This window comes from Aquarana catesbeiana, linkage group LG05 (assembly GCF_042186555.1).
Source record: "Aquarana catesbeiana isolate 2022-GZ linkage group LG05, ASM4218655v1, whole genome shotgun sequence".
NCBI classification, from domain to species: domain Eukaryota; kingdom Metazoa; phylum Chordata; class Amphibia; order Anura; family Ranidae; genus Aquarana; species Aquarana catesbeiana.
Window position 1 is genome coordinate 330,257,823 of NC_133328.1, and position 72,089 is coordinate 330,329,911.

The window sequence follows — 72,089 nt, forward strand, 5'->3', positions numbered from 1 at the left end:
AGATAGCTACAGATTGCTACAAATTCACACATCCCTGGCTTTTGTTGGTTTACCAGAGTTCTGGCAGACAAGTTACTTTGGCTTTTCAATGAACTGTAAACAGTCTGGGTTTGAATTGAAAATACATTTGACCCAAACCAGAAGCTCATCAATAATAATATTATCCATATATATACCAAGCCAGAGCACAATCAAAATTGGGTATATACTTACTGACTGTGATTTAGCTTAGCGGAATGTAGTCAATTTGTGTACTTTTTAAATGCAAAATAAAAAAAATAAATAAATGGAACTAATCATGCTTTACTTATATACTGTCCCTTTACATATCAGTATTATGTCACAGCAGAGTTGATCACATTCTAATGTATTAATTAAACAAAAGGTTTTTTACCTTGAAAAAGTCACGTGCCAGTGATGTAACGCATAGGAGGAGCCAGTAACCCCAGTGCTGTGTGAGCAGGAACAGCTAAGTGAGGAGATTGTCTCTGAATATATGCAACTGACCTTCTTAAATGCGATCTTATTGCGGGGCATGTGTGAGTGCAACTGTGTTTTATTACCCACATGTAATTTTTAGTTTATTTATTTGTGCAATGAGGTATGTTCTTTCTTTTGTTTGAGCAATATCAATCTATGAAGGATTGAAAGCAATGAAGGTTTGAAAGCAATCCACCGCATGTGAACATCATCAGAGACTACACACCTGACCATTTGGGTATCGTTATCCTTTTGTGTTTTATCTTACAAATGAGTGGTATTTGACGTCTTTCCCAGTATCTTCAGAAATCTACAAGCATTTTGGAAGAACAGTAATTAATGTATATTTAGTGTGGTTTACTGAACACATATAAATGATTAGTTTATTTATTTTTTATAGGATCACATCCTTTATTGGACCACATTATTTATTGGATCACTGTGCTATATTAAGGTTGATGGTAGCGCTTTATTAACTTTTTTTCTATATATTCACTTTTTTGTGATACATGTACATCATTTGTTCATCTTAATATAATTTTTGGTTCACAATTTGATACAATCATTCACATCAGCGCTTTAGTAATTTTTATACAATTTAGTACTCATACATAAAGTTCATATGCTATATTAATAACAGTGCATCAGTGATCCAACAAACTGTGTATTGCAATAATTTCCTTTCATCATGGCTATATATTGTTAGAAAAGGTAGAATTAAGGCTAAGGTTTCCTGCACACAAAGTTGAAAAGTACCTCTTACACAGACATTCAGCATATTTTCTTCTTTCATATTTATGTAAAATCGCCTTCACATTAGCTTATAGGGTTTATTTACTAAAGCTCGAGAGTGCAAAAGCAGGCTCACTTCTGCATAGAAACCAATCAGCTTCCAGGTTATATTGCCAAAGCTTAATTGAACAAGCTAAGGTTAGAAGCTAATTGGTTTCTACGCAGAAGTGAGCCTGATTTTGCACTCTTTGGGTTTAGTAAATAAACCTGTGTCCATGTACATATAGGAGTTTACAGGAGTATTTGAAGAGGAGTGTTTACAGGCAGAAAAAAATACATCATCGGCACATTCTAAAAGAAGCGTTTGAGTATAAAAAATGTGTGTATGCACATAAATGCATCTAAATTATAAATCCTGTACAATAATATAGTGCCAACAGTTTACGCAGTGCTTTACAACTTGAGGATAGACAGTACAAATACAATACACTTTAATACAGTAGGAATCAGAGGGCCCTGCTCCTTTAGCGCTTACAATCTAAGAGGGAAGGTCAAAAGTAGGGATGAGCTTCGCGTTCGAATATTCCAGTGCTACGGCTATATAAGGTTACTTACAAGGCTACAGCGCATGCTCTGAGGAAATCCCTGTGATGGATGAAACACATCAGCATGACGCCATCACGCTCTGCATAGCGTGCGTGCAGTCTCAGCCCACCAGCCCTGGGGAATCCACCAGCACCGTGAGTGAGGACTTGCTAAACAGACTCGGAGGACCGGGATTCGGAGAATGATAGAGACCGTATCACCACGGCATCTCCTCATTCCTAGCTAATCCTCTTCATCTTCTGCCCATATATTCCTGCCGGTGGATAGAAGTGGACTTACCGAACGGCCTGGAGATGGAGATGTAACTCCGCTGATCGTGACCACATTTCCGGTGTGAACAAAGGGGTGAGATCCATCCAATATTTCCAATCTGGGATAGCCATATCTATCTCCTAGCCAGATCCCTCTCCCCCTAGCACTGATGTTGTGACCAATCTGATCCTCTTACATTCCCATCTCCACATATCTCCAGCAATCCACCCAGTAGACATTTTTCATCCCATTGGCTACAAATGATCTAATTTTATTGTATGTGAACTGCTTTACTCTTTACCCGTAGCCCTGAATGATCTATTCATCAACAGATGTATCCTCATCCTGCGCTGTTAATTATATGGTGGATGTGAACTTCCCATGGGTGCCCAACCCATAACTCCCTCCTTACCAGCAACCTACTTGTATATTTAAATCTAGGAATATCATTTGTTGTGTGAGTTGAGAGGAATGTATGTGTTGTATGCTTGTGGTGGCCATCTGCACTCTGTTTTGAGACAACGTTGTCTGTTTTATTATTGGTGATGGTATTTGGTTTTTTAACCATTTCTTGATTGGTGTTAAAGTGAATTATTCAATAAATTTATATTGTTTTGCTATAATGCCTGTTCTTCCTTGATGAATTGCCTTTCCCTTTGTTGTTTTGATATGCGTTGTTAATTCAGAGGAACGCACCCACCGCTACGGCTCAGTGCCTTGGGTGTTAGTAATAGGCGTAACCACTACGGGTGAAACTAATACTTAACCTTCATCCACTACCAATTGCACTGAATTAGCAAAGCTATATAGTTCATTTTTTACCTTTTTCTTGTTCCTCTCATACTGACCTCTGCACAGTGTTCAGCTAAAGCTACAAGTTAGGGTAGTGCGTCCTCCTCACATTGTTCAACTAAAGCTACAAGTTGATGTAGTGTGTCCTCCTCGCAGTGTTCAGCGAAAACTACAAGTTAGTGCAGTGCGGCCTCTGCACAGTGTTCAGCTAAAGCTACAAGTTAGTGTAGCGCGCCCTCCTCTAAAGCTACTAATTAGGGTAGTGCGTCCTCCTCACAGTGTTCAGCTAAAGCTACAAGTTGGTGTAGTGTGTCCTCCTCACAGTGTTCAGTAAAAAATACTAGAAAGTTGGTGTAGTGCGACCTCTGCACAGTGTTCAGCTAAAGCTACAAGTTAGTGTAGTGCGTCCTCCTCACAGTGTTCAGCTAAAACTACATTTAGTGTAGTGAGACCTCTGCACAGTGTTCAGCTAAAGCTACAAGTTAGTGTAGTGCGTTCTCCTCACAGGGTTCAGCTAAAGCTACAAGTTAGTTTAGTGTGACCTCTGCACAGTGTTCAGCTAAAGCTACAAGTTAGGGTAGTGCGTCCTCCTCACAGTGTTTAGCTAAAGCTACAAGTTGGTGTAGTGTGTCCTCCTCGCAGTGTTCAGCGAAAACTACAAGTTAGTGTAGTGCGACCTCTGCACAGTGTTCAGCTAAAGCTACAAGTAAGTGTAGTGCGTCCTCCTCACAGTGTTCAGCTAAACCTACCAGTTATTTTTTTGCGAGCTCTGCACAGTGTTCAGCTAAAGCTACCTGTAGAAGGTTGGTGGTGTTTTCCTGATCCTCTCACTACCGCAGGTAGCTAAATAAGCTACAAGTTATTTTTTGGCGAGCTCTGCACAGTGTTCACCTAAAGCTACCTGTACTACAGGCAGGCAGTTGATTTTGCTAGCTGCAGTATCAGTACACACACACACATATATATATATATATATATCTATATATATATCTATATATATAGATATATATATAGATATATATATATATATATCCCAGCTTAGTGCAGCTACAGGCTATTAGTATGTCTGGAAGGCCAAGAAGGAGAGGCAGACAGTCACAAGCCAATAAAAGAGGGCAAGCAGGCTCTGTGTCTAGAGACAACAGTGCTGGTCATGGAGACGGTGCATCCTCATCAGCACGTGGCCGTGGGACAAGCTTGGCCTTTTTTCGGCAGCTGGCCCTGTTGAGCCGCAACATGCGGAGGACAGGTGGATGACAAGCCATCCTCATCCTCCTCATCCTCTCTCACCCATGCTCAGGGTACTTTGTCTGGCAAAGCAGCGGCCTCTTCCCTCGGCTCAATGTCATCAGTGACTCCTTCCCTAGCCCCACCATGTCCTCCTGAGGAGTCCCTCGAACTGTTTGACCACAGTGTTGGGTAGATGCTCCAGGAAGATGCCCAGCGTTTGGAAGGCTCTGATGATGATACTGAGCTAGATGAAGGCAGTAACGTGAGCACAGACAGAGGGGGTGCCCAAGAAGGACAGCAATCTGGCAGTCATGCTCCCCCTGCTGCAGCCAGGTTTGCTCCAGTGATGAGGAGGGAGGGGATGATGAGGTCACTGACTCAACGTGGGTGCCTGATAGGAGAGGGGAGGAGGAGGCGGCACATCACCAACAAGGCAGGATGCCCTCCAGGGGCCAGCCTAAGGGCAGCACACCCCAAAGCTCCGCATGTGCAGGGCGCTGCAGTCTTTGCACGTTATTCAAAAAGTTCTTTGGTGTGGGCCTTTTTTGAGAGGAGTGCATCAGATTGCACCGCTGCTATTTGCAACATATGTCTCAAGCATATCTCGCGTGGCCAAAACATCTCCCGCTTGGGCACCACATGCTTGACCAGACATATGTTGACCTGCCATGCAGTTCGGTGGCAAGCATATCTAAAAGACCCACACCAAAGAACAAAGAGGACCTCTCCTTGCTCCTCATCAGCTGAGATCTCCAACCCCACTATACCTTCAGTCCTCTCTGAGACCTGCACTGAGAGGAATGAAGGTGTAGAATTAGGTGTGTCACAGCCAAGTACTTGTGGGCAATCTGCTTTCGGTACATCGACGTCAGATTGTACCAGGCAAATTTCCCTGCCCCAGCTGCTGCACCGCCGAAAGAAGTTCGCTCCCAGCCATACACATGCCCAGCGGTTAAATGCTAGCTTGGCAAAATTGCTAGCATTTCAACTGCTGCCTTTTCAGTTGGTAGACTCTGCCCCCTTCTGTGAGTTTGTGGAATGTGTGGTTCCTCAGTGGCAGGTACCCAAACGCCACTTTTTCTCACGGAAGGCGATTCCGGCTCTCTACTGGCATGTGGAAGGCAATGTCTTGGCCTCGCTGGACAGGGCGGTCAGCGGTAAGGTGCATATTACCGCTGACTCATGGTCCAGCAGGCATGGACAGGGACATTACCTAAGTTTCACCATGCATTGGATGACTCTGCTGGCAGCTGGGAAGGATGCAGGACAAGGTGCAGTAGTGTTGGAGGTTGTTCCACCACCATGCCTCCAAAATGCCACTACTAATGATTGTGACACACCTCTCTCCTCCACCCCTCCTCTTCTTCTTCCTCCATGGCCTCTTCCTGTGCTTTGTCCTCGGGACCAGCGGTTCTCCGTAGCCGTTCAAGGGGCTACGCAAGTATGCAGGCCAAAGGATGCCATGCAGTGCTTGAGCTGGTGTGCTTGGGGGACAGGAGCCACACTGGGGCAGAGGTTCTGTCAGCTCTGCAGGGGCAGGTTCAGAGGTGGTTGACGACACGCCAACTTAAGGCAGGAATGGTGGTTTGCGACAATGGCACCAACCTCCTCTCTGCCCTCCGACAGGGACAAATGACCCATGTGCCCTGTTTGGCTCACGTCCTTAACTTGGTGGTGCAGCGGTTCTTGGGCAGGTACCCGGGCTTACAGGATGTCCTGAGGCAGGCCAGGAAAGTCTGTGTGCATTTCTGCCAGTCATATAATGCCAATGCTCGGCTGGCAGACCTCCAAAAGGAGTTTAACCTGCCCAAGAACCACCTAATCTGTGACATGCCCACCAGGTGGAACTCAATGTTGGCCATGCTGCAGCGGCTGCACATGCAGCAGAGGGCCATCAATGAGTACCTGTGCGACTATGGCACCAGGACAGGGTCAGGGGAGCTTGTTTTTTTTTCCCATGCCAGTAGGCCATGATCAGGGATGCATGCACTGTCCTGTCACCATTTGAGGTGGCCACGAGGATGGTGAGCAGTGACTGTGCATGCATCAGTGACACTGTCCCCCTTGTCCACCTGTTGGAGCACACGCTGCGTGGAGTAATGGACAGGGCACTGGAGGCAGAACAGAGGCAGGAAGAGGAGGACTTCCTTAGCTCTCAAGGCCCCCTTTATCCAGACAGTGTTCCTGCGTGCCCACCGATCACACAGGAAGAAGACGAGGATGAGGAGGAGGATTGTGTCAGTATGGAGGTGGAGCCTGGCACTCAGCATCAGCAGCAGTCTTTAAGGGATCAGTCCCAAAAAACACATGGACTTGTACGTGGCTGGGAGTGGGTGGCTGCAGACCATGTCGTCCTTAGTGACCCAGAGGACTCCGGACCGAATACCTTAGCAAACCTACGCTGCATGGCCTCCCTGATCCTGCAAAGCCTGCGTAAGGATCCTCGTATTCGTGGTATCAAGGAGAAGGACCAATACTGGCTGGCAACCCTCCTTGATCCACGTTACAAGGGTAAGGTTGCGGACCTTATCTTGCCATCGCAGAGGGAGCAGAGGATGAAACATCTTCGGGAGTCCTTGCAGAAAGGTCTGTGCAACTCGTTCCCAGAGACTGGGAGGTTACAAACTCCTGTTTCTGGACAACGTGTTGCTGAGGCTTCGGTCAGTCAAAGAAGGAGCGGTGGAGAAGGTGGCCGTCTGACCGATGCGTTCAGACAATTTTTTGGTCCGCAGCCACAAGGTATGATCGGTTCCAGCAACCATCGCCAGCATCTGTTTTTCATGGTGGAGGAATACCTAGGGGCAAGATCTGACTTGGACACCTTTCCCACCGAAAATCCTCTGGGTTACTGAGTCTTGAGAATGGATCACTGGCCAGAGCTTGCACAGTATGCAATTGAGCTACTGGCCTGTCCTGCATCCAGCGTTCTTTCGGAATGCACATTCAGTGCTGCTGGAGGCTTTGTAACCGATCACAGGGTGCGTCTGTCCACCGACTCTGTTGATCGACTGACCTTCAAAAAAATTAATCAGTCTTGGATCACCACCGGCTACCAAGCACCTGATGCTGATGTAACTGAGTAATTTTTTTTTAAATCTCAGATCCCTTCAAAGACTGCCTATGCTGATGCTGAGTGACTATCCTGAGTAATTATCTTCTTCCTCCTTAATGATCACGCTGATAGCTTGTAAGAACATTTTTGGTTCTGGGCACCGCCACCAGTGCCTAAGGCCCAATTTTTCAGCCCCTGTTTAACAGGGGCGTGTAATTACAATTTTTGATGCAATACTTTGCAGCAGGGCTCGTTTCTGCGTTCCAACTAGAGTATCTGTGAGGGGTTGCAGTGTTGTGGCACCAGCACCAGTGCCTAAGACCCAATTTTTCAGCCCCTGTTTAACAGGGGTGTGTAATTACAATTTTTGATGCAATACTTTGCAGCAGGGCTCATTCCTGTGTTCCAACTAGAGTATTTGTCAGGGGTTGCAGTGTTGTGGCACCAGCACCAGTGCCTAAGGCCCAATTTTTCAGCCCCTGTTTAACAGGGGCGTGTAATTACAATTTTTGATGCAATACTTTGCAGCAGGGCTCATTCCTGTGTTCCAACTAGAGTATCTGTGAGGGGTTGCAGTGTTGTGGCACCAGCACCAGTGCCTAAGGCCCCATTTTTCAGCCCCTGTTCAACACGGGCATGTAATTACAATTCTTGATCTAATATTTCACAGCAGGGCCAGTTTCTGCGCCCACCAAGAACGAGTGAGGACTTACAGTGTTGTGGCACTAGCACCACTACCACCAAAGGCCCAATTTTTCTGCCCCTGTTCAACAGGGGCATGTAATTACAATTCTTGATCTAATATTTCACAGCAGGGCCCTGTGAGGGCTTACAGTGTTGTGGCCACAACAACACCTAAGGCCCAAATTTCTGCTGAGTATATAGGGCAGGCCCCTACTTTCAAACATCCAACTTACAAACGACTCCTACTTGCAAACGGAAGGAGACAACAGGAAGTGAGATGAAATCTACCCCTAGGAAGGGAAATTCTCTTCTGTAAGAGTTAATATGGGAAAAACATTTCTCCTTTCCACTGATGCTTTATCACCAATCCTTGTTTCACAAAAAAAAACAAATTTTCAAAAAACATTTGTCATTGGGACAAAAAATGAGGTGAAATCTTCTGAAGAGGAGCACAGACAGCAAAACAAATGTCACAGGGGTGATAAGCCTTCCCTATGTTTTCCAAAAAGCTTAAAATGTTTTTTTTGGCTGGAGCTAAACACGTTAAAAATGTACCAGTTCAAAATTACAAACAGATTCTACTTAACAACAAACCTACAGTCCCTGTCTTGTTTGCACCGCCTGTATTCTGCTGTTCAGAGTATATAGGGCCTGGTGGCCCCACACCTTTCCTTTTTTTAATTTAGGTGCGGGGTTCCCCTTAATATCCATGCAAGACCCAAAGGGCCTGGTAATGAATTGGGGGGTACCCATGCTCTTTGTCTCACTGATTTTCATCTATATTGCCAGGACCCGACATTACATTAAAGCCACAAGCAGTTTTAAATGACTTTTTTTCCTTTAAAAATGACATTTTGTGCAGGGACTGTTCTAAGCACGGGAAACACACACCACTTTACAGGCATACTATAGACACCCCCCAGGTACGATATTTAAAGGAATATTTCACTTTTTTTTTTTTTAACTTTAAGCATTATTAAAATGACTGCTCCCGAAAAAACGTCAGTTTTTAAAAGTTTTTTTTGCATTGATACATGTCCCCTGGGGCAGGACCCGGGTCCCCAAACCCTTTTTAGGACAATACCATGCAAATTAGCCTTTAAAATGAGCACTTTTGATTTCGAACGTTCGAGTCCCATAGATGTCAATGGGGTTCTAACGTTCGTGCGAATTTTCGGTCCGTTCGCAGGTTCTGGTGCGAGCCGAACCGGGGGGTGTTCGGGTCATCCCTAGTCAAGAGATACAAGAGGTAATAACTGTGGGGGATGTGCTGATGGAGAAAAAACTGTACAGTTGTTAGGTGGGGGCCAGATATGGTTCTCTGAAGAGATGTGTTTTGCAGGGATCATCTGAAAGTGGACAGAGTTCTGAAGGCGAGCATGGGAAGAGGTGACAAGGTAGTTAGAGAGCAGGAGGTCTTGGGAGTAGGGAAGAGGATGATTTGGTTGGTATTTTGAGACTAGGTTAGTGATGTAGCTGGGGACAAGGTTGTGGATGGCTTTGTAAGTTATTGTTAGTATAAATGCACATAAACAAGCATAAACATGCACATATGCATGTAAATGTATTCCAATGGCCAGAATAAATTAGTATTCTGGCCAGCAGAATACACACATCATCACGCATACATATTGTAACATTAGAGGCATTTTTTCTGCAAAATTCTGGCAGAAAAAAAATCTGTTTATTTTTATAATTCCATGTGCATGAGTCCTAAAACAAGCTTGATGGTGAATCTCTGTTTGCTGAACGCCAGGCAAGATCACAGTGAATTTAGCTCAGCACTCACACATGAATCATTAAATGTACTTTTTTTTTTCAAAGATTATTTGTACTTTTATACAATTATAACCTTTAAATGTGTATCAACCGTTTTACCTGTATATGATTTTGACAGATCCTTTCTGTATAGCCGCTTCTGGAAATTCTACTAGTCAGCCCTGGAGTCTTCTGCATATGTGCAGAGAAACTGCAATTCATTCATATGGGGAGACAGTCTAGCATTTGACCCAACAATGAATATTCACTTTCCTAACACTGAACTGCCTCTCTGCCAATCAGGTGCATGGGTCTGTTACCCATCACCTGATTGGCTGAAACTAAAGACGTTGTGATTGGATGCCTATCAGAAGGATAGGACGGGAGGAGAGGATGGAAGAAGATGCATGGAGGACACCGCTCGCCGCTTTCACCTGCTGCCCCACCGAGACAGGGTAAGTCCCGGGCAGACAGCAAGTGGACGGGGGGGTCACAGTGGCGACATTTGATGGCACAGTGGTGACATTCGATGGGCACAGTGGCAGCATTTGATGGCACAGTGGCAGCATTTGATTGGCACAGTATCAGCATTTGATTGGCACAGTATCAGCATTTGATTGGCACAGTGGCAGTGTTTGATGGGCACAGTGGCTGCAATTGATGGGCACAGTGAGGCTGCAATTGATGTTTTTTTTTCAGAATTTTTCAGTTTGTTTGCATCCCTCCAAATTTTTTGAGCACCAGCCGCCACTGTGGTTTAGACAAACCTGGTGAAAAATGATCCTGGATGATTTCTTGATGATAGAATTTTCTATTACTATCATACCTCCTAACAATCTCGATTGCTAATAGATGGCCTACTTGGCTATTAGATAATGCAGTAACACCTTTTAATGAGCTACTACATGTTAATTTCCCAACCTTACAAATTCACTTAAAGTATATCTCCGGGGAAAGCAAAAATCCTCTCTGGCAGTGGGGCTGCCTCTACAATGCAAGGATTTTGGATCTAGGGTACCACAAAAAGCACTTTTGCTTGCCTGATCCTCTATTACCTAGGAGCCAGAGTTCTAATTTACTCCCCTGTGCTCCAACAGTGAACTGTGCCTTGGCATCTTCACAGCCAAATATATATATATATATTGTACTTGATGACCTAAAAGGATGTGCAATTGCCTAAGCTGTGGAGACTAGTCTAGCAATGAAGAAGGAGTCTGTGGGGGTTCGGGTAAGTACATGGCCTTAGGAGAATTTTTTATGCTGCTCTTCTCCTGCCAGTAGAAAGTGTGCATCTCTAGGTGATCTATTTGCCTTAGCATTACATCTTATTCTTCCATCTTGCATGTCTTATTCTTTTAGAAGGGGAGGAGGCTCACATCTTCTGCAGCGTCCCCCTGAGATAATTTTTCTATACAGACATAAACCTGACCCTAAGCAAAATAATCAATCTTACCAAAAAACAAGGAGGAAGTGACAGGAGCATTCTTCCGGCGGAACACGTCATCAGAGGGTGCCACAAGACATGTTTCCAGTCTCTTGGGCACAGCGGTGCATGTGTACAGGCATTCGGAGTAGTGGAAAAGGCTCAAAAGACTGAGCGAACACCAGGGACCATGGAGGGTACAGCTGTACAGGTGGACTCTGGTTCAGCAGGCTCCGGCACCTCTCAGGTAAGCATGGTGAAGGTAGACCATGACTTACACTGGGGGGTCAGGATCCTTTAGACCTGAAAAGCCCTCCATGGGTGGGGAGCCACAGGTGATGGGCTGGGCCCTTCCTGGACTTATCCTAACACAGTGGTGGTGTGGGCAGGGCTGCATTCTAATGGGATATTGTTTGTCTTTTTGGTTTCAGATCAAACAAGATAGGACCCATATGCAGCTGCCTAGGAAAAAAATGTGCCGTATGTGGGACTAAGTTAGGTGCCAATTGGGAAAAGCTGCCTTGCCCCGAGTGTATCAGCAGTCTGGTCAAGGATGATTCAGTGGCAGCGTGTCACAAAATCCTGACATCTGTTAAAGACGAGATTGCATCCACATTCCAGTCCTTCAAGGGAATGATGGATCGGATGCAGGGTCCCTCTTCATCCCTATCCAGGGCAGTGAGTATGCCTTCCCTATCCGAGCCTAGTCAGGAGGATGAGGGGGATAGGGAGAGGGTACCTAGGTCACTAGCCTTCTCTCAAGTGGGTTCAGCATCCGACTCTGAGGGGGAGGAGGATTCCCCCAGGGGGTCCAGATATAAATTATCTCTGGATGATGTAGGAGATCTTCTTAAGGTGATCTATGATACCTTGGAAATCCGTGAGGAGCAGGTCCAGCTCTCTAAGCATGACCTTATGTACCAGGGTTCTAGTGCGCATAAGATCAGGGTATTTCCCATGCATAAATCTCTGATAGTCGATTTTGCTGGAGTGGGAGCAGCCGGAAAAAAGGCCGTTCTTTTCAGGCAGCCTCAAGTGGAGGTTCCCTTTTGAAGCACATGCTTCTCATCCCTGGAATAACATTCCCAAACTAGATGCACCGTTAGCCAAGGTCTCTAAAAAGACAGATTCGGCCTTTGATGACCTGGGGTCTCTTAGAGATCCCATGGACAAAAGAGGGGCCATGCTGCTTAAGAGGGCTTGGGATGCCTCATCAACTGGACTGAAACCATCCCTTGCAGCTACTTGTGTGGCCAGAAATCTGGAATGTTAGCTAACGCAATTACAGTCCCACATTTCGGCTGGCACCTCCAGGCAACAGCTTTTGAAGTCGTTTCCATTATTTTTTATGGCAGTTGGTTTTTTGGCAGATGCCTCTGCAGAATCGGTAAAGTTGGCGGCTAGGTCACCCGCACTAGTAAATGCAGCTAGAAGGGATGTGTGGCTAAAAGCATGGTCGGGTGACGTTGCCTCAAAGCTTAAGCTTTGTGGGTTACCTTTTTCAGGTGACCACCTGTTTGGGCCTGGCCTCCAGGAGGCGCTGGAACGCACTCAGAATAGGAAAAAAGCATTTCCTGAAAAGAAGAAGAAAATCGAGGGTAAATGCTTTTTTCGAGGTCTCAGGCAGCAGGCCCAACAAGAGAGGGATGGCCGCCCCAAGAAACGTTGGACAGGCCACAAGGGGCGTGGAAGAGGAGGAATCCTATTTAATCCTCCTCAAGCCACCTCAAAGCCCCAGTGACTCCAGTGTCCCAGTGGGAGGGAGACTGGGGGAGTTCCTCCCACAATGGAACACTTCAACCTCAAGTCCGTTCATACTAGACATCATAAAGAACGGTTACAGACTGGAGTTCGATTCGGTTCCCCCTCAAACTTTCAGGTTACCCAGTTACCCAGAGACCGGAAAAAGCTAAAGCTCTGGGACTGTTATTGGGGGATTTAGTGGATCAGAGAGTCCTTATTCAGGTGTCCCAGAGGGAGCGTAGCCAGGGAGTATATTCCCATGTGTTTGTTGTAAAGAAACCATCGGGAAAGTTCAGATTAATTCTGAATCTCCAACCCCTGAACAAGTTTGTGAGATACAAACAATTTAGGATGGTGTTGATCTTTACAATAACCAATTTCCTGTTTCCAGGTTGCCACATGGCCACAGTAGATCTCAGGGATGCTTACTTGCACATCCCAATACATCAGGACTTTCAAAAATTCTCAGTTTAGCAGTCAGGGTAAACTCAGAGGTTCTGCACTTCCAGTTCCGATCGCTGCCTTTTGGACTGTCTTCTTTGCCGAGAATCTTTATGAAGGTTCTGGCGGAGGCTCTAGCCCCGTTAAGGGTCAGGGCTATTATGGTGATCCCCTACCTGGACGATCTCCTATATATTGCCCACTCTTCCCAACAGCTAGCGAGAGACTTGCAAGAGGTGCAGAGTTTCCTTCTTTCTCTCGGGTGGTTAATCAACCAGGACAAGTCCCAGCTGACCCCGGCACAGGAGGTCCTGTATTTGGGGTACAAAATCTCTTCAGTGGAGATGAAGGTATTTGTCCCCAGAGAAAAGATCCAGAAAGTGGATCAGGCAGTAGCTCAGCTTCAAACCAGTGAGGTAGCCCTGATCAGAGAGGTCATGAGGGTGCTGGGTCTGTTGACGTCTTGTTTCCCAGCAGTACCTTGGGCAAGATTTCATCAGCGCCCTCTGCAGAGTCTCTTGCTTACTGGGATGGCAAGAAGCAGAGCCTAGATCAAGCTATGCCGCTATCATCCAGAGTCAAGAGGTCATTGTGGTGGTGGCGGGCTCATTACAATCTGAAGAAGGGTCTGTCCTGGACCCGGCCTGCATCCATAGTGGTAACGACCGACGCCAGTGTGAGGAGATTGTGCTATGCTGGGGACAGCCGGAGGTAGACCTCTTTGCCTCAGAAGGCAACAAGAAGGTGGCACAATTCTTCTCTATCCATCCGCTGGACCAGGCCAGGATAGATGCCTTTGCCAATCCTTGGCAGTTCAGCCTCTGTTACGCCTTTCCTCCAGTGAGGTTGATACCTGCTGTTCTCCAAAAATTTTGGCAGAATCAACGGACCTCATCCTAGTAGCGCCATTCTGGCCGAGGAGACCTTGGTTTGCCAACCCTTCCAGTGAGGGAGGACTTGATTTCTCAGGGCCCTATTCTACACTTGCAAATAGACAACCTCAGACTAACAGCCTGGTATCTGAGGAACAGCTGTTGAGGTCTCAGGGATTTTCAGAAAGGGTGATTAAAACTCTTCTGGAGTGCCGTAAGCTGGTAACCAGGGCAATTTATGCCAAAGCATGGAATAGGTTTAGTTCCTGGTTGCAGGGGATGGAACATCCTGGGATTCCAGCAATCCTGGATTTCCTTCAGGCAGGTGTAGAACTGGGTCTTTCTAATAGTACTTTGAAGGTTCAGGCTGCTGCTGTAAGTGTTTTCCTTCAGACCTCACTTCAGCAGAATCAATTAGTTAAGAATTTTTTCAAGGCCCTGATGATATCCAGGCCGGTGAGGGTAAGGGCCTGCCCCACCTGGGATCTATCCTTGGTCCTCAGGACCCTTACCAGAAGTCCCTTCGAACCCCTGGAGGAATGAACACTGAAATGGGTAGTACTTAAAACTTTTTTTTGATAGCCATCACGTCAGCCAGAAGGGTAAGAGATCTGCAGGCTCTCTCTATTCGGGAGCCATTTTTGTTGATTTTGGAGGATAGGATCATACTCAAGACTGACCCTAGTTTCCTCCTTAAGGTAGTATCTACGTTTCATGGAATGCAGGACATTGTCTTACCGCCATTTTTTTCCACCTCAGAGGCAGATGAGGAAGGATCTCTGAGTTTATTAGATGTTAAAAGAAGCCTTTTATTTTATCTGGAAGCCACTAGAAGCTTCAGGAAGTCAGATTCTCTTTTTTGTTAATTTTGCAGGGGCTCGCAAAGGCTATAAGGCGTCCAACTCCTCCATTGCTAGATGGATTAGACTGGTGATTATAAAAGCTTATGAGTTAGAAGGGATGTTAAGGCACATTCCACCAGGGCAGTCTCAGTTTCATGGTCAGAAAGGGCTGGTGCCTCTCCGGAGGACATCTGCAAGGCAGCAACGTGGTCCAGCTACTCTACGTTTGCTAGACATTACCGTCTGGATTTATTGTCTGATAAAGAACAGACATTTGGACGAAAGGTCCTCCAGGCAGTGGTCCCACCCTACTTACAAAGTAAGTTTCTTGCTTATCATCTCAGAGGCTGTCCTGGAAGACGAAAGGAGAAAACCTGAGTTATGCCCTGTACACACGACCAGTTTTCCCGTCGGAATAAACTCTGAAGGTTTTTCCGACGGAATTCTGCTCAAGCTGTCTTGCATACACATGGTCACACCAAATTCCGATCGTCCAGAACGCGGTGACATACAACACGTAGGACGAGACTAGAAAATGGAAGTTTATTAGCCAGTAGCCAATAGCTTCCGTCTCGTACTTGCTTCAGAGCATGCATAATTTTTGGTATGTCGGAACAGCATACAGACGAGCGGTTTTACCGATAGGAATTGGTTCCATTGGAAAAATTTAGAACATGTTCTCTTTCTATGTCCGTCAGAATATTCGACATAAAAAGTCCGATGGGGCATACACCCGATCGGAATATACGATGAAAAGCTCCCGTCTGACTTTTTCTGAAATTCCGAGACGGAACAGCTCAGTCGGGTAAAATGAGCGTTCGGAATGGATACAGCACTTTCGTCACGCTGCAATGTTAAAAATGGTTTAATACAGCGCACTCTCTTCTTCTTTATAATGTGAGAAGAATGAAGTAGTTTTGCTGCTCATATTCACACAGACTTCTCACAAACTTATTTCTTTACTATTTATCGGGATTCCCTCAATATATTTGGATTTGTCACATCTGACAAAAATATATATATATTTTTTTTTTAAAGGGGCATTTTTTTTTTAGATTTTAGGTTTGTATTTTTTCCAAGGCTAATCTTTGTTTTATTTTAGTTTTAGTTTTACTCCAGAATATTTTTGTGTGTTTTTTGTGTGTCAAGTTACCACAACACCATTATTATCTTGTATTATTTAATCTCAAGGAGATTGTTTGGTGTTGGTGTCCCTTGTTAATTTCACATTGTATTTTTGAAATGTACCTGAATCCTCACCATCAAACTGTCCTTTTTGAAGGAAAAAACACATAGGCAAGTATAATTGAAAACAAAAATCCTTTATTAAGGGCTCAGAACCAAACAAAGAGGGAGGCAACACTGGAGAAACAGCAGAAATTAGCGAAGCCTTGGACCCCCAGGGCAGACATCAATTCTTTAACATCAAAATTGGTGGCCTGAGGAGTCCATATGTAAGGAAGTGCAGTCTGGTCCAGAAGTCCCAGAAATCCGGAAAGCAGCAGATGACATCTGTGTCCCCAGGCTGTGGTACCACAAGAGACTGCATCTTTTGCCAGACCAGACTGGATCCAGGGTCATCACTTTCTGGTCTTCCTTCCACGCTTCATTCCCAGCTGTGGCTCTGCCGTTGGAGATGTGGCAGGAGGAGGAGTAGGACCTGGAGGAGGAGGAGGACTAGTAGGACCTGGAGGAGGAGGAGAAGTAGAAGGACCTGGAGGAGGAGGAGGAGGAGGACCATGTGTGAGGTCACAAATGTGGGTATCAGATGTTAGTTGGGCCCTCAACCCCTTATTGAGAGCTTCCAACATTAATGACTCACACATGAGTTGTTTGCCCTCCTCCATCCGCTGCATTTTACAGGCAATTATGGCAGCAAAGTCCTCCTCCACAGTGTGTGGTGCTCCCAGGGCCTCTGTAGCCTTCCAAAAGAGGCCTATGGCAGCCTCCTCTAGGGTACTCCTCTTCCTGCCACTTTCTCTTTGCAGGTGTAGGGGAGGGACCGGCATATCAGGCAGCCTGCTCGGCCCAGCCACCTCCTGGCTGAGACTTCCCTGTGTATGAAAAATGGACATGGTTTTAGTTTTTGCATCATCAATCACAATCATAAATTAGTACTCCAAACTAACATCTAGTTAACATCATTGATTGGACAACCTGAACTATTTAGAGGAATGCTATACCTGGCTAAAGCTGGGCTCCTCCACATGTTGCTGCCTGGAAGGCCCAGGTTGGGCGTCAGAAGCCTCAGCTGGGGGGGAAGGAAGCGTGGAAGGAAGACTGGAGAATGATGACCTGGGTTCAGTCTGACCTGCCAGAAAATGCAGCCTGTCATAGTACCACATCCTGGGGACATAGATGTCATCTGCTGCTCTCTGCGAATCCTGGACTTTCTTGCGCTCCCTTAGATATGTACTCCTCAGGCCACCAATTAGGATCCTCAAATAGGTGATGTCTGCCGTGGGGATCACCTGCTTCACAATTTCCAACAATTGATCCAGTGCTGCCTTCCTCTTTGTTTGGTTCTTATAATGTGGGTGGTTGATCTCCCACAGACAAGGCAGCTCCCTGAACATGTCAATGAAGATTGCCATGAAGTCGGTATCGTTCAAGATATCCATTTTCACTGCAAGACACAGGACAAACCCTAATGTCAGGCAAAACTCCCCTAATCTTGTTACAATATAGGCCTCAATGTAGAAGCAGTATAGGCCCAAGTTTGGCTCTTACCTTCGTTATCATGATCAGCGCCTCTGATACTCCTTCGTCTGCTCACAGATCATACGTACTACGCACGCGTGTTAAGCTTTATACACACTGCGCATGCGCGTAACTCTGCCCGCCCCTGATGTTCTTTCTAGTCTATTCCTCGCCCCTTTTGGTTCGGCGCAGTGGGTGAAGAGCACATGGCGGAGTCAGAGCAGATGCGTGCTAATTATAGCAACGAGGAGGAGGAAAGCCCGGATCCGGAAACGTCCCGTTCCAGAAGGAGACAATTTAAGGCCACAAATATGTCCTTTGGGGAGATGTTGGAGATGGTCGACATCCTGAAGAAGGCCGACTATGACGGGAAGTATGGACCTTACCCCAACCCCAATATCAGAAAGGCCAAGATCATGGTGAAAGTGGTCAAAAGTCTGCAACGGAATTTCGGGATATGACGATCGAAAGATCAGCTCAGGAAGCGGTGGTCGGACCTGAAATTAAGAGAGCCCGAGCAGTACAGAAAGATCTGGAGAGTGCTGCAAAAAAGTAAGTAGTTGTGTTGTGTTCCTATTCTTTTTGTCTTTATTACGTTCGTGCTGCTCCATATGCTTTTCTTAAGTGTTGTACAGTTTAAAATGGCAACTTTAATGTTCATGGGCCCATTATTCGTTCGTATCAAACTTTTTTTTTTCGGCCTATAAAACACCCTTGTTTAGGCCATATGCATTTTCATACATTTTTTAGGGCCTACTTGTATGAAAAATATTTGGTTGTGTAGATGGGTTTGTTACTAGAATGAAATGCAAACTAGATTATGTGTAAGGAGAGGACACTCAGCAGCTGTTTTCACATATGGACGCTGGAGCACTAGTGTGGGACACCAGAACACCATTTTTATTAGGGGGCCCACACAGGTGCTCCAGTGTATGCTATAGGGGGGTCTCCATCTGTGAAGTTTGTACAAAACAGGTAAAGTCTTGAAGCTTGACAAAGGACAATAAAAATGCTACATCTTGGAACTCTGCCCAAATAGACTATTGTACCCCACTTCCAAGCAATGTTTCATCTTTAGATTTCGGCCATCAAATATCTGTGTGCTAATTATACCATTTTTGTTTTACATAGGGGAGAAAAGACTCAGAGGACACCCCTCATCCGAGGAGACCACAGACCCCCCACCTCTGGAAGAAGGGGAAATACCCCCAACCCAAGCTGAGCAGGAGGAGGAAGAAGATGTGGTGGAAATTGACACCACAACAGGTGAGTGTCTGCGACCACAGACTCAGGTAAGAGATGGATGCCGGCAGATTTTTGATACCTGTTTTTGTTTGGTTTCTCTCTTTTTAGGTGATCGTGATCGAGATCCTTTCACATCAGAAAGTGCTCAGATCCTGATCAGGGAGATCATGGGGTATAATTTAGAATTGGAAAACCTCAAGAAAAAAAAATCAATGATGTTATTCAAAAAAATAATAACATCATTGATGTTTTGGGGCAAATTTAAAACTCCTCAAAATCACTTTGTTTTTTTGTGTGCTACAATCTTAAAAATGTTTTAGCGATGTTTAGAAAAGCCAAATTTGGAGGATGCACACAGTGTACCAACATGTGCTATCTGCCATCACGGGAGATCAATGGACGCGTTTTGGGGGTGCAACTCCTTCCTCAATAATAAAGTAGCTGTGAGGAAGGGGTTGCTCCCCCAAAACACGTCCCTTGATCCCCCGTGATGGCAGCTAGCACATGTTGACATTCGTAAATTGGTGTGCATCTTCCAAATTTGGCTTTTCAAGGGGTGACTTCACCCCATCTGAACACAATATCAAACACAGTTCCTAAATACTCATGTCTGATATTGCCTTCAAGTTTTACCATATGTGAACTTTGTAAGTTCAAGATTTTTGTTTTTCTTGTTGGTTTTACACATGCTTGTTTTAACTTAAATGGACATTTCTATTTTTGATAATGCCACCCCAAAAATTGTTATACAACAAACATGTTGGTTTGTTTTAAAAAACCTTTTCTAAATGCACATGTGATTGTGCAGGTATTAAAAAGATTGTTATCAAGAATGTGTGGATTATTGTCTCAACGCTACAACACTTTTGTGATGATGTAATTGCTGTTTTCTGTGAAAATGGGGGTTATTTCCTAAGGGCAAATCCTCTTTGCACTACAAGTGCAGTTTCACTGCAGTTTCAAGTGCACTTGTAGGGCAAAGTGTCTACGCCTTTAGTAAATAACACCCAACAGTGCTTTGTATAAGGTTACACAATCACGCCATTTTCAGGACTACCCACATTGCTGTCAGGGTCAGCTAAAACAAACACAAGCAGTAAATGTCACCAAAGATTAGCTTTTTTTTAATTTGATAAAGGCTTCACAAATTGTCTGGCATATTGATGGCCCCCCTACCCGCAAAGAACTCAAGGTATCTTAACCGGACATCATGGGCACTCAGGGAGGGCAAGCCAGGACGGCCACTTTCAAGCGCCGTCAGGGTTGTTTCATGTAGAATTCCGGCCTCAGGCCAAACTGAGCCAGCATAGTTGGCACAATGTTGGCGTAAAAAGTTATGTAGAACACAGCATGCCAGGATTATATGATTAAGTGTTTATACTCCGCCATATGAATGGGTGTCAGAAATAGACGGAACCGGCTGGCCATGATTCCAAATGTGTTCTCCACCACTCTTCTGGCTCTGGCCAGCCGGTAATTAAAAACCCACTGTTCCGGGGTGAGGGTCCTTATCGGAAATGGCCGCATAAGATGGTCCCCAAGTGCAAATGCTTCATCCGCAATGAAGACAAATGGGAGTCCTTCCACATTGTCTTCTGGAGGTGGCAAGTCCAAGCTGCCATTCTGGAGATGCCTGTAAAACTCCGTCTGGGCGATGACTCCACCATCGGACATCCGGCCATTCTTCCCCACGTCCACTTACAAGGAAGTCGTAATTAGCCGACACCACCGCCAACATCACAATACTATTGAACCCCTTGTAATTATAATAGTACGACCCCGAGTTGGGTGGTGGGACAATGTGGACGTGTTTCCCATCAATTGCCCCTCCGCAGTTAGGAAAGTCCCACCGCTGGGCAAAGTGGAAGGCCACAGTCTGCCATTCCTGTGGCGTGGAAGGAAACTGTTGAGGAAAACAAAAAAAAATTACTATTTTTGCACATAAACATGGCAAGCAGATTAGACACAAAATTCTTGGCCAACCTCCAGATAACATTTATTAAGGGGAATTTTACAACACCAAAGTATAAGGTACACCTATCATATTCCCCTCCCTCATGCGCCATTTCTAACATTATAGGGGGAGGAATCTTGGACAGGTAACCTCTCCACTTCATTGAGAGATGAATGCCTAAATACAGGGTATTACTTGGAACAGCTCCTCCTTAGTTACACTATTGGCAGCCCACTGGACAGGTAAGAAGTGTCCTAATACAAAGATATAAATACACACTGTACACATTTGAGCACATTTGCACATTCTGCTATTACCTATCAACATAATAAAAGTATCCAAAAACTTGAAACAGTACCATTTGAAAGTATACAGGCAGGCCCTTGCACTACATGCTTTGGGGAATTCATCCATACATCTGACCACAAAAGAGATGGGTATAGTGTGTATGGGTTTGGCAAAGTCAGCAAATAGATGATTGAGGATAGATAGAGAATTGGGATCAGCTGACTTAGCAGTTGGGGGAGGGAGGGTTACTAAAAATGATTTGGGGACACCACAAAAAAAAGTCTCTGGAACTCTGCCTGAATTTAAAGCACAAATCACATTTCAAAACATTTTAGGGGGTGTTTGTGGTAAAGCACTACTATGGAGCTGATAAAATACAGTTTTAAGTGACTACATGAGGTGAATATAGGGGCAGGAGAGCATGCTGGGGAGGTTAGTGAAGGCAAATATGTATGAAGGACTAAAAAAATAATTACATAAAAATCCAGCATGCATGAGAACAAAGGGGACATTCACAGCATATTACAATCATGGTAATTTGGGAATGAGGAGAGAAATACAATATATTAGCAAACATTCAATACAATAAAATGTGATATTAAAGGATAAAAAACTTACCTTCGGGGGGCGTGGCTTGGCGCCGAACGAGAATGGCTGCCTGATCTCCTCGCTCTGTCCCACGGAGGTCCTGCAAGCTGCCTAAAGGAGCCCATACTAGCATCCAACATGGGGAAACCGAAGGACAAAGCTTCCCAGTCCCGGTCCCGATCCCCCAGAGGCACGGATCCGCGCTCCGATCACAACATCCCGGAAATCTTCCGGCCACGATCACGCGAGGCCCCGGCTTCATCTCCGGCCTACTCCGGAACACGCTCCTCAACCTCAGCCCTGCCAGGAGAAGCACACAGCGCACAGAGAGCCCATCTGCTGCCCAACCACTTAACATGAGTGATCTCAGATCAGTAGCAACAGATATAAAAGATTCCTTTGCTGCGGCCTTTACAGATCTCAGGAGAGATATTCAATCGATGCACATGCGAATCGATGACTTAGAAATAACTACAACCCGTCATGATGCCGCCTTACAACAGCTACAGCATTCATCTCAGATTTACAATAGCCAGCTTATAGATTTACACAGGCATATGGAGGATCTGGACAATCGCGGACGCCGCCATAATGTAAGGGTAAGAGGCATACCTGAGTCCGTTGAACAGAATCACATTATACAGGCCACAATCCAGATCTTCAATGATTTGCTGGGAAGACCCCCTGAGTCCCCTATTGAGTATGAACGTCTACACAGAGCTCTTAAACCCAGAGGCAGAGATTCAGACCCTTCCAGGGATGTGATATGCTGCCTAATAAATTTCAGATTGAAGGAAGACATCCTGAGAAGAGCCAGAGAGCGCCGCAGATTACTGTACCAGGGTGCAGAAATCAAGATTTTTCAAGATCTGTCCCCCATAACCCTACAAAACAGAAGAGACCTACGCCCGCTGCTCAACATACTACGCCATAAAGGGATCCAATATCGCTGGAAATTCCCCTTTTGCCTGTCTGCATCAAATGCTGGACGCACTGCTAATCTGAAAGTCCCGGAAGATCTCAGGGGGTTCTGCAATACTCTGCAGATACCATTCATCGAACTACCGGACTGGTATAGAGCTTTTCGCACCCCCCAGCTCCTAAGAACCAACTCCATGGAAGCTATTCCGGTAAGAGATGAATTCCACATTAGAAGGTGCAGATCATCCTCTCAAGACCACTTCCTCAGAGGGATCAGCTGGATAGAGACCGACAAAGCCCAACAGCGTCCCCAGCTCACAGGCGGGCTAGGTCAGATCAGCCTTAACTACTCCTGTCCAACTGCTTGAGAACAGTACAACTCATGTTCAGAGTTGCAGTCTTTTTTAGGTCGCCACCCCAACCCAAGTTCCAGTGCCATAGAACCAGGACAGAACAGCAAACCGACTGACACTTGAAACCCATCCGGCGGTGGCCTATTTCAAACCTGACCCGAACTGGATCCACCAGATACAGATAGACAATATTACACTCCTACAAGTTTAGAATCCCCTGCAGATCCCACGCTTTATTTCCCCACATCAACTCAACATCGAAACATCCTCCCTGGAAGGATACCCCTCTTCCACAGACCCCAACAAAATCCAATCCATTCCTCTAAGAAGCAGAACTTAAAGACGCATACATCACCAGTGGAATGATGTCTGGCCAAATAATTGGCTACCACGCAATCCGCCAACACCCTTACTCAACCGCCAACCTTTCTTTTTTTGAGCCCATGACTGGAAGCCTGGACTGGAAGCCTGGAAGCCTGGGATGGATCCCCCCTTCAACATGATATCATCCAGTACAGCCCATAACGCCACTTGGGTCTCCCCTCACCATTTCCCCTTTTCCCCTTCCCCCCACCTCCTTACCCCCCCTAACCCCCCCTATACTTTCAGGTACCTTCTCCAGACTGAAGACGACGCAACAATCAGATGAACTGCACTTCCGAGACAAGTACAAGTGCTGAACTTATGGTTTTTCCACCGTGCTCTGATTTTTCTCTCCCTTTTTTTTTATTATTATTATTATTTTTCTTTTTTCCTTAACTTTACCTCATGCCTTTGAATATGCTTATGCTGAATGTCTTGATATGTTTATCGTTAAGAAGGGGGGCTCGTCCCGCATGGATAAGGGCTCTATCCTTAATTGGCACACTCCTACTCGCTCTACATCTGCCAGAGGCTTCCATGTGGGACGAGCCTCCTAATGGTGAGCGGGGTGTATTGAATTAACCACTCTAGGGCCATAGCCACTGAGTTTTGTACCGTCAATTAAACACCCATTAAAGGCCACTTCATACCTATCCTAGTGCTAAATTTTGCCATGAACAACTACAGACCATTCTGGGAAAGAGCAACTGCCCGAGGTACAGCTCTATCCTAACCCGTTGATTGGACCACACTTAAACCAATCCTTACACTTAAGCATCAATAGATCCATATTTATTTCCCCCCCATAACCAAATTCCCCTCCAAATTATAGTGAGCTAGTCTTTTACCTCACACCCCCATATATCCTCACTATTCAACACGAGATCATTATTTGCACTAAACCCGACCCATTCTTAATATTATTGCTGCTGCCAGTATCAGTACAATCACTAAGATAAGTTTATAGACGGTTTAGTAATACCACTCTTCCTGTGCCTCTTTACTTGCTGTCTGGATGGCGACCTACCCGAGTTTACTAACGTAGCGAGATTATCTCTAGGAACATAGTCTAAAGTTCAATGTTTCAATTGTCTATATTGCTGATTGTTAATGTTACCACATCATAAATCTGAGATCTTTAACCACATATTTTCCCCTTGTTATGAAAGCAGGCTCCCTCCATACAAGTCGAATAGACCCAGGACGACCTCCCACGGACAGGACATCCCTCGAACCTTCCCTCGAGCGCCTTCCACTCCTCCACACAACAGGACAGTGACTATCCTAGTTGACCCACACCGGACGTTTCAACCCCTAATAGGGTAAGGTAGCCGGACTACTTTTACCTCCGGTAAGTACATCTTATCCCCCGCTACTAAATCCCACTTGACTAACCTCCCCCTTCCTTTCTCCCATCTCTCCCCCGTTCTATACGCTCTCTCTCCCTCCCTTCGCCCTCCCCCCTTTATACATCTGGGTTTCGCCCCCCCCTAGTCTCCACCGTAGCATCTCCCATTGTAACGTTTAAATACCTTTGAAGAGCATACGACTCTCCACGGATCACACTTACCCACATTGGCCACATTGGCAAATTGCAACCCCTCCCCGTGCCTAATACACCAACCAGACTATACCCAATTACCATGGATCCCCTACATTCTAGTCCACAACACAACACTCTCAAAGTAGTCTCTCAAAATGTCAAAGGACTAAATATCCCTGAGAAGCGTAGTCAAATCCTCAGCATAATGAGTAAATTAAAAGCAGATGTGGTATTTCTGCAAGAAACCCACTTTTGCACGAACAATACCCCTAAACTAGCAAGCCGTATGTACCCTACTTCCTTCCATGCCACAAACCCCCTAGCCAAAACAAAGGGGGTATCAATCCTGCTCTCTAAAAACCTTCCATGGCAACTGACAGATTCCCTAGTAGACCCAGAGGGCCGCTATATATTCCTAAAGGGAGTTATCCATAATCGGACGGTCACCTTAGCAAACATATACAGCCCCAATACCGCCCAGGTCAGTTTCTTCAGTTCCATCGCAACCACCCTTGCAGGCTTTCAAGCGGGGATTACAATCCTTGGAGGCGATTTTAATGTGACACTTCAGCCCATTCTAGATTCCTCATCGGGATCTTCCACCCTACCTTACAGAGCACTGAGACAAATTAAAATACAAATACAGGAACTCCTTCTACACGACACATGGCGTACCCTACACCCGAATGGGAAAGATTACTCTTTTTTCTCCGCACCTCATAATAGGTACTCTAGGCTAGACTATCTTTTCCTCTCCCAAAAAGATCTCCCCTTCTTAAAATCTGCAACCATTGAACCCCTACTCATCTCAGATCACCACCCGATCACCCTCTCTCTTTCCTTCCCGGAAAGAAACTTGGTCACAAAGATATGGCGTCTTGACCCATCTCTCCTCACTTCAGAAATTGACACCAATCACATCCACACTAGCCTAGGCAACTACTTCAGGGAAAATGACAACTCCGAAACAGCACCCCCATCCCTCTGGGAGGCACATAAGTGTGTCATCCGAGGGGAATTTCTCACACTTCAGGCCAATCGGAAAAAAACACAACAAATAACTCTGCGGGAACTGACTAACAAAATAAAGAGACTAGAACTACTCCATAAGCAATCGCAATCACAAGATACATACTTAGAACTTACTCAAACCAGGAAACTTCTGTTGGAAGCCCTCAACCGCAAAACCCGGCGCAAATTTATGCTAAATCAAAAGCTATTTTACGAACAGGGGAACAAGTGCGGGAGGCTACTAGCCAGAGCTATCCAATCTAAGAAAGTTAGTACTAACATCCACACCATAAAAGACTCTTTGGGTAACTTAAGCTCGAACTCCGCAGACATAGCATCTCAATTTGAACGCTACTACACAGAACTTTATAATATACCACAGCAACCCGAAACAACGGTAGGCCAAACCTCCAGAAAAGCCCTTATTACAGATTTCCTCAAAATGTTCAGCCCCAAACCCATACCCCGGGAAGAAGCTTGCGATCTAGACAACCCCATATCTGAAGAGGAACTTAAGAGAGCGATTAAACAACTAGAAACAGGCAAAAGCCCAGGCCCAGACGGCTTTTCAGCACCTTATTATAAGACCTTTGTAGACATACTCTCAGCCCCGTTTCTGAAGACTTTCAACTCCTTAACCTCATCAACGTTACCTTTTCACAGACTACTAGAAGCGCACATCACGGTCATCCCGAAGGAGGGGAAGGATGCCACTTCAGTTACTAGTTACAGACCAATCTCCCTACTCAATGTAGATCTTAAATTATTTGCCAAAATTTTAGCAAACCGACTCCTTCCCCTCCTTCCTACAATAATAGGGAAAGACCAGGTTGGATTTGTCCCTGGCAGAGGGACCAGGGACAACACCATCAAGGCAATTAACTTAAACCATTGGCTAACTTCCCAAAAACAAAGAGGCTTCTTTCTATCCCTGGATGCTGGGAAGGCGTTTGACAGGTTGGCCTGGGACTACCTGGGGGCGGTTTTACGCCGCCTAGGTCTACAGAACCGAATGTTCAACCTAATTATGTCCCTATACACCGCACCAACAGCAAAAGTCAAAGTCAACGGCCACTTGTCAGACGCCTTCTCCATCCAGAATGGAACGAGACAAGGATGCCCACTGTCCCCTATCCTCTTTATTTTAACACTAGAACCCCTACTACGCTGCCTGCGATCGAACGAAAATATCAAAGGTATTCCCATTGCAGGACACACGTATAAAATAGCGGCATTCGCCGATGACATCCTGCTATTTCTAAGAGACCCACTTACCTCGATCCCAAATCTCCTCAGAGATTTTGACCTATTTCGGCAAATATCCAACCTAAAGATTAACTTCTCAAAATCCCATGCTTTCAACATATCTCTCCCGAAAGACCTAGTCTCCCAATGCCAAGATAATTTTCCCTTTGTCTGGAAACAAAACGCCATCACCTATCTGGGAATCCAATTGACCACACACCTATCGCTATCGGACTTGTACACTAAAAACTTCACCCCGCTGACTCGGACAATCTCCGAAGACCTACGCAGATGGGATAAACCACATTTCTCGTGATTCGGCCGGGCGGCCATCCTAAAGATGAATGTGCTCCCTCGTGTCCTATACAATACCCATCAAACTCCCTGCAGCTTTCTTTCACACAATTAAACAACAATCTCTGAAGTTTCTCTGGAAACACAAGCGTCCTAGGATAAGCTACACCCAACTCTCGAAACCCAAAAACAAAGGGGGTATTGGACTACCAGACTTGCAGAATTACTCCAGAGCTTGCCATCTGGGAAGAATTGTAGACTGGTCTGTACACGAAGGGGTTAAAGACTGGGTGAGACTAGAAAGCTCTTTCTCCAGTGCGCATGCGCGCGGGCACGGGAGCAGACATGTTCTGACCTGCTCCGCACGCCGCCGGCCTTTCACAGCCAAGACGAGCCGGAGGGAAGCCGCAAAACCCGCTGCCGGTTAGCGGATCAAGCGATGAATCGCAGAGGAGGGGGCACAGCTAAGAAAAAGCCCCCACAAACAAGCTATTCGTTCCGTTCTGGGAACACAGCAGCACGGACCCCCCATCCAAGATGGCGACCGGCAGGAGGACAGATACACACGCGGTAAAGCAGACGAGCGGGGCCAAGAACACTCAATCCCCCCCTGCAAGAACCTCCTTTCAAACTACTGCAGCTGCAGACATGGACGACGCACGGGACCCCTTCTCCTCCCAATCACAGGAAGATTTGATCAGACCACAGAAGGGTGAGTCCCCACACTTCTCTTTTTCCCCCTCCCATACTTATCAGGGAGAGGGAATAGATGGTGCAACCTCCCCAGCGTCCTCCATGGAGAGGAATATGGCTGAAATAGCTGAACTTGCCCTAAGCCAAAACAGCACAGCAAGTGAACAACCTCCCCCACCTCCAGCACCATACTCAGGAGATTCTGTCCTCCTTGCTCGCTTCTCAGCACTATTACAACAAGAACTGACCAAAGCCTGTCAATCAATCACTGCTGAAATGAAGCATGACTTTAATGATATAGGAGAGAGGCTGGATCATATTGAATCTAAAATGGATGGCACAGTCCGGAGAGTTAACCAGAATTCAAGTATGATATCCTCACTGCAGGAGCAGTTAGATGAAGCCAACGCCAAAATCGAAGATCAAGAAAATAGATCCAGGCGCCACAACTTCCGCATACGCGGACTACCAGAAACAGTAACAGATTTGGAAGATGCAGTGCATACATTAATGCAAGATCTGATTCCTGACATCACGCCGCAGCACATGGAAATCGACAGAGTTCATAGAGCACTGACAGCCCCAAGACAAGATGGCCCCCCGAGGGATGTGATCGTCAATCCACACTTTTACAGAATTAAGGAGCAAATAATGACCGCAGCCCGCGGTAAGAATGAAATCAACCTCATGGGTCATCCAATACAGATTTTCGCGGACATTTCACAAATGACTATCCAAAAAAGACGGGCCCTGAAGCCGTTATTGGCGCAGCTTACTAACCGCCAAATTAAGTATCGATGGTCATTCCCTTTTCGTTTGTCATTTACCTTTAAGGGAAAAACACATTCCTTTACCAACTTTCCGGATGGAGAAGACATCCTTATGGGCCTAGGCTTAATCTCCAGAGAACCATCATCCACAAAATCTCGATCAGAATTGGATCGCCCAGTCTCACCCCTGTGGGAACAACAGCGCTCACGATATTCCTCAAGAAGACGACACCCAGCAACAGGACCAGACGGTTGACGAAACAGAATACCCTGATGATCAGCATTTTTTCTTTTTTGCTCCTGCGGTGACAAATACCATCACTGCATGGACCCCCTGAGGGACTTGGAACTCATACGGTTGGCTACGGTTGAGCCAGTTCAATATATCATTACAACATTAATGAGACTTCCTTATTATTGGAGGGATATAGTCTCCTCCCCTTATTGAGAGATTTGCTTAAAATTCCTCTACTAATATCTGCTAGTTTAAAATGCAGGCGTTACAAATTCTTTGCAAACAATTCCTCAGTTTTGTTTAGTTGAACTTAGCGAGATTTCGGCCAATAGAAAATGTTAGTCTGTTAGTCTAGATAGGATTCCCTCCTTACAGAAACAATATTTTATACTGAAAGAGCCGGGGCGGAACCGCATGCCACTTTCTAGCGAGCTTGCCGTCACCGACTGGGTGGCGATAACCTCGCTCCACTAGACGGAGATTATGATCTCCAGGACCTTGAAATATATGTCCTTAACTTTATATCAGATGCTCATGTACGTTTTTTCTAGGGGGACGGGTGGACAGTGGTCCAGTTCATCTTACCCCAACATTGTTTTCTCATCTCCTCTCTCTTTTTCTTTTCCCCCCCTTCTCTCCCGGAGTGCACCCCAACATCCGAATAGCGACGAAGAATCATATCAAGACACCCTCAGGCGGACGGAGATGGCAAACAACTACAACGGGCAAGTACAGACTGTCGAGCCATGATGTTAAGCTCACTAGTACACACATCCCATACTCGCATTTTAACACATAATGTCCAGGGATTAAATTCCCCCACAAAACGTGCTAAAGCCTTTCAAAATTACCATAACTTGAAAGCAGATTTCTTACTCCTCCAGGAGACACATTTCTCGCGTACTTCAGCCCCCCGTTACCTGAGTTCTAAATACCCCACTTTTTATTTGTCAAATGGTCCAGATAAAAAGAGAGGGGTGGCAATTTGTATCGCCAAAAGAGTTCCATTCACCCCTAACATGGTCATAAAAGACAAGGAAGGGAGATATATCATGGTTGTGGGTACAGTTAATGAAAGTGCTCTCACACTTATATCATATTACGCGCCTAACACAGGTCAAGTAACATTTTTCGAAAACATGCTGAAAATCCTGCTCCCACATATACAAGGCAAAGTAATACTGGGAGGAGACAGTAACGTGTCACTAGATCAAATTTTGGATAGGTCTAATGTACACAAACCCATTGTGAAACATATTCCCAAACAAGGCGTTAAACTAGCTCGGATGCTGTATTCCCATGATCTAGTAGATGTATGGAGAGACTTTCATCCCACAACCAGAGATTTTACACATTACTCCCTAGTCCACAAAACATATTCCCGTATAGATCATTTATTCATACAATCCGCATTACTGCCATCGATCACTTCTGCTGAAATAGTTCCCAACTCATGGTCAGACCACTCACCAGTCCTAATGTCACTATCCGCTCTCTGGATGAGACCACAACCCTCATCCTGGCGGCTTAATGCTTCACTGCTAAATGACCCCATAGTACATGCTGAACTAGAGAAAGATATCCGACAATATTTCATTGATAACCATCCTAGCGCCACCTCCCCCGGCACTAACTGGGCAGCACATAAAGCCACTATTCGTGGCAGACTAATTCAAATAGCCTCTAGAAACAAGCGAAACAATATGCAAAAGATACAGCAACAGGAAGAAGAATTACACAAAATAGTCCAGGAACAAAAAGCTAACCCACATTTAGATTTACGCCACAAAATAGATATAGCACGGTCAGCACTAAATTATAGTCTCACAACCAAGGCTGAAAAGTACCTCCGCTGGGCTAGACATCGCTACTATACCAGGGGAGATAAACCTACGACCCTTTTAGCAAGAAAACTTACCCCCCGTCCATTTAACTCAGCCATGCCGAGAATTCGCACGAGAGAAGGGAAACATACCCAAAACCCCCAATTGATAACACAAGAATTCTCAAGGTTCTTCACTAAATTATACAACAAACCCAACCCATTTCCCAAAACCAAAGCAGATGCTTTTTTCCATGATATCTCACTACCACAAGTTGCACGAGAACATGTAGAGTTAATGGAAGCAGATTTCACCGAGGGGGAAATTTTAGCAGCTATTAAGTGCCTGAACCCTTCAAAAGCACCTGGCCCGGATGGTTTCACGGGCCACTATTATAGAAAATATGCAGCCATATTGACCCCGCACCTATGTTCCTTTTTTAATGCAGTAAGGAAAGGTGACACACTAGGTACATACGAAAATGAAGCCCTCATACAAGTCATCCCTAAAAAGGGGAAGGATCATGGAGACCCTGCCAATTACCGCCCTATATCGCTAATTAACACAGATCTCAAATTGATGACTAAGGTGTTGGCGACCAGAATGAACACCTTCCTAGCCAATTATATTCACCCAGACCAGGTGGGATTCGTCCCCGGCCGACAAGCCCCAGACCAAACCCGTCGGGCGATAGATATCATAGCTGCGCTTAATTCCAACTGGGATAATATTGGAATACGGAAGGGTATGCTACTTTCATTGGATCTTTGTAAAGCATTTGACTCGGTCACATGGGAATATATATATTATGCATTAAGGAAGTACGGGTTTGGGCCCCATTTACTAACAACACTACAGACATTATACAATACACCTACGGCTAGAATTCAGATAAAAGGCTATAAATCACACACAATAAACATACACAGAGGAACAAGGCAAGGATGCCCTTTATCACCTATACTATTTATTTTAGCATTAGAACCCCTAGCGATCAAAATAAGAAGCAATAAGGATGTAAGAGGCATACATTGCGGAAATGGCGAACAGAAGGTTCTCTGTTCCCTGATGATATCTTGATGTTCATCTCCTCTCCGATTATTTCTCTCCCCAACCTATTCCAAATTCTATGACGCTTTTCGGTGTTTTCGGGTCTTACAATTAATCATTCCAAATCTGAGGCCTTAAATCTCACGTTAGAACAGCAGACAGTCCAACAACTACAAACGTCATTCCAATTCAAATGGCAGAAAGATAAACTTCCATACCTAGGTATATTTCTAACCCCCACCATACAGACCCTCTATAAAGCCAACTACCCCCCTCTGTATGGGAAGTTAACATCAGATTTATCAAGATGGGCTATCAGCCCCCCATCGTGGTTCGGCAGACTGTACTCCATAAAAATGAATCTTTTACCAAGATTGTTGTATTTGTTTAGGACTCTCCCGATTGCTATCAACAGATCTGATCTAGAGGTGTTTCAGAAAAAAATAATGAAGTTCATATGGGGGAACACAAGACCTAGGGTGAACAAACTAACTCTCAATGCCCCCAAAACTAAGGGAGGCCTGGGAGCCCCTAATTTGATAAAATACTTCGAAGCAGCCCAATTGGCTCAATTAATTCGTTCCCACTCTGGAGCACCAGCTCCATCTTGGATGAAAATGGAATCAGCCCCTTACCCCACAAAACCCATCAGCCACATGATGTGGCTTAACATGAAAGACAGACCAACCTTAATGTGCCCCACACTATCCTTCTCAATGAGTCTGTGGGATAGATTACAAAAACCCTTTGCTTTCCGCTCCATACATTCTCCCATGGCCCCCTTGGCGGGGAACCCAGATTTCACCCCAGGTCTTAACCCCCAAAGCCTATCATGGTGGACCAACAAAGGCCTGATACGCATAGCCGACATGTGTGACCATAAAGGTATATTACCGAAACAAGCACTAATAGAAAAGTTTCAATTACCCAACACAGAGTCTTATCGTTATCTCCAGATAGTTAATTTCCTACATACTCTACAGCGTAAGTCTGACATTCTCTCTTCCACCCCAATGGAATACCTATGTAAGTCTTATGACAAACACAAAGGCCACATATCACTAATCTATAGCATTCTGATTTCCATAACGGGGAAATTACCCTATATGCTAAGGTGGGAGTAAGATTTGGAGATAACGATGGAAACTGACAAATGGTACAAAATGGCACAGATGGCTTCGAAAGGCTATATTAATACTTCTCTGATAGAAGCGAACTACAAAGTTTTATTAAGGTGGTACATGGTCCCGACGAGAATTGCGACATATATTGCCGATGCCTCTCCTTTGTGCTTCAGAGGATGCGGCAAAGAAGGTACAATGTACCACACTTGGTGGACCTGTCCCAAGGTCAAACGATTCTGGATACGGATCTATAACTTCATATATTCACTGACCCAAGTTAACCTCACCAAATCCCCACAACAAGCTTTATTGGGAGACCAAGTAGAAGGAATATCTAGTCATACCAGGAAACTCATATCTTTTATATTTACAGCATCTAGAATAGCGGTAGCGGGAGCCTGGAGAAAACCCCTGATCCCTTTTGAAATGGTTAAAGCAAAACTGACTTGGATCATGATTAATGAACGCCTCACGGCAATTCTTCTAGATAAACAGAGGGCTTTCGATAGAATTTGGGAACCATGGTTGTCCTATTTATCAACAGGTTTTGAAAATTAACGGATCCTGAGAGGGATCCCTTGGGGTGAACTCCACCCGAACTTCTCCCTAACTTTTCTCCCTCTCTTCTATTTTTCTCTCTGTTACCCCTATTCTTTTCCTTTTGCTGCTCTATCCTTTTAACAATCTATGCAGGTCCTCCTACCTAAGATGTTGCCATAGAAACAGATATGGAAATTCTGTCATATGAGCAACAAGGGGGGGGGTGTGGGGCGGGGGCCCCCGGCCCACAGTAGAGACCCCAATTGGGGTGAGCGTTCGGGTCCCGGTGGCGCACCTCCCCACCACACAATGCAGTAAAGTGAAAGATAAATGATTGAATTGATGAATAAATATAACAAGCAAAATATATACCCAAATGTATTGTGTTAGGATTAAAGCCTGGATACACATGTAAGTTGAAGAAATCTGATTGAGTGGGTACAGACGTATAGATATCCCCATAGTATAAAGAAATAATGCACAATATGGAATGTTCATAGGAGTCCTGTAGACCACATAGGCTAAAATATGTGGCCCTTCCCCATTCTTTTTCCCACCCTTCTCTCCCCATTTAATTTTAAACTGTATATGTTGTGCAATTTGTACATGCTATTCTTTATATTTTTTCAATAAAAATCATTGAAAGAGAAAGCTCTTTCTCCCACTTGGCCATTAGAAGCACCCCCTGGATTCTCCAATGCCATATTCCCAAAACCTTAAAAGAACACCCCCTAATAGAGGCTACTCTCAGAAGCTTTAGGGAAGTATGTAAAAAATTCAAAATCTCCTCTAACCCAGGGCCCCTTACGCCCATACGACTTAACCCAGCCTTTGTCCCGGGGATGTCCAACACCTTCCTTAAAGATATTTGGCCACACAAAGACATTTTAGCCCAACACTTCTTTAGAGATAGCAAAATTCTAAACCATGAAGCACTTCCAACAAACACAGGGGGTGAACCCCTCCCGCTATGGATTTACTTTCAGATTCGCCATTTTCTCGCAACAACACACCGAAACACGTCTCTATCTAGAAACTTAACCCCATTTGAAAACTTATGCTCCCAAACCACACCGCAACAGCACTTGATTGCAAATACCCACTCTATGCTTTTTGCCATGACTTCCCCCAAAGATACTAAAGCTTGCCAGGTTTGGGAAAGGGAACTTCAAATAGACGGAAGAGAACTGGGAACGAATTTTCACAATAGCACACAAAGGCTCCCTCAATGTCATGATACAAGAGAATAATTACAAAACCCTATCCTGATGGTACCGTACATCTGAATTACTAAACAAATTTAACCCTGAGTCGTCAAACAAATGTTGGAGATGCTCCAACGATATAGGTACATTTTTACACATCTGGTGGTCCTGCCCTCTTCTCCAGACTTTCTGGAAACAGGTCCATGACATCACCTCCCAGATAACCACATACTCCTGCTAGACTCATTCTCCACCATTCCTCCACTTCAGCCGACACATACAGAAAGTCTCTGGGAATACATATGATCAACGCAGCCAAATTATGCATATCAGCCCACTGGAGATCCCCATGTATCCCAACTATGTCTGAATGGTTTTCCCGTGTGAGCAAAGTGGCTGAAATGGAGGAATTAATTCACATTGCAAAAGATTCGCCTTTAAAATACTCCCAAACGTGGGCCTGTTGGACCCACTTCTGCACCACAGAGAGATATACCTCCATTATGAGACCAAACCGTCCCGAACCCTCCCACAATGACTGACTGAAATAAGCCAAATAGCTCCTTTGAGATACGCACTTTCTCATTAAAACTCGCTGATTCGATCTCTCCCACTTTAATGTGGATCCCGGGGGGAATCCCCCTTCAGACAGGGATCCGCCCACGAAAGCATGCCTGCTTTGGGGGCCCGGTGGAGACTGGGGAGGGGATACCCCAGTTCCCTCCCTCCCCCCCCTACTTCTTTCTTTCACTTTATCCCTCAATCCCATTCACTTCTATGTCTATTCCCCTCTCTACACCCCTACCCCAACTAAACAGACGACGTCGACCATCTACTTACCCCCATGACTACCCTAACTTTGGTGTATAATTCGCCATCTAATCCACACTTTTCAAAAACTGACGAGACTAACTTCCCATACAGACATACCCCACCTTGCAAGCCCGACACCTCCACACGTACTCAGGAACGAACAAACAGACTTATAGCTAACTACACACGGCCATTTCTTCAATTAGCCCCTAATTTCTGAAACCACAATCAAGGTGATACTCCTGTCTAAGATGGTTCCTGATCTCAGATGATGAAGTAATCCTCGAGTTTGAGGCTGTTTTACTCTTTTACACGTCTGTTTGATTAACTGTTGAACATATATCTGACTCGTTATACTTCAGTGAAATAAGTCATGTCAATAAGATCTATGTTGTCTATTCACCTATTGTTTATAAAAACTGTGTAACAACATTTTGTTCACAATAAAAACTTTTATGGAAAAAAAAAAAAACTTACCTTCATATACTCCTTCTGCAGGACCTGGATGATGGCAGAACAGGTTTCTGGGATAATGATCCCCAGAGCCTGGGGGGAGATGCCTGTCGAGAACTTCAAGTCCTGCAGGCTTCTCCCTGTCACCAAGAACCGCAGGGTAGTGACTAGCCTCTGCTCCGCAGTGATGGCTTGCCTCATGCAGGTACCCTGCCTGCTGATATAGGGGGTCAGCAAAGCCAGCAGACGGTGAAATACGGGGTCCGTCATCCTGAGAAATTTCCTGAAATCATCAGGATTATTCTCACGGATCTCACGGAGCAAAGGCATATGAGAGAACTGGTCACGCTGAAGCAACCAATTCTTGGTCCATGAACTCCTCCCCACCCTGTTCATGGACTGGACTTGTGTCAAGGTCAGGACCCCAACACCAAGCCCCCGCACAGCACGAACTCTACGAGGAGTACGTATACGCAACATGGCTAGAAAACGGTCGGCTGCTCAGAACGAAGTAACAGAACGCACTGAAGAACAGCAAGGCCTGTGAAGAGCGACCTGAAAAACAGCAACGAGTGGGCAAGATTGCACAGAAAACTCCGATATGAACTGACTGCACGCACTGAAGAGCAGATACAAACCCACAAGCACAAACTGAACCACAGAAAATGATCTGAAAGCCACGAGTCTGAAAAAGCGCAAACCGTCTCTCACCAAACTTTTACTAACACGTGATTAGCAAAAAGGAGCCCAAAGGGTGCCGCGCTTGGTTCTGAACTGGCCTTTTCTAGTCTCGTCGTACGTGGTTGACGTCACCGCGTTGTTGACGATCGGAAATTCCGACAACTTTGTGCGACCATGTGTACGCAAAACAAGTTTGAGCCAACATCCGTTGGAAAAAATCCTAGGATTTTGTTGTCGGAATGTCCGATCAATGTCCGACCGTGTGTACGGGGCATAACTCTTTTTCTAGGAGTCTTCCAGGACAGTCTGGTTTTCCACCCAGTGTTTTCTATTAACTGGTGTTGGAGGTATGTACTGACATTGTGTTAGTGTGTTATGTCTTTCAGAGCCTTCCAGTAGTTCTTTGTTAAACTGAAGAGGGAGGCCTGGAGGACCACCTTTTAAACTAATTGGGTATACGTGTTTCCTGTCCCGGAGGGAGAAGCCCTATGTCTCAGAGACTATCCTGGAAGACTCCTTGAAAAAGAGTTACCGGTAAGTCTAACTCCGTTTTTCAAAGTTAAACAGTCTATCCCACAACAGAGTTGTTTAAATTCTAGTTTTTCAGCTCCTGTAGTTTTAAATCCACTTATACCACAATCTATTAGAGAGCAAGTTACTTGAACTGAACAGAAAATCTGAGCAAGAGAGCAGAATAAAAGGTACACCATTTTCATCACCCAATGCAAACATTAGAAACTTCTGTTTTTTTTATTCCAGAATCCACTTGAAACAGCAATCAACTTAAAATGAGTAATTATATTTTCAAAAAAGACAAACGTTCTATTAAGATAAGAAATCTGAAGGATATGATAGTAGCAGAGTTCTACACAAGGAGTTTTGTAGATATAACACCCTGATGCTATGTGTATGTGCTGATTATTAGAGCTAATGTACTGTATGTTATCTGTTGCACTACTATTACATAATTTATTTAACTATTTAGTCCAAATGTTTTTTTTGTTCATAAATTCTCTGATATAACTCAATTTATATCAAAGATTGATGGATTTCATTGACCAGTGAGAAGACAGTTGACACATGAAGCTGAAAGGCCGAAATAGGAATATTGGTGTCAAATCTGTATATGTGAAGCATTCTATAATTATGTATTTAAAGTGGAGTTCCACCCATTTTTTTTCTCTTTGGCTGTGCTGCATGCCCTTAGCTCATCGTTTTCACAGTGGCCATTTTTTCTACATTACTGCCTCCTTGCGATCGCCTAGGCGATCAAGTCACTAGGTGATTCGCAAATGTTCCTGGGATAGCGGCGTCATGTATCCCATGACTTCTTGCAAAAAACTGCCGAAATCTCGCGTATGCAGGGAGAAAGAGAGGGGATGTCAGAATTCATCAGTGATGTCAGGGGTGGGCGATACCAAGCAGCTATCGAACACCAGCCAATAGGATGGGGTCAAGGTGGGCCGCTACGTGTATGCGGCTCTGCCCCCTTTCTTAACCACTTGACCACTGGGCACTTAAACTCCCTTAATAACCAGACCAATTTTCAGCTTTCAGTGCTCTCACATTTTGAATGACAATTACTCAGTCATGCAACAATGTACCTATATGAAACGTTTGTCCTATTTTTCACACAAATAGAGCTTTCTTTTGGTGGTATTTAATCACTGCTGGGTTCTTTATTTTTTGCGCTATAAAAGAAAAAATACCAAAAATTCTGTAATAAAAAAATGTTCTTCGTTTCTGTTATAAAATTTTGCAAATCAGTAATTTTTCTTCATATATTTTGGGCAAAATTTATACCGCTACATATCTTTGGTAAAAATAACCCAAATCAGTGTATATTATTTGGTCTTTGTGAAGGTTATAGAGTCCAAAAGCTATGGTGCCAATCACTGGAAATTGATCACACCTGAAGTACTGACAGCCTATCTAATTTCTTGAAACCCTAACATGCCAGAAAAGTACAAATACCCCCCAAATGACCCCTTTATGGAAAGAAGACATTCCAAGGTATTTAGAAAGATGCATGATGAGTTTTTTGAAGTTGTCATTTTTTCCCACAATTCTTTGCAAAATCAAAATTTTTTTAAATTTTTTTTTTCTTTCAAAAAATTGTCATATTAGCAGGTTATTTCTCACGCACAGCATATGCATACCACAAATTACACCCCAAAACACATTCTGCTATTACTCTTGAGTATGGCAATACCACATGTGTGAGACTTTTACACAGCGTGGCCACATACAGAGGCCCAACATGCACGGAGCACCTTTAGGCTTTCTGGAGTACCCAGGCCAATTCTGACATTTCTCTCCTACATGTAAAAATCATCATTTATTTGCTAGAAAATTACATAGAACTCCAAAACATTATATATGTTTTTTTAGCAAAGACCCTAGAGAATACAATGGTGGTCGTTGCAACTTTTTATCTTGCACGGTATTTCAAACGCGTTTTTTTTTAGAAAAAAACAGTTTTGTGCTTAAAAAAAAAGCAAAACAGTAAAGTTAGCCCAATGTTTTTGCATGATGTGAAAGATGAAGTTACGCCGAGTAAATAGATACCTAACATGTCACCCTTCAAAATTGCACACGCTCGTGGAATGGCACCAGACATTGCTACTTAAAAATTTTAACTTAAATTTTTACTGGTTACATGTTTTGAGCTACAGAGGAGGTCTAGGGCCAAAATTATTGCTCTTGCTCTACCGATCTCAGCGATACCTCACATGTGTGGTTTGAACACTGTTTTCATTTGTGGGCAGGACTTACGAATGTGTTCGCTTCTGCATGCGAGCACACGGGGACAGGGGGGCACTTTCAATTTTTTTTTTTATTGCTCATTTTACTTCATTTATTTTAGTTTGATGCTTTTTTCCAAAAAATACATTTTTTGATCACTTTTATTCCTATTACAAGGATTGTAAACAGCCCTTGTAATAGGAATATGGCATGACAGGTCCTCTTTACAGTGCAATATGGGGTCAATAAGATCCCACATCTCACCTCTAGGCTGGGAGGCCTGAAATAAAAAAAAAAGATCTTGGCTTTGATCGTAGCGGTGAGTCGGTAGAAGCAACTGAGGGCGGCGGAGGGGGATGTCCCCTCTCGCCTCCCGTAAGAACAATTAAGCAGTGGAACAGCCACTATGATCATTCCTATGGTGTAGGGAATCGCCAGCTGAAAAAGCCAATATCTGAATGATGCCTGTAGCTGCAGGCATCATTCAGATATCCCCACACAAATTCAAGGACGGCGTATGATGGCCAGTGGGTGGGAAGTGGTTAAAAAGCATTTTTTTTAACACAAAGTTGTCCATTTATACAATATTTCTAACACATAGCACCTACACACCAAAAATGACACCCCAAAATAGATTCTCCTACTTCTCCTGAGTACGGCAATACCACATGTGTGAGACTTCCACAGCCTGGCCACATACAGAGGCCGAGTACAGCCAAGTATGGCTGAGCATGGCCGAGCATGGCCGAGCATGGCCGAGCATGGCTGAGCATGGCCGAGTATGGCTAAGCATGGCTGTGCATGGCTGGGTATGGCTGGGTATGGCTGGGTATGGCAGAGTATGGCTGGGTATCACCGAGTATTGCAGAGTATGGCTGGGTATCACTGAGTATTGTGGCTGAGCATGGCCGAGCATGGCTGAGCATGGCCGAGTATGGCTGAGCATGGCTGTGCATGGCTGGGTATGGCTGGGTATGGCAGAGTATGGCTGGGTATCACCGAGTATTGCAGAGTATGGCTGGGTATCACTGAGTATTGCAGAGTATGGCTGGGTATTGCAGAGTATGGCAGGGTATCACTGAGTATTGCAGAGTATGGCTGAGTATTGCAGAGTATGGCTGAGTATTGCAGAGTATGGCTGGGTTTTACCGAGTATTGCAGAGTATGGCTGGGTATTGCAGAGTATGGCTGGGTATTGCAGAGTATGGCTTGGTATTGCAGAGTATGGCAGGGTACTGCAGAGTGTGGCAGGGTACTGCAGAGTGTGGCAGAGTATGGCTGGGTATTGCAGAGTATGGCAGGGTATTGTAGGGTATTGCAGGGTGTGGCAGAGTATGGCTGGGTATGGCAGAGTATGGCAGGGTATCACTGAGTATTGCAGAGTATGGCTGAGTATTGCAGAGTATGGCTGAGTATTGCAGAGTATGGCTGGATTTTACCGAGTATTGCAGAGTATGGCTGGGTATTGCAGAGTATGGCTGGGTATTGCAGAGTATGGCTGGGTATTGCAGAGTATGGCAGGGTACTGCAGAGTGTGGCAGGGTACTGCAGAGTGTGGCAGAGTATGGCTGGGTATTGCAGAGTATGGCAGGGTATTGTAGGGTATTGCAGGGTGTGGCAGAGTATGGCTGGGTATGGCAGAGTATGGCTGGGTATTGCAGAGTATGGCTGGGTATTGAAGGGTATGGCAGGGTATTGCAGAGTATGGCAGGGTATTGCAGAGTATGGCAGGGTATTGCACGGTATTGCAGAGTATGGCAGAATATTGCAGGGTATTGCAGAGTATTGTGGGGTATTGCAGAGTATTGTGGGGTATTGCAGAGTAGTGTAGAGTATTGCTGAGCATGGAGGGATGGCTGAGCATGGATGGCTGGATGTGACTGCATTTGTCACAGAGCAGCGCTGGGGGCACTACACATCCAGCCCACAGCGCTGCTGCCATCCGATCTCTCCCCCTCTTTACCGATCGCTACACAGAGGGGAGGGAGGAACCGGCGTCATGACATGACTCCGATTTGTTTACATGTGATCACTCTGTCACTTGACGGAGCGATCACATGGCAAACGGCTGCAATAAGCGGCCGTTTACAGTGATCCATGATGCGCTGGGTCCTGTGGACCCGGCGGTCATGGATGTTCTCGGGTGCGAGAGAGCGGGATTCTGGGAGGACATCATAGTACGCCCTCTCAGAGTTAAGCAACTGCCCGGTAGCCATCATTTGGCTATGGGCTGGTTGCTAAGTGGTTAAGAAACCAATAATTGGCTGGTGTTCGATAGCTGCTCGGTCCCGCCCACCCCTGACATCACCGATGAATTCTGACAGCTTCTCTCTCTCCCTGCACACAGTTACATTACAAGTCTGCTCAATGTTATATGGTCCCAGCGCGGGCTACACATTATCACTATATCAAGTGTGTGTGTGTGTGTGTTGTTGGTGCATGATGGGTAGACAGCTGCACAGAAATCAAGGAAATTAACACAAGAGGGCTTCAGATGCCCACAACTACAATGGAACCTGCCTGCTTCTGAGATCAGTAAGTAACTAACTATTTTTAAAGAAAGTAAAAGCAAAAAAAGTATGACATGTTAGAAATGTTCATTTACAGGTTGAGACAGTTACAGAGCAGTCTTTAAAAAAAAAAATGTTTGGGGGACTGGAAGTCCGCTTTAAGCTGTTTGGCTGTTTATCTGGAGTTTCACTTTCCGAATAACACGCATTTCAGTTTGTCTCCAGTAGTTTTAAAAACACATTATATTTTAGGATACAGTAAAATGCACAGCAATTACAGTGTATGTCTAGCATTTTTTTAGTGTTGGATAGAGTAGGTATGGATTAGCACCTCTAGCAGATTTTTAAAACTGTCTGTGTCCCTGACAAATAGATTCATCTTCTCTATTTGTCATAGTGATCATTGTCACTGAAACAAAGGGATGAAAACAAAAAACATTTTAGAGTTGTCACTGGAACAAGAGGTAAGGGTAAATCACTAAATGGGGACATCTCTTTTGGCGAAAAATATCTAGTGGAAATTCCCCACACTGTTTTAGAAATGTATTTTTGATTCTTGTGTTACTTGAACAGAAAATGAAATGAAATCTCTCCAACCAGATACAGAGAGTAACAATAAAATGACAGAGGTTGTATCACTTACTCCTACTCAATTAAAAAAAAAAAAGATTTTTTCTGTACTTACACTTCAATCTTCCAATGAATTTAACAAGCCCAAACAGATTTACAAAGATAGGCACCCGTGACCTCTGAAAGCTTTGCTCTTAGGTTTAAATAAAACAAATTATAACAATAATACCATCAATGCCTGTTACATTTTTTATTGAATTAGGGGATATCATGTACAATAGGATTCTAACAGATGCTCACATAAGGTACTACATTTTTCTTAATTTCAGGTTTATTGCTTGAAAAAAATCCAGAATAAAGAAAAAATCTATTGAACAGATCTAATTATCTGCATTTAAAAAAATGAACAAAGATCCTGCAAGAGTTCCCATCATTCTAACCTGCTGAGCTTTTGAACTAAACTTTGCTGTAAACAATTGCTGTGGCCATGTTAATTAGTAACATTTATGTGCAATTACAATTTTTTTTCATTTCTGTCATATAATGAGGGCTAATAATGTTGTCTATTATGTCAATGTCTATATATTTTGCCTATTATGTATTTGTCTATATGTTATATTTTGTAGTTGTAACTTCCTTCCAACAAGGACCTTTATTTTCGCTTAGCAAATGTTGTTTTCAAAATATCTGTATTTAATTTTCCCTTTGTGTTATACAGCACAGTGGAATATTATTGTACTTCATAAATAAAGTATAATAATAATTTCCCAGATGGCTTCTTTCTCAGGCAGAAGATTAAATACCGTAAAGTAATTCATAGAGGGGACACAAGAAGTAAGCAATAACAACCTAGAGGTTTATTTCATGCTGAGATTGGTTTATCTGCATTAAATAAACTGCTTGGTTAGTCTTGCAACATTTCTACCATTATCTTCCTCTATGAGCTTTTGTTTGCACATGGGAAAGTTGTAGTAAGATAAAAGCTCCAGTTGCTATAAATCTTATAGTGGTATTTATATTAGTGTCTACAGTACAGTATATATTTTGTTTGAGTGTGTAAGAAGATGTCTGTGATGTTTGTTACATATCTGTGGAATAGTAAAAGCATCCTTATTTTCATGTCTTCTTGTTTTTCTCCATTACCAGAATAACATTTATTTTGGAGCAACTGACAAATTAGGAGCAATTGATAAACTGATAAAAATTGGGTTTTCTAAAAGGAAAAAAAAATCATCACTAAGGATCTGGTAAATATGCAATGCATACAAACATAATGTAAAGCATGATAGTATGCTTACAGTATACAGGGGGTCCCCGGGTTACAAACAAGATAGGGACTTTAGGTTTGTTCTTAAGTTGAATCTGTTTGTAAGTCGGAACAGGTAAATTTTTTAAGTGTAGCTCCAGCCAAAAAATCTATTTTTAAGTTTTTTAGATAACATAGGGAAGGGTTATCACCCCTGTAACATTTGTTTTGCTGTCTGTGCTCCTCTTCAGAAGATTTCACCTCACTTTCTGTCCCAATGACAATTGGATTTTGAAAATTTTGGGTTATTAGGGAAACAAGGATTGGTGATAAAGCATCAGTGAAGACACCTTTTCCCCATATTAACTCTTACAGGAGTGAATTTCCCTTCCTAGGGGTGGATTTCCTCTCCCTTCCTGTTGTCTCCCTCCGTTTGTAAGTAGGAGTCGTTTGTAAGTTGGATGTTTGTAAGTAGGGGACCCCCTGTATTGCAAAGTCATAGACAGCATTCTAATGATATTTTTTCTAACCAATCTAGTGAACACACTGAAAATCTTTTATTATTGTTTTGGACCTTTCAGATTTTTTTTTCAGTTTTTTGCATATAAGTTATAATGTAAATAGGAACAACAACTTTTTTTAAAATAATTTTACTGTAGATAAACAGTGAACATATTGCTATTAACTTAAATTGCAATGACATCTAATTTACAATGACATTAAAATGATGTATCTGAAAATATTTTGAAGGTATTTACAAGTAGAAGACACCTCTCAATATGCGCATGATCACGTGCACCTGTGTAACAGAAACTCAAATCTTTGGCTCCTGCTACCCCAGCTTTCTTCAAAGTTAGTTGGCACCATTTAAAGGGACCCCCCCTACTCTCAGTAGTTGCTCCATTATTAGTTTGTTATGTCGTTAATGCCACTTTATCCATTGCACTTTGCACATTTTGAATTTAATTCAGTTGCTGACCTTCACTAGTACTCTTCCTGTCCTGACTTTGACTGCATTTTCTAAGTGTTTGTCTCTTGTTCTGGTTTTGGCATTTGGCTCTGGTTGCCCCTGGCAATGGCTTTTGGTTTCATTCCTCTACTATGCATGTGAGTCAGTCTCTGACACTAACTTTATCCTTGCTCAGGAACCATAACTTTGTTATAATCCAGAGCTTAAATTCCTGGGGGAACCCATGTACTAGTTCACACATAAAGCATCCTAGAAAAGTGGCAGCAATGGCCATCTAGTTTTAACAGAGATGTGACTCACAGACTGTAGGAGAAAAAATTGTGAGCTGAAATTACTGTTTTTCCCAGTAAATCAAGTATATAGTGCGAAGGACATTTAAATTATCCAGTTTCCATTGTTTCAGAATTTTTCCGCTGTATATTAGAAAGTGAAAGATTCATAAAGTACAGCTATGTAATATAAAGTATTCCCCTTCCAGTCCGAATTAGAAATTTGTGGCAGACTACCTGCTGTCACATGACCAAGACAACCACCTGCAACAAGGCAATGTAATTTAAGGAAACAAAAACTAAGATGTGCATTAGAGTGCATATGTCTACACATTCATTTATACAGTATATAATGTTAGAATTGCATGCTCTGTTCAGGATGGTGTGTTTAAGTGTTCTGTATTAAAGTATATCATGTTGTAACTAAGGATGACTATACTGTATCTATACTTCTGTATTCCAAACGTACTGTAAATACTGAAAGTATTTACAATGAGTTTCAGATGGGCATTCAACTGGTCAAGCAAACATATAAGCATATACATTTTTTAGCTCCAAAAAATAAAAAGTGCACCCTCCTTGTGCTAGGTATAAGTGAATAAATCACATGAGACAAAATAAGGGCTAGTTTACACTTTCTTCAAAACATGGCTTCGGACACGCTTTGTTAACCACATAAGGACCGAGCCTCTTTCTGAGATTTGTTGTTTACAAGTTAAAAAGTTTTTTTTTTTGCTAGAAAATTACTTAGAACCCCCAAACATTATACATTTTTTTTCTAACACCCTACAGAATAAAATGGCAGTCGTTGCAATACTTTCTGTCACACCGTATTTGTGCAGCGGTCTTACAATCGCACTTTTTTCGGAAAAAATACACTTTTTTGAATTAAAAAATAAGACAGCAGTAAAGTTATCCCATTTTTTTTATGCTGTGAAAGATAATGTTACGCCAAGTAAATTGATACCCAACATGTCAGGCTTCAAAATTGCGCCCACTCGTGGAATGGTGACAAACTTTTACCCTTAAAAATCTCTATACACGACAATTAAGAAATTGTACAGGTTGCATGTTTTGAGTTACAGAGCTAGAATTATGCTCTCGCTCTACCAATTGCGGCGATAGTGGTTTGAACACTGTTTTCATACTACTCACGTATGCATTCGCTTCTGAATGCAAGCTCATTGGGACGGGGCGGGTTGAAAATTTTTTTTTTAATTATTTATTTTACCTTTTATTTTTTCACTGTTTTTTAAAAAAAAAACATTTTTTGTCATTTTTATTCCTATTAAAAGGAATGTAAACATCCCTTGTAATAGAAAAAAAAATGACAGGACCTCTTAAATATGAGATCTGGGTTCAAAAAGACCTCAGATCTCATATTTACGCTAAAATGCAATTAAAAAAAAAAAAAAATTATCATTTAAAAAAATTATTAAAAAAAAAATGGCCCTTTAGGATCTATGGGTGGAAGTGACATTTTGACTTCGCTTCTGCCCTGAAATGTCATGGAGACTGGTGGGGGCCATCTTCCCCTCACTCATCTCCATGCCCAGCCAGGAGAAGGACCGGATAGCCTCTGCCGCTGCTGACGGCTTCAGTAAGCGGCAGAGGGCACCAGAGCGTGGTGGGGGGCCCCTCTCCTGCCACTGATAAAAGTGATCTTGCGGCGAATCCGCCACAGAGACCACTTTTAACTTGTAGCCAACCTCCCGTCGAATACGAGGATACTGGGGTTATGGCAGCTAGCTGCTGTCATAACAACAATATCCGTCCTCAAAGTTAGGACGTATATCGGCATGCGCTGGTCGACAAGTGGTTAAAGCTCTCTGAATGCCAGTTAAAGCTCCTGTCACTAAATAAAACGGTTAGCTTACAGTCCTGTTTACACCTTGCTTTTGCTTGGTGCTTCGGTGAGGCTTTGTGGGGCTTTGATGAGGCTTTAAGCGAGCTTTGCCATAGACTTCTATGGGGGCTTTGAATAAGCATTGAAGCACCACTGAAGCTACATTTTTAGTCCCTTATAATTTTTGAAGCGAAGCTGAAGCAAAGCAAAGCAAAAGCAGGTACACCCCTCACATGTTTGTAAATATTTTATTATATCTGTTCATGTGACAACAATGAAGAAATTACACTTTGCTACAATGTAAAGTAGTGAGTGTTCCAGGGTCGGGCCATCCATTAAGGGAGAACGGGCACCGCCACCTCTGTCACGCCGTCCTTTATATGACAAAAGGATAGATTAATGCATTGCATTGCATGAATCTATCCATGGCTGCTGCCACCCCCTATTCAGGTGTCCGATCCCTTTTCAGATGCCGTGCGCCTGAATTCCAGCAACGGGGGTGTTTTTTTGAAGCACCTGATTAGAGCCATAGGCTCTAATAGGCTTCAAAAAAGGTGGACTTGGAGCGCAGAGCATTGCGCTCGAAGTCCACCCAGGCGTGTTAGAAAAGCAAATTAATATTTGCTTTTCTAACACTGAACCACCTCTCCGCCAATTAGGAGGCATGTGTCTAAGACTGGTCACATGATTGGCTGAAGGCACAGGCTATCCCATTGGCCAGCTAGCAGAAGCAAAGAAGAGACACATGGAGGACACAAGAGCCATCGCCTGACCCGCTCTACTTGTCCCACAGCTTTCCGCCGTCATCCGCTGCCTGACCTGCCACCAAGATGGGGTAAGTGCCAGTCAGACAGTGAGGGGGTGGCACAGTGGCTGTATATGATGGGCACAGTGGCTGTATATGATGGGGCACAGTGGCTGCATTTCATGGGCACAGAGGCTGCATATAATGGACGCAGTGGCTGCATATAATGGGCACAGTGGCTGCATATGATGGGCACAATGGCTGCATATGATGGGCACAATAGTCAGTGTCCATCTGGCGCTCCAGATGGAGTAATCCTTAGGAGTATAGTCTGGCTGTAATAGCTGGATGGGGATGTATCCAAAGAAAGGGGTATTAAGGGTTAAAAAGGAAGGCAGCCATCCTTAAGAGTGTGTCCAGTGCTCTGCAAGACATGTAAGGAAAAAACAAGGAGGGGGAGGCGCCGACCTGAGTGTAGTATTAAAATGATGACTTTAATAGGATAAGATTAAAAACACTTACAAGATGATAGATGCATGCTCGTCAAAGTAAAGTGCAGTCCTGGCATTCCACATGGCTCTGTGGGTCCCACCGCTGTTCCGGATAGCTGGAAAGGATTGAGCAGCTGGCTGGAATGGATCACAGTGTTTCTCTAGGAGCAAAGGAACCAAGCAGCTCCACACAGACCAGCATGGACCGTGGAACAGGACGTGATGTCATTGGCATCTGATTGGACCTAGGCAGGGCTGGAATCTTGTCAATCAGGGCTGCAGTGATGAAATGCTACGTGCTCGGAGCTGACTGTTCCTTCTATTGGCCTGCTGCCCTCTAGAAGAGGGCAGCTTTATATACACAATGGAGAGCATGTGGGTGTTGCCGTGGAACTGGAACTTTCAGCAGACCGATCATTAAACAATAAATTATAGCAAGGGGCAAGGTGAAGCAGGGGTTAAACAGTCTCAGACTGACAAAAAATAATACATATAGAAGAGAACTATGCTTCAAATATTTCCATGTGTATCATTTTTAATTTTTTTTTCTATTTTATTTAATATTTATATATATATATATATATATATATATATATATATATATATATATATATAATTAAAAAATATAATTTTTTGTCTCCAAGACTGGTAACCCCTGCTTCACCTTCCCCCTTGCTATAATTTATTGTTTACTGATTGGTCTGCTGGAAGTTCCAGCCACACCCACATGCTCTCCATTGTGTATATATAGCTGTCCTCCTCTGGAGGGCAGCAGGCCAATAGAAGGATTAGTCAGCTCCGAGCACGTAGCCTTTCATCACTGCAGACCTGATTGACAAGATTCCAGCCCTGCCTAGGTCCAATCAGACGCCAGTGACACCACTTCCTGTTCCACGGTCCATGCTGGTCTGTGTGGAGCTGCTTGGTTCCTTTGCTCCTGGAGAAACACTGTGATCCATTCCAGCCAGCTTCTCAATCCTTTCCAGCTATCCGGAACAGCGGTGGGACCCACAGAGCCATGTGGAATGCTAGGACTGCACTTTACTTTGATGAGCATGCATCTTCTATCATCTTGTAAGTGTTTTTAATCTTATCCTATTAAAGTCATCATTTCAATACTACACTCAGGTCAGAGCCCCCCCCCCCGTTCTTTCCTTGCATATGATGGGCACAGTGGCTGCATTTCATGGGCAAGGTGGCTGTATTTCCTGGGCACAGTGGCTGCATTTTATGGGACACAGTGGCTGCATTTGATGGGCACAGTGGCTGCATTAGATGGGCACAGGGGCTGCATTTGATGGGCACAGTGGCTGCATTTGATGGACACAGAGGCTGCAATTGATGGGGCACAGATGCCCCACAGATGCTCAAAAGTGTTTAGGTCTGGAGATGCTTACCCAGTCCATCACATTTACCCTCAGCTTCTTTAGCAAAGCAGTGGTCATCTTGGAGGTGTGTTTGGGGTCATTATCATGTTGGAATACTATTCTGCAGCCCAGTCTTGGAAGGGAGGGGATCATGCTCTGCTTCAATATGTCACAGTACATGTTGGCATTCATGGTTCGCTCAATGAACTTTAGCTCCCCAGTGCCGGCAGCACTCGTGCAGCCTCAGACCATGACACTCCCACCAGCATGCTTGACTGCAGGTAAGACACATTTGTCTTTGTACTCCTCACCTGGTTGCTGCCACCTGAACCAAATAAGTTTATCTTTGTCTCATCAGACCACTGAACACGGTTCCAATAATCCATGTCCTTAGTCTGCTTGTCTTCAGCAAACTGTTTGCAGGCTTTCTTGTGCATCATCTTTAGAAGATGATTCCTTCTGGGGTGACAGCCATGCAAAGCAATTTGATGCAGTGTGTGGCATATGGTCTGAGCACTGACAGACTGACCCCCCCACCCCTTCAACCTCTGCAGCAATGCTGGCAGCGCTCATACGTCTATTTCCCAAAGACAACCTCTGGATATGACGCTGAGCACCCTGCACTCAACTTCTTTGGTTGTCCATGGCGAGGCCTGTTCTGAGTGGAACCTGTCCGCTGTATGGTGCTTGCCACCATTAGGGATGAGCTTCGTGTTCGAGTCGAACCCATGTTCGACTCGAACATCGTCTGTTCGCTGAATTGCGAACAATATGGGCCGTTTGCGCCAAATTCGTGTGACGCGTCACGGCCCATAATTCACTGTGGCATCGCAGTGCATTGCTGGCTGATGATTGGCCAAGCATGCACTACGACCTGCATGCTTGGCCAATCGCAGCACTGTCTGTAGAGAGAGCTGTACTTGGCCAAAGCCAGGGTGGCTTTGGCCAATTATGGCTCAGGGGATTTAATACACGCCCCACACTATATAAGGCCGCCTGCACGGCGGCCCTGTGTAGTGTGTTCCAGCATTGAGAGACAGAGACAGAGAGACAGTGTCATTTAATTTAAGTTAGATAGATTAGGCAGGACAGTAAGTCAGTTAGCTGCACTTTCAGTGTATTGTGTATATATATATATGCATCCCAGGTGTTGTGTGTGTGTGTGTGTGTGTGTGTGTATATATATATATATGTATATATATATATATATGCTGTATTCAGTTTAGCTAGAACCGTTCCTGTTATTTTCTTCCTACTGACAGCCAGGCTTGTGTTGTTACAGTAATTACAGCTACCTGAAAAAAATTGCTGGTGTTCTTCTGATCCTATTAGTACCAAAGTCCGGCAGCTAGACTATTTAAAGTTAGTATAGTGCATCCTCCTCACAGTGTTCAGCTAAAGCTACAAGTTAGTTTAGTGTGACCTCTGCACAGTGTTCAGCTAAAGCTACAAGTTAGTGTAGTGCGACCTCTGCACAGTGTTCAGCTAAAGCTACAAGTTAGTGTAGTGCATCCTCTGAACAGTGTTCAGCTTAAAGCTACAGGTTAGTGTAGTGCACAGTGTTCAGCTAAAGCTACAAGTTTGTGTAGTGCGTCCTCCTCACAGTGTTCAGCTAAAGCTACAAGTTAGTGTAGTGCGTCCTCCTCACAGTGTTCAGCTAAAACTAAAAGTTAGTGTAGTGCGACCTCTGCACAGTGTTCAGCTAAAGCTACAAGTTAGTGTAGTGCGTCCTCTGCACAGTGTTCAGCTAAAGCTACAAGTTAGTGTAGTGCGTCCTCTGAACAGTGTTCAGCTAAAGCTACAAGTTAGTGTAGTGCATCCTCTGAACAGTGTTAAGCTAAAGCTACAAGTTAGTGTAGTGCACAGTGTTCAGCTAAAGCTACAAGTTAGTGTAGTGCATCCTCTGAACAGTGTTTAGCTAAAGCTACAAGTTAGTGCAGTGCATCCTCTGAACCATGTTCAGCTAAAGCTACAAGTTAGTGTAGTGCACAGTGTTCAGCTAAAGCTACAAGTTAGTGTAGTGCGTCCTCTTCACAGGGTTCAGCTAAAGCTACAAGTTAGTGTAGTGCGTCCTCCTCACAGTGTTCAGCTAAAGCATCAAGTTAGTGTAGTGCGACCTCTGCACAGTGTTCAGCTAAAGCTACAAGTTAGTGTAGTACACAGTGTTTAGCTAAAGCTACAAGTAAGTGTAGTGCATCCTCGTCACAGTGTTCAGCTAAAGCTACAAGTTAGTGTAGTGCGACCTCTGCACAGTGTTCAGCTAAAGCTACAAGTTAGTGCAGTGTGTCCTCTGAACAGTGTTCAGCTAAAGCTACAAGTTAGTGTAGTGCACAGTGTTCAGCTAAAGCTACAAGTTAGTGTAGTGCAGAGTGTTCAGCTAAAGCTACAAGTTAGTGTAGTGTCCTCCTCAGTGTTCAGCTAAAGCTACAAGTTAGTGTAGTGCGTCCTCCTCACAGTGTTCAGCTAAAGCAACAAGTTAGTGTAGTGCGACCTCTGCACAGTGTTCAGCTAAAGCTACAAGTTAGTGTAGTGCATCCTCTGAACAGTGTTCAGCTAAAGCTACAAGTTAATGTAGTGCATCCTCTGAACAGTGTTCAGCTAAAGCTACAAGTTAGTGTAGTGCACAGTGTTCAGCTAAAGCTACAAGTTAGTGTAGTGCATCCTCTGAACAGTGTTCAGCTAAAGCTACAAGTTAATGTAGTGTACAGTGTTCAGCTAAAGCTACAAGTTAGTGTAGTGCATCCTCTGAACAGTGTTCAGCTAAAGCTACAAGTTAGTGTAGTGCACAGTGTTCAGCTAAAGCTACAAGTTAGTGTAGTGCGTCCTCTGCACAGTGTTCAGCTAAAGCTACAAGTTAATGTAGTGCGTCCACACAGTGTTCAGCTAAAGCTACAAGTTAGTGCAGTGCGTCCTCTGAACAGTGTTCAGCTAAAGCTACAAGTTAGTGTAGTGCACAGTGTTCAGCTAAAGCTACAAGTTAGTGTAGTGTCCTCCTCACAGTGTTCAGCTAAAGCTACAAGTTAGTGTAATGCGTCCTCCTCACAGTGTTCAGCTAAAGCAACACGTTAGTGTAGTGCGACCTCTGCACAGTGTTCAGCTAAAGCTACAAGTTAGTGTAGTGCGTCCTCTGAACAGTGTTCAGCTAAAGCTTCAAGTTAATGTAGTGTACAGTGTTCAGCTAAAGCTACAAGTTAGTGTAGTGCGTCCTCCTCACAGTGTTCAGCTAAAGCTAAAAGTTAGTGTCATGCACAGTGTTCAGCTAAAGCTACAAGTTAGTGTAGTGCGACCTCTGCACAGTGTTCAGCTAAAGCTACAAGTTAGTGTAGTGCACAGTGTTCAGCTAAAGCTACAAGTTAGTGTAGTGCGTCCTCTTCACAGGGTTCAGCTAAAGCTACAAGTTAGTGTAGTGCGTCCTCCTCACAGTGTTCAGCTAAAGCAACAAGTTAGTGTAGTGCGACCTCTGCACAGTGTTCAGCTAAAGCTACAAGTTAGTGTAGTGCACAGTGTTTAGCTAAAGCTACAAGTTAGTGTAGTGCATCCTCGTCACAGTGTTCAGCTAAAGCTACAAGTTAGTGCAGTGTGTCCTCTGAACAGTGTTCAGCTAAAACTACAAGTTAGTGTAGTGCACAGTGTTCACCTAAAGCTACAAGTTAGTGTAGTGCAGAGTGTTCAGCTAAAGCTACAAGTTAGTGTAGTGTCCTCCTCACAGTGTTCAGCTAAAGCTACAAGTTAGTGTAGTGCGTCCTCTGCACAGTGTTCAGCTAAAGCTACAAGTTAATGTAGTGCGTCCACACAGTGTTCAGCTAAAGCTACAAGTTAGTGTAGTGCACAGTGTTCAGCTAAAGCTACAAGTTAGTGTAGTGTCCTCCTCACAGTGTTCAGCTAAAGCTACAAGTTAGTGTAGTGCGTCCTCCTCACAGTGTTCAGCTAAAGCAACAAGTTAGTGTAGTGCGACCTCTACACAGTGTTCAGCTAAAGCTACAAGTTAGTGTAGTGCGTCCTCTGAACAGTGTTCAGCTAAAGCTACAAATTAGTGTCATGCACAATGTTCAGCTAAAGCTACAAGTTAGTGTAGTGCGACCTCTGCACAGTGTTCAGCTAAAGATACAAGTTAGTGTAGTGCACAGTGTTCAGCTAAAGCTACAAGTTAGTGTAGTGCATCCTCGTCGCAGTGTTCAGCTAAAGCTACAAGTTAGTGCAGTGCGTCCTCTGAACAGTGTTCAGCTAAAGCTACAAGTTAGTGTAGTGCACAGTGTTCAGCTAAAGCTACAAGTTAGTGTAGTGTCCTCCTCACAGTGTTCAGCTAAAGCTACAAGTTAGTGAAGTGCGTCCTCCTCACAGTGTTCAGCTAAAGCAACAAGTTAGTGTAGTGCGACCTCTGCACAGTGTTCAGCTAAAGCTACAAGTTAGTGTAGTCCGTCCTCCTCACAGTGTTCAGCTAAAGCTACAAGTTAATGTAGTGTACAGTGTTCAGCTAAAGCTACAAGTTAGTGTAGTGCGTCCTCCTCACAGTGTTCAGCTAAAGCTACAAGTTAGTGTCATGCACAGTGTTCAGCTAAAGCTACAAGTTAGTGTAGTGCGACCTCTGAACAGTGTTCAGCTAAAGCTACAAGTTAGTGTAGTGCACAGTGTTCAGCTAAAGCTACAAGTTAGTGTAGTGCGTCCTCTTCACAGGGTTCAGCTAAAGCTACAAGTTAGTGTAGTGCGTCCTCCTCACAGTGTTCAGCTAAAGCAACAAGTTAGTGTAGTGCGACCTCTGCACAGTGTTCAGCTAAAGCTACAAGTTAGTGTAGTGCACAGTGTTTAGCTAAAGCTACAAGTTAGTGTAGTGCATCCTCGTCATAGTGTTCAGCTAAAGCTACAAGTTAGTGCAGTGTGTCCTCTGAACAGTGTTCAGCTAAAGCTACAAGTTAGTGTAGTGCACAGTGTTCAGCTAAAGCTACAAGTTAGTGTAGTGCACAGTGTTCAGTTAAAGCTAAAAGTTAGTGTAGTGCATCCTCTGAACAGTGTTCAGCTAAAGCTACAAGTTAATGTAGTGTACAGTGTTCAGCTAAAGCTACAAGTTAGTGTAGTGCATCCTCTGAACAGTGTTCAGCTAAAGCTACAAGTTAGTGTAGTGCGTCCTCTGCACAGTGTTCAGCTAAAGCTACAAGTTAATGTAGTGCGTCCACACAGTGTTCAGCTAAAGCTACAAGTTAGTGTAGTGCGTCCTCCTCACAGTGTTCAGCTAAAGCAACAAGTTAGTGTAGTGCGACCTCTGCACAGTGTTCAGCTAAAGCTACAAGTTAAAGTAGTGCATCCTCTGAACAGTGTTCAGCTAAAGCTACAAATTAGTGTCATGCACATTGTTCAGCTAAAGCTACAAGTTAGTGTAGTGCGACCTCTGAACAGTGTTCAGCTAAAGCTACAAGTTAGTGTAGTGCACAGTGTTCAGCTAAAGCTAAAAGTTAGTGTAGTGCATTCTCGTCGCAGTGTTCAGCTAAAGTTACAAGTTAGTGCAGTGCGTCCTCTGAACAGTGTTCAGCTAAAGCTACAAGTTAGTGTAGTGCACAGTGTTCAGCTAAAGCTACAAGTTAGTGTAGTGCATCCTCGTCACAGTGTTCAGCTAAAGCTACAAGTTAGTGTAGTGCGTCCTCCTCACAGTGTTCAGCTAAAGCTACAAGTTAGTGTAGTGCGTCCTCCTCACAGTGTTCAGCTAAAGCTACAAGTTAGTGTAGTGCGTCCTCCTCACAGTGTTCAGCTAAAGCAACAAGTTAGTGTAGTGCGACCTCTGCACAGTGTTCAGCTAAAGCTACAAGTTAGTGTAGTGCACAGTGTTCAGCTAAAGCTACAAGTTAGTGTAGTGCATCCTCGTCACAGTGTTCAGCTAAAGCTACAAGTTAGTGTAGTGCGACCTCTGCACAGTGTTCAGCTAAAGCTACAAGTTAGTGCAGTGCGTCCTCTGAACAGTGTTCAGCTAAAGCTACAAGTTAGTGTAGTGCGTCCTCCTCACAGTGTTAAACTAAAGCAACAAGTTAGTGCAGTGCGTCCTCCTCACTGTGTTCAGCTAAAGCTACAAGTTAGTGTAGTGCGTCCTCCTCACAGTGTTAAACTAAAGCAACAAGTTAGTGTAGTGCGACCTCTGCACAGTGTTCAGCTAAAGCTACAAGTTAGTGTAGTGCATCCTCTGAACAGTGTTCAGCTAAAGCTACAAGTTAGTGTTGTGCATCCTCTGAACAGTGTTCAGCTAAAGCTACAAGTTAGTGTAGTGCATTCTCTGAACAGTGTTCAGCTAAAGCTACAAGTTAGTTTAGTGCACAGTGTTCAGCTAAAGCTACAAGTTAGTGTAGTGCGTCCTTTGCACAGTGTTCAGCTAAAGCTACAAGTTAATGTAGTGCGTCCACACAGTTTTCAGCTAAAGCTACAAGTTAGTGCAGTGCGTCCTCTGAACAGTGTTCAGCTAAAGCTACAAGTTAGTGTAGTGCACAGTGTTCAGCTAAAGCTACAAGTTAGTGTAGTGTCCTCCTCACAGTGTTCAGCTAAAGCTACACGTTAGTGTAGTGCGTCCTCCTCACAGTGTTCAGCTAAAGCAACAAGTTAGTGTAGTGCGACCTCTGCACAGTGTTCAGCTAAAGCTACAAGTTAGTGTAGTGCACAGTGTTCAGCTAAAGCTACAAGTTAGTGTAGTGCGTCCTCCTCACAGTGTTCAGCTAAAGCAACAAGTTAGTGTAGTGCACAGTGTTCAGCTAAAGCTACAAGTTAGTGTAGTGTCCTCCTCACAGTGTTCAGCTAAAGCTACAAGTTAGTGTAGTGCGTCCTCCTCACAGTGTTCAGCTAAAGCAACAAGTTAGTGTAGTGTGACCTCTACACAGTGTTCAGCTAAAGCTACAAGTTAGTGTAGTGCGTCCTCTGAACAGTGTTCAGCTAAAGCTACAAGTTAGTGTAGTGCGTCCTCCTCACAGTGTTCAGCTAAAGCAACAAGTTAGTGTAGTGTGACCTCTTTACAGTGTTCAGCTAAAGCTACAGGTTAGTGAAGTGCGTCCTCCTCACAGTGTTCAGCTAAAGCTACCTGTAGAAGGTTGGTGGTGTTTTCCTGATCCTTTCACCACTGCAGGCAGCTACATTATTTTAACGTTAGTGTAATGCGTCCTCTGAACATTGTTCAGCTAAAGCTACAGGTTAGTGTAGTGCGTCCTCCTCACAGTGTTCAGCTAAAGCTAGAAGTTAGTGTAGTACGACCTCTGCACAGTGTTCAGCTAAAGTTACAAGTTAGTGTAGTGTGTCCACACAGTGTTCAGCTAAAGCTACAAGTTAGTGGAGTGCGACCTCCTCACAGTGTTCAGCCAAAGCTACAAGTTAGTGTAGTGCGTCCTCCTCACAGTGTTCAGCTAAAGCTACAAGTTAGTGTAGTACGACCTCTGCACAGTGTTCAGCTAAAGCTACAAGTTAGTGTAGTGCGTCCACACAGTGTTCAGCTAAAGCTACAAGTTAGTGTAGTGCGACCTCTGCACAGTGTTCAGCTAAAGCTACAAGTTAGTGTAGTGCGTCCTCCTCACAGTGTTCAGCTAAAGCTACAAGTTAGTGTAGTACGACCTCTGCACAGTGTTCAGCTAAAGCTACAAGTTAGTGTAGTGCGTCCACACAGTGTTCAGCTAAAGCTACAAGTTAGTGTAGTGCGACCTCTGCACAATGTTCAGCTAAAGCTACAAGTTAGTGTAGTGTGTCCTCCTCACAGTGTTCAGCAAAAGCTACAAGTTAGTGTAGCACGACCTCTGCACAGTGTTCAGCTAAAGCTACCTGTAGAAGGTTGGTGGTGTTTTCCTGATCCTATCACCACTGCAGGCAGCTACATTATCTTAACGTTAGTGTAATGCGTCCTCTGAACAGTGTTCAGCTAAAGCTACAGGTTAGTGTAGTGCGTCCTCCTCACAGTGTTCAGCTAAAGCTACAAGTTAGTGTAGTACGACCTCTGCACAGTATTCAGCTAAAGCTACAAGTTAGTGTAGTGCGTCCACACAGTGTTCAGCTAAAGCTACAAGTTAGTGTAGTGCGACCTCTGCACAGTGTTCAGCTAAAGCTACAAGTTAGTGTAGTGCGTCCTCCTCACAGTGTTCAGCAAAAGTTAAAAGTTAGTGTAGTGTGACCTCTGCACAGTGTTCAGCTAAAGCTACAAGTTAGTGTAGTGCGTCCTCTGAACAGTGTTCAGCTAAAGCTACAAGTTAGTGTAGTGCGTCCTCTGAACAGTGTTCAGCTAAAGCTACAAGTTAATGTAGTGTACAGTGTTCAGCTAAAGCTACAAGTTAGTGTAGTGCGTCCTCTGAACAGTGTTCAGCTAAAGCTACAAGTTAGTGTAGTGCACAGTGTTCAGCTAAAGCTACAAGTTAGTGTAGTGCATCCTCCTCACAGTATTCAGCTAGAGCTGCAAGTTAGCATAGTGTGACCTCTGCACAGTGTTCAGCTAAAGCTACAAGTTAGTGTAGTGCGTCCTCTGAACAGTGTTCAGCTAAAGCTACAAGTTGGTGTAATGCGTCCTCTTAACAGTGTTCAGCTAAAGCTACAGGTTAGTGTAGTGCGTCCTCCTCACAGTATTCAACTAAAGCTGCAAGTTAGCATAGTGTGACCTCTGCACAGTGTTCAGCTAAAGCTACAAGTTAGTGTAGTGCGTCCTCTGAACTGTTTTCAGCTAATGCTACAAGTTAGTGTAATGCGTCCTCTTAACAGTGTTCAGCTAAAGCTACAGGTTAGTGTAGTGCGTCCTCCTCACAGTGTTCTGCTAAAGCTACAAGTTAGTGTAGTACGACCTCTGCACAGTGTTCAGCTAAAGCTATAAGTTAGTGTAGTGCGTCCACACAGTGTTCTGCTAAAGCTACAAGTTAGTGTAGTGCGTCCTCTGAACAGTGTTCAGCTAAAGCTACAAGTTAGTGTAGTGCACAGTGTTCAGCTAAAGCTACAAGTTAGTGTAATGCATCCTCCTCACAGTATTCAGCTAAAGCTGCAAGTTAGCATAGTGTGACCTCTGCACAGTGTTCAGCTAAAGCTACAAGTTAGTGTAGTGCGTCCTCTGAACAGTGTTCAGCTAAAGCTACAAGTTAGTGTAATGCGTCCTCTGAACAGTTTTCAGCTAAAGCTACAGGTTAGTATAGTGCGTCCTCCTCACAGTGTTCAGCTAAAGCTACAAGTTAGTGTAGTACGACCTCTGCACAGTGTTCAGCTAAAGCTACAAGTTAGTGTAGTGCGTCCACACAGTGTTCAGCTAAAGCTACAAGTTAGTGTAGTGCAACCTCTGCACAGTGTTCAGCTAAAGCTACAAGATAGTGTAGTGTGTCCTCTGAACAGTGTTCAGCTAAAGCTACAAGTTAGTGTAGTGCGTCCTCCTCACAGTGTTCAGCTAAAGCAACAAGTTAGTGTAGTGCGACCTCTGCACAGTGTTCAGCTAAAGCTACAAGTTAGTGTAGTGCATCCTCTGAACAGTGTTCAGCTAAAGCTACAAATTAGTGTCATGCACAGTGTTCAGCTAAAGCTACAAGTTAGTGTAGTGCGACCTCTGCACAGTGTTCAGCTAAAGCTACAAGTTAGTGTAGTGCACAGTGTTCAGCTAAAGCTAAAAGTTAGTGTAGTGCATCCTCGTCGCAGTGTTCAGCTAAAGCTACAAGTTAGTGCAGTGCGTCCTCTGAACAGTGTTCAGCTAAAGCTACAAGTTAGTGTAGTGCACAGTGTTCAGCTAAAGCTACAAGTTAGTGTAGTGCATCCTCGTCACAGTGTTCAGCTAACGCTACAAGTTAGTGTAGTGCGTCCTCCTCACAGTGTTCAGCTAAAGCTACAAGTTAATGTAGTGCGACCTCTGCACAGTGTTCATCTAAAGCTACAAGTTAGTGTAGTGCGTCCTCCTCACAGTGTTCAGCTAAAGCTACAAGTTAGTGTAGTGCGTCCTCCTCACAGTGTTCAGCTAAAGCAACAAGTTAGTGTAGTGCGACCTCTGCACAGTGTTCAGCTAAAGCTACAATTTAGTGTAGTGCGTCCTTTGCACAGTGTTCAGCTAAAGCTAAAAGTTAATGTAGTGCGTCCACACAGTTTTCAGCTAAAGCTACAAGTTAGTGCAGTGCGTCCTCTGAACAGTGTTCAGCTAAAGCTACAAGTTAGTGTAGTGCACAGTGTTCAGCTAAAGCTACAAGTTAGTGTAGTGTCCTCCTCACAGTGTTCAGCTAAAGCTACAAGTTAGTGTAGTGCGTCCTCCTCACAGTGTTCAGCTAAAGCAACAAGTTAGTGTAGTGCGACCTCTGCACAGTGTTCAGCTAAAGCTACAAGTTAGTGTAGTGCGTCCTCCTCACAGTGTTCAGCTAAAGCTACAAGTTAGTGTAGTGCTTCCTCCTCACAGTGTTCAGCTAAAGCAACAAGTTAGTGTAGTGCGACCTCTGCACAGTGTTCAGCTAAAGCTACAAGTTAGTGTAGTGCACAGTGTTCAGCTAAAGCTACAAGTTAGTGTAGTGCGTCCTCCTCACAGTGTTCAGCTAAAGCAACAAGTTAGTGTAGTGCACAGTGTTCAGCTAAAGCTACAAGTTAGTGTAGTGTCCTCCTCACAGTGTTCAGCTAAAGCTACAAGTTAGTGTAGTGCGTCCTCCTCACAGTGTTCAGCTAAAGCAACAAGTTAGTGTAGTGTGACCTCTACACAGTGTTCAGCTAAAGCTACAAGTTAGTGTAGTGCGTCCTCTGAACAGTGTTCAGCTAAAGCTACAAGTTAGTGTAATGCGTCCTCTTAACAGTGTTCAGCTAAAGCTACAGGTTAGTGAAGTGCGTCCTCCTCACAGTGTTCAGCTAAAGCTACAAGTTAGTGTAGTATGACCTCTGCACAGTGTTCAGCTAAAGCTACAAGTTAGTGTAGTGCGTCCACACAGTGTTCTGCTAAAGCTACAAGTTAGTGTAGTGCGTCCTCTGAACAGTGTTCAGCTAAAGCAACAAGTTAGTGTAGTGCACAGTGTTCAGCTAAAGCTACAAGTTAGTGTAGTGCATCCTCGTCACAGTGTTCAGCTAAAGCTACAAGTTAGTGTAGTGCGACTTCTGCACAGTGTTCAGCTAAAGCTACAAGTTAGTGCAATGCGTCCTCTGAACAGTGTTCAGCTAAAGCTACAAGTTAGTGCAGTGCACAGTGTTCAGCTAAAGCTACAAGTTAGTGTAGTATCCTCCCCACTGTGTTCAGCTAAAGCTACAAGTTAGTGTAGTGCATCCTCGTCATAGTGTTCAGCTAAAGCTACAAGTTAGTGTAGTGCGACCTCTGCACAGTGTTCAGCTAAAGCTACAAGTTAGTGTAGTGCGTCCACACAGTGTTCAGCTAAAGCTACAAGTTAGTGTAGTGCGACCTCTGCACAGTGTTCAGCTAAAGCTACAAGTTAGTGTAGTGTGTCCTCCTCACAGTGTTCAGCAAAAGCTACAAGTTAGTGTAGCACGACCTCTGCACAGTGTTCAGCTAAAGCTACCTGTAGAAGGTTGGTGGTGTTTTCCTGATCCTATCACCACTGCAGGCAGCTACATTATTTTAACGTTAGTGTAATGCGTCCTCTGAACATTGTTCAGCTAAAGCTACAGGTTAGTGTAGTGCGTCCTCCTCACAGTGTTCAGCTAAAGCTAGAAGTTAGAGTAGTACGACCTCTGCACAGTGTTCAGCTAAAGTTACAAGTTAGTGTAGTGTGTCCACACAGTGTTCAGCTAAAGCTACAAGTTAGTGTAATGCGACCTCCTCACAGTGTTCAGCCAAAGCTACAAGTTAGTGTAGTGCGTCCTCCTCACAGTGTTCAGCTAAAGCTACAAGTTAGTGTAGTACGACCTCTGCACAGTGTTCAGCTAAAGCTACAAGTTAGTGTAGTGCGTCCACACAGTGTTCAGCTAAAGCTGCAAGTTAGTGTAGTGCGACCTCTGCACAGTGTTCAGCTAAAGCTACAAGTTAGTGTAGTGCGTCCTCCTCACAGTGTTCAGCTAAAGCTACAAGTTAGTGTAGTACGACCTCTGCACAGTGTTCAGCTAAAGCTACAAGTTAGTGTAGTGCGTCCACACAGTGTTCAGCTAAAGCTACAAGTTAGTGTAGTGCGACCTCTGCACAATGTTCAGCTAAAGCTACAAGTTAGTGTAGTGTGTCCTCCTCACAGTGTTCAGCAAAAGCTACAAGTTAGTGTAGCACGACCTCTGCACAGTGTTCAGCTAAAGCTACCTGTAGAAGGTTGGTGGTGTTTTCCTGATCCTATCACCACTGCAGGCAGCTACATTATCTTAACGTTAGTGTAATGCGTCCTCTGAACAGTGTTCAGCTAAAGCTACAGGTTAGTGTAGTGCGTCCTCCTCACAGTGTTCAGCTAAAGCTACAAGTTAGTGTAGTACGACCTCTGCACAGTATTCAGCTAAAGCTACAAGTTAGTGTAGTGCGTCCACACAGTGTTCAGCTAAAGCTACAAGTTAGTGTAGTGCGACCTCTGCACAGTGTTCAGCTAAAGCTACAAGTTAGTGTAGTGCGTCCTCCTCACAGTGTTCAGCAAAAGTTAAAAGTTAGTGTAGTGTGACCTCTGCACAGTGTTCAGCTAAAGCTACAAGTTAGTGTAGTGCGTCCTCTGAACAGTGTTCAGCTAAAGCTACAAGTTAGTGTAGTGCGTCCTCTGAACAGTGTTCAGCTAAAGCTACAAGTTAATGTAGTGTACAGTGTTCAGCTAAAGCTACAAGTTAGTGTAGTGCGTCCTCTGAACAGTGTTCAGCTAAAGCTACAAGTTAGTGTAGTGCACAGTGTTCAGCTAAAGCTACAAGTTAGTGTAGTGCATCCTCCTCACAGTATTCAGCTAGAGCTGCAAGTTAGCATAGTGTGACCTCTGCACAGTGTTCAGCTAAAGCTACAAGTTAGTGTAGTGCGTCCTCTGAACAGTGTTCAGCTAAAGCTACAAGTTGGTGTAATGCGTCCTCTTAACAGTGTTCAGCTAAAGCTACAGGTTAGTGTAGTGCGTCCTCCTCACAGTATTCAACTAAAGCTGCAAGTTAGCATAGTATGACCTCTGCACAGTGTTCAGCTAAAGCTACAAGTTAGTGTAGTGCGTCCTCTGAACTGTTTTCAGCTAATGCTACAAGTTAGTGTAATGCGTCCTCTTAACAGTGTTCAGCTAAAGCTACAGGTTAGTGTAGTGCGTCCTCCTCACAGTGTTCTGCTAAAGCTACAAGTTAGTGTAGTACGACCTCTGCACAGTGTTCAGCTAAAGCTATAAGTTAGTGTAGTGCGTCCACACAGTGTTCTGCTAAAGCTACAAGTTAGTGTAGTGCGTCCTCTGAACAGTGTTCAGCTAAAGCTACAAGTTAGTGTAGTGCACAGTGTTCAGCTAAAGCTACAAGTTAGTGTAATGCATCCTCCTCACAGTATTCAGCTAAAGCTGCAAGTTAGCATAGTGTGACCTCTGCACAGTGTTCAGCTAAAGCTACAAGTTAGTGTAGTGCGTCCTCTGAACAGTGTTCAGCTAAAGCTACAAGTTAGTGTAATGCGTCCTCTGAACAGTTTTCAGCTAAAGCTACAGGTTAGTATAGTGCGTCCTCCTCACAGTGTTCAGCTAAAGCTACAAGTTAGTGTAGTACGACCTCTGCACAGTGTTCAGCTAAAGCTACAAGTTAGTGTAGTGCGTCCACACAGTGTTCAGCTAAAGCTACAAGTTAGTGTAGTGCAACCTCTGCACAGTGTTCAGCTAAAGCTACAAGATAGTGTAGTGTGTCCTCTGAACAGTGTTCAGCTAAAGCTACAAGTTAGTGTAGTGCGTCCTCCTCACAGTGTTCAGCTAAAGCAACAAGTTAGTGTAGTGCGACCTCTGCACAGTGTTCAGCTAAAGCTACAAGTTAGTGTAGTGCATCCTCTGAACAGTGTTCAGCTAAAGCTACAAATTAGTGTCATGCACAGTGTTCAGCTAAAGCTACAAGTTAGTGTAGTGCGACCTCTGCACAGTGTTCAGCTAAAGCTACAAGTTAGTGTAGTGCACAGTGTTCAGCTAAAGCTAAAAGTTAGTGTAGTGCATCCTCGTCGCAGTGTTCAGCTAAAGCTACAAGTTAGTGCAGTGCGTCCTCTGAACAGTGTTCAGCTAAAGCTACAAGTTAGTGTAGTGCACAGTGTTCAGCTAAAGCTACAAGTTAGTGTAGTGCATCCTCGTCACAGTGTTCAGCTAACGCTACAAGTTAGTGTAGTGCGTCCTCCTCACAGTGTTCAGCTAAAGCTACAAGTTAATGTAGTGCGACCTCTGCACAGTGTTCATCTAAAGCTACAAGTTAGTGTAGTGCGTCCTCCTCACAGTGTTCAGCTAAAGCTACAAGTTAGTGTAGTGCGTCCTCCTCACAGTGTTCAGCTAAAGCAACAAGTTAGTGTAGTGCGACCTCTGCACAGTGTTCAGCTAAAGCTACAAGTTAGTGTAGTGCACAGTGTTCAGCTAAAGCTACAAGTTAGTGTAGTGCATCCTCGTCACAGTGTTCAGCTAAAGCTACAAGTTAGTGTAGTGCGACCTCTGCACAGTGTTCAGCTAAAGCTACAAGTTAGTGCAGTGCACAGTGTTCAGCTAAAGCCAAAAGTTAGTGTAGTGTCCTCCTCACTGTGTTCAGCTAAAGCTACAAGTTAGTGTAGTGCGTCCTCCTCACAGTGTTAAACTAAAGCAACAAGTTAGTGTAGTGCGACCTCTGCACAGTGTTCAGCTAAAGCTACAAGTTAGTGTTGTGCATCCTCTGAACAGTGTTCAGCTAAAGCTACAAGTTAGTGTAGTGCATTCTCTGAACAGTGTTCAGCTAAAGCTACAAGTAAGTTTAGTGCACAGTGTTCAGCTAAAGCTACAAGTTAGTGCAGTGCGTCCTCTGCACAGTGTTCAGCTAAAGCTACAAGTTAATGTAGTGCGTCCACACAGTTTTCAGCTAAAGCTACAAGTTAGTGCAGTGCGTCCTCTGAACAGTGTTCAGCTGAAGCTACAAGTCAGTGTAGTGCACAGTGTTCAGCTAAAGCTACAAGTTAGTGTAGTGCGTCCTCCTCACAGTGTTCAGCTAAAGATACAAGTTAGTGTAGTGCGTCCTCCTCACAGTGTTCAGCTAAAGCAACAAGTTAGTGTAGTGCGACCTCTGCACAGTGTTCAGCTAAAGCTACAAGTTAGTGTAGTGCGTCCTCCTCACAGTGTTCAGCTAAAGCTACAAGATAGTGTAGTGCGTCCTCCTCACAGTGTTCAGCTAAAGCAACAAGTTAGTGTAGTGCAACCTCTGCACAGTGTTCAGCTAAAGCTACAAGTTAGTGTAGTGCACAGTGTTCAGCTAAAGCTACAAGTTAGTGTAGTGCGTCCTCCTCACAGTGTTCAGCTAAAGCAACAAGTTAGTGTAGTGCGACCTCTGCACAGCGTTCAGCTAAAGCTACAAGTTAGTGCAGTGCACAGTGTTCAGCTAAAGCCAAAAGTTAGTGTAGTGTCCTCCTCACTGTGTTCAGCTAAAGCTACAAGTTAGTGTAGTGCGTCCTCCTCACAGTGTTAAAGTAAAGCAACAAGTTAGTGTAGTGCGACCTCTGCACAGTGTTCAGCTAAAGCTACAAGTTAATGTAGTGCATCCTCTGAACAGTGTTCAGCTAAAGCTACAAGTTAGTGTTGTGCATCCTCTGAACAGTGTTCAGCTAAAGCTACAAGTTAGTGTAGTGCATTCTCTGAACAGTGTTCAGCTAAAGCTACAAGTAAGTTTAGTGCACAGTGTTCAGCTAAAGCTACAAGTTAGTGCAGTGCGTCCTCTGCACAGTGTTCAGCTAAAGCTACAAGTTAATGTAGTGCGTCCACACAGTTTTCAGCTAAAGCTACAAGTTAGTGCAGTGCGTCCTCTGAACAGTGTTCAGCTGAAGCTACAAGTTAGTGTAGTGCACAGTGTTCAGCTAAAGCTACAAGTTAGTGTAGTGTCCTCCTCACAGTGTTCAGCTAAAGCTACAAGTTAGTGTAGTGCATCCTCCTCACAGTGTTCAGCTAAAGCAACAAGTTAGTGTAGTGCGACCTCTGCACAGTGTTCAGCTAAAGCTACAAGTTAGTGTAGTGCGTCCTCCTCACAGTGTTCAGCTAAAGCTACAAGTTAGTGTAGTGCGTCCTCCTCAGTGTTCAGCTAAAGCAACAAGTTAGTGTAGTGCGACCTCTGCACAGCGTTCAGCTAAAGCTACAAGTTAGTGTAGTGCACAGTGTTCAGCTAAAGCTACAAGTTAGTGTAGTGCATCCTCGTCACAGTGTTCAGCTAATGCTACAAGTTAGTGTAGTGCGACCTCTGCACAGTGTTCAGCTAAAGCTACAAGTTAGTGCAATGCGTCCTCTGAACAGTGTTCAGCTAAAGCTACAAGTTAGTGCAGTGCACAGTGTTCAGCTAAAGCTACAAGTTAGTGTAGTGCGTCCACACAGTGTTCAGCTAAAGCTACAAGTTAGTGTAGTGCGACCTCTGCACAGTGTTCAGCTAAAGGTACAAGTTAGTGTAGTGTGTCCTCCTCACAGTGTTCAGCAAAAGCTACAAGTTAGTGTAGCACGACCTCTGCACAGTGTTCAGCTAAAGCTACCTGTAGAAGGTTGGTGGTGTTTTCCTGATCCTATCACCACTGCAGGCAGCTACATTATTTTAACGTTAGTGTAATGCGTCCTCTGAACAGTGTTCAGCTAAAGCTACAGGTTAGTGTAGTGCGTCCTCCTCACAGTGTTCAGCTAAAGCTAGAAGTTAGTGTAGTACGACCTCTGCACAGTGTTCAGCTAAAGCTACAAGTTAGTGTAGTGTGTCCACACAGTGTTCAGCTAAAGCTACAAGTTAGTGTAGTGCGACCTCTGCACAGTGTTCAGCTAAAGCTACAAGTTAGTGTAGTGCGTCCTCCTCACAGTGTTCAGCTAAAGCTACAAGTTAGTGTAGTACGACCTCTGCACAGTGTTCAGCTAAAGCTACAAGTTAGTGTAGTGCGTCCACACAGTGTTCAGCTAAAGCTACAAGTTAGTGTAGTGCAACCTCTGCACAGTGTTCAGCTAAAGCTACAAGTTAGTGTAGTGTGTCCTCCTCACAGTGTTCAGCTAAAGCTACAAGTTAGTGTATTGCGTCCTCTGAACAGTGTTCAGCTAAAGCTACAAGTTAATGTAGTGTACAGTGTTCAGCTAAAGCTACAAGTTAGTGTAGTGCGTCCTCTGAACAGTGTTCAGCTAAAGCTACAAGTTAGTGTAGTGCACAGTGTTCAGCTAAAGCTACAAGTTAGTGTAATGCATCCTCCTCACAGTATTCAGCTAAAGCTGCAAGTTAGCATAGTGTGACCTCTGCACAGTGTTCAGCTAAAGCTACAAGTTAGTGTAGTGCGTCCTCTGAACAGTGTTCAGCTAAAGCTACAAGTTAGTGTAATGCGTCCTCTGAACAGTGTTCAGCTAAAGCTACAGGTTAGTGTAGTGCGTCCTCCTCACAGTGTTCAGCTAAAGCTACAAGTTAGTGTAGTACGACCTCTGCACAGTGTTCAGCTAAAGCTACAAGTTAGTGTAGTGCGTCCACACAGTGTTCAGCTAAAGCTACAAGTTAGTGTAGTGCAACCTCTGCACAGTGTTCAGCTAAAGTTAAAAGTTAGTGTAGTGTGTCCTCTGAACAGTGTTCAGCTAAAGCTACAAGTTAGTGTAGTGCGTCCTCCTCACAGTGTTCAGCTAAAGTTAAAAGTTAGTGTAGTGCGACCTCTGCACAGTGTTCAGCTAAAGCTACAAGTTAGTGTACTGCGACCTCTGCACAGTGTTCAGCTAAAGCTACAAGTTAGTGTAGTGCAACCTCTGCACAGTGTTCAGCTAAAGCTACAAGTTAGTGTAGTGTGTCCTCCTCACAGTGTTCAGCAAAAGCTACAAGTTAGTGTAGCACGACCTCTGCACAGTGTTCAGCTAAAGCTACCTGTAGAAGGTTGGTGGTGTTTTCCTGATCCTATCACCACTGCAGGCAGCTACATTATTTTAACGTTAGTGTAGTTCGTCCTCTGCACAGTGTTCAGCTAAAGCTACAAGTTAGTGTAATGCCCGGTTTTCAGCTAAAGCTACAAGTTAGTGTAGTGCATCCTCCTCACAGTATTCAGCTAAAGCTGCAAGTTAGCATAGTGTGACCTCTGCACAGTGTTCAGCTAAAGCTACAAGTTAGTGTAGTGCGTCCTCTGAACAGTGTTCAGCTAAAGCTACAAGTTAGTGTAATGCGTCCTCTGAACAGTGTTCAGCTAAAGCTACAGGTTAGTGTAGTGCGTCCTCCTCACAGTGTTCAGCTAAAGCTACAAGTTAGTGTAGTACGACCTCTGCACAGTGTTCAGCTAAAGCTACAAGTTAGTGTAGTGCATCCACACAGTGTTCAGCTAAAGCTACAAGTTAGTGTAGTGCGACCTCTGCACAGTGTTCAGCTAAAGCTAAAGTTAGTGTAGTGCGTCCTCCTCACAGTGTTCAGCTAAAGTTAAAAGTTAGTGTAGTGCGACCTCTGCACAGTGTTCAGCTAAAGCTACAAGTTAGTGTAGTGCGTCCTCTGAACAGTGTTCAGCTAAAGCTACAAGTTAGTGTAGTGCAGTGTTAAGCTAAAGTTACAAGTTAGTGTAGTGCGTTCTCCTCACAGTGTTCAGCTAAAGCTACAAGTTAGTGTAGTTTGTCCTCCTCACAGTGTTCAGCTAAAGCTACAAGTTAGTGTAGTGCGACCTCTGCACAGTGTTCAGCTAAAGCTACAAGTTAGTGTAGTGCAACCTCTGCACAGTGTTCAGCTAAAGCTACAAGTTAGTGTAGTGTGTCCTCCTCACAGTGTTCAGCTAAAGCTACAAGTTAGTGTAGCACGACCTCTGCACAGTGTTCAGCTAAAGCTACCTGTAGATGGTTGGTGGTGTTTTCCTGATCCTATCACCACTGCAGGCAGCTACATTATTTTAAAGTTAGTGTAGTGCGTCCTCTGCACAGTGTTCAGCTAAAGCTATCTGTAGAAGGTTGGTGGTGTTTTCCTGATCCTATCACTACCACAGGCAGCTACATTATTTACACCTTAGTGTAGTGTGACCTCTGCACAGTGTTAAGCTAAATCTACCTGTAGAAGGTTTGTGGTGTTTTCCTGATCCTAATACTATACATTATTTTAACGTTAGTGTAGTGCGTCCTCTTCACAGTGTTCAGCTAAAGCTACAAGTTAGTGTAGTGCGTCCTCCTCACAGTGTTCAGCTAAAGCAACAAGTTAGTGTAGTGCGACCTCTGCACAGTGTTCAGCTAAAGCTACAAGTTAGTGTAGTGCGTCCTCCTCACAGTGTTCAGCTAAAGCTACAAGTTAGTGTAGTGCGTCCTCCTCACAGTGTTCCGCTAAAGCAACAAGTTAGTGTAGTGCGACCTCTGCACAGCGTTCAGCTAAAGCTACAAGTTAGTGTAGTGCACAGTGTTCAGCTAAAGCTACAAGTTAGTGTAGTGCATCCTCGTCACAGTGTTCAGCTAATGCTACAAGTTAGTGTAGTGCGACCTCTGCACAGTGTTCAGCTAAAGCTACAAGTTAGTGCAATGCGTCCTCTGAACAGTGTTCAGCTAAAGCTACAAGTTAGTGCAGTGCACAGTGTTCAGCTAAAGCTACAAGTTAGTGTAGTATCCTCCCCACTGTGTTCAGCTAAAGCTACAAGTTAGTGTAGTGCATCCTCGTCATAGTGTTCAGCTAAAGCTACAAGTTAGTGTAGTGCGACCTCTGCACAGTGTTCAGCTAAAGCTACAAGTTAGTGTAGTGCGTCCACACAGTGTTCAGCTAAAGCTACAAGTTAGTGTAGTGCGACCTCTGCACAGTGTTCAGCTAAAGGTACAAGTTAGTGTAGTGTGTCCTCCTCACAGTGTTCAGCAAAAGCTACAAGTTAGTGTAGCACGACCTCTGCACAGTGTTCAGCTAAAGCTACCTGTAGAAGGTTGGTGGTGTTTTCCTGATCCTATCACCACTGCAGGCAGCTACATTATTTTAACGTTAGTGTAATGCGTCCTCTGAACAGTGTTCAGCTAAAGCTACAGGTTAGTGTAGTGCGTCCTCCTCACAGTGTTCAGCTAAAGCTAGAAGTTAGTGTAGTACGACCTCTGCACAGTGTTCAGCTAAAGCTACAAGTTAGTGTAGTGTGTCCACACAGTGTTCAGCTAAAGCTACAAGTTAGTGTAGTGCGACCTCTGCACAGTGTTCAGCTAAAGCTACAAGTTAGTGTAGTGCGTCCTCCTCACAGTGTTCAGCTAAAGCTACAAGTTAGTGTAGTACGACCTCTGCACAGTGTTCAGCTAAAGCTACAAGTTAGTGTAGTGCGTCCATACAGTGTTCAGCTAAAGCTACAAGTTAGTGTAGTGCAACCTCTGCACAGTGTTCAGCTAAAGCTACAAGTTAGTGTAGTGTGTCCTCCTCACAGTGTTCAGCTAAAGCTACAAGTTAGTGTATTGCGTCCTCTGAACAGTGTTCAGCTAAAGCTACAAGTTAATGTAGTGTACAGTGTTCAGCTAAAGCTACAAGTTAGTGTAGTGCGTCCTCTGAACAGTGTTCAGCTAAAGCTACAAGTTAGTGTAGTGCACAGTGTTCAGCTAAAGCTACAAGTTAGTGTAATGCATCCTCCTCACAGTATTCAGCTAAAGCTGCAAGTTAGCATAGTGTGACCTCTGCACAGTGTTCAGCTAAAGCTACAAGTTAGTGTAGTGCGTCCTCTGAACAGTGTTCAGCTAAAGCTACAAGTTAGTGTAATGCGTCCTCTGAACAGTGTTCAGCTAAAGCTACAGGTTAGTGTAGTGCGTCCTCCTCACAGTGTTCAGCTAAAGCTACAAGTTAGTGTAGTACGACCTCTGCACAGTGTTCAGCTAAAGCTACAAGTTAGTGTAGTGCGTCCACACAGTGTTCAGCTAAAGCTACAAGTTAGTGTAGTGCAACCTCTGCACAGTGTTCAGCTAAAGTTAAAAGTTAGTGTAGTGTGTCCTCTGAACAGTGTTCAGCTAAAGCTACAAGTTAGTGTAGTGCGTCCTCCTCACAGTGTTCAGCTAAAGTTAAAAGTTAGTGTAGTGCGACCTCTGCACAGTGTTCAGCTAAAGCTACAAGTTAGTGTACTGCGACCTCTGCACAGTGTTCAGCTAAAGCTACAAGTTAGTGTAGTGCAACCTCTGCACAGTGTTCAGCTAAAGCTACAAGTTAGTGTAGTGTGTCCTCCTCACAGTGTTCAGCAAAAGCTACAAGTTAGTGTAGCACGACCTCTGCACAGTGTTCAGCTAAAGCTACCTGTAGAAGGTTGGTGGTGTTTTCCTGATCCTATCACCACTGCAGGCAGCTACATTATTTTAACGTTAGTGTAGTTCGTCCTCTGCACAGTGTTCAGCTAAAGCTACAAGTTAGTGTAATGCCCGGTTTTCAGCTAAAGCTACAAGTTAGTGTAGTGCATCCTCCTCACAGTATTCAGCTAAAGCTGCAAGTTAGCATAGTGTGACCTCTGCACAGTGTTCAGCTAAAGCTACAAGTTAGTGTAGTGCGTCCTCTGAACAGTGTTCAGCTAAAGCTACAAGTTAGTGTAATGCGTCCTCTGAACAGTGTTCAGCTAAAGCTACAGGTTAGTGTAGTGCGTCCTCCTCACAGTGTTCAGCTAAAGCTACAAGTTAGTGTAGTACGACCTCTGCACAGTGTTCAGCTAAAGCTACAAGTTAGTGTAGTGCATCCACACAGTGTTCAGCTAAAAATACAAGTTAGTGTAGTGCGACCTCTGCACAGTGTTCAGCTAAAGCTAAAGTTAGTATAGTGCGTCCTCCTCACAGTGTTCAGCTAAAGTTAAAAGTTAGTGTAGTGCGACCTCTGCACAGTGTTCAGCTAAAGCTACAAGTTAGTGTAGTGCGTCCTCTGAACAGTGTTCAGCTAAAGCTACAAGTTAGTGTAGTGCAGTGTTAAGCTAAAGTTACAAGTTAGTGTAGTGCGTTCTCCTCACAGTGTTCAGCTAAAGCTACAAGTTAGTGTAGTTCGTCCTCCTCACAGTGTTCAGCTAAAGCTACAAGTTAGTGTAGTGCAACCTCTGCACAGTGTTCAGCTAAAGCTACAAGTTAGTGTAGTGCAACCTCTGCACAGTGTTCAGCTAAAGCTACAAGTTAGTGTAGTGTGTCCTCCTCACAGTGTTCAGCTAAAGCTACAAGTTAGTGTAGCACGACCTCTGCACAGTGTTCAGCTAAAGCTACCTGTAGATGGCTGGTGGTGTTTTCCTGATCCTATCACCACTGCAGGCAGCTACATTATTTTAAAGTTAGTGTAGTGCGTCCTCTGCACAGTGTTCAGCTAAAGCTATCTGTAGAAGGTTGGTGGTGTTTTCCTGATCCTATCACTACCACAGGCAGCTACATTATTTACACCTTAGTGTAGTGTGACCTCTGCACAGTGTTAAGCTAAATCTACCTGTAGAAGGTTTGTGGTGTTTTCCTGATCCTAATACTATACATTATTTTAACGTTAGTGTAGTGCGTCCTCTTCACAGTGTTCAGCTAAAGCTACAAGTTAGTGTAGTGCAACCTCTGCACAGTGTTCAGCTAAAGCTACAGGTTAGTGTAGTGCGTCCTCTTCACAGTGTTCAGCTAAAGCT